Consider the following 72,089-nt stretch of genomic DNA (forward strand, 5'->3'; position numbering starts at 1 on the left):
CTTGGGCTCCGGTGGGTGAGGAATCTGCTCCAGGTTACCCCTCTACCTCTGCCCCTCCCCACTGCACCCTCTCTCAAGTAAATATTCTAATAATTAACATGAAGACATGTGAGCATCTTTATCCCCTCTGCAGAGGGGCCTCCGTGTGTGTAACCACCATGTAAATGCCTTTCACAGACCCACTGGGAGTCCTACCAGAAACTCCTTTTCCTTGATATTTATTGAAGTACAGTTGACACACAATGTGACAGTAGTTTTAGGGCTATAACAAGTGACTTGACAATTCTGTGCCTTACTCAGCTCCCCCCACAATTTGTTCTAACTCTCTGAAGAAAGTCCATGGTATTTTGATAGGGATTGCATTAAACGTGTAAATTGCCCTGGGTAACATTGACATTTTTACAATATTAATTCTACCAATCCATGAGCATGGAATACTTTTCCATCTCTTTGTGTCTTCCTCAATTTCTTTCAGAAGTGTTCTATAGTTTTTAGGGTATAGATCCTTTACCTCTTTGGTTAGGTTTATTCCTAGGTATCTTATGCTTTTGGGTGCAATTGTAAATGGGATTGACTCCTTAATTTCTCTTTCTTCAGTCTCATTATTAGTGTATAGAAATGCCATTGATTTCTGGGCATTGATTTTGTATCCTGCCACGCTACCAAATTGCTGTATGAGTTCTAGCAATCTTGGGGTGGAGGCTTTTGGGTTTTCTATGTAGAGTATCATGTCATCGGTGAAGAGGGAGAGTTTGACTTCTTCTTTGCCAATTTGAATGCCTTTAATGTCTTTTTGTTGTCTGATTGCTGAGGCTAGGACTTCCAGTACTATGTTGAATAGCAGTGGTGAGAGTGGACATCCCTGTCTTGTTCCTGATCTTAGGGGAAAGGCTCCCAGTGCTTCCCCATTGAGAATGATATTTGCTGTGGGCTTTTCATAGATGGCTTTTAAGATGTCTAGGAAAGGTCCCTCTATCCCAACACTCTGAAGTGTTTTGATCAGGAATGGATGATGTATTTTGTCAAATGCTTTCTCTGCATCTAATGAGAGGATCATATGGTTCTTGGTTTTTCTCTTGCTGATATGATGAATCACACTGATGGTTTTACGAGTGTTGAACCAGCCTTGTGTCCCGGGGATAAATCCTACTTGGTCATGGTAAATAATTTTCTTAATGTGTTGTTGGATCCTATTGGCTAGTATCTTGTTGAGAATTTTTGCATCCATGTTCATCAGGGATATTGTTCTGTAATTCTCATTTTTGGTGGGGTCTTTGTCTGGTTTCGGAATTAAGGTGATGCTGGCCTCATAGAACGAATTTGGAAGTACTCTAAACAGCTTTAGTAGAATAGGTATGATTTCTTCTTTAAACGTTTGATAGAATTGCCCTGGGAAGCCATCTGGCCCTGGACTCTTGTGTCTTGGGAGGTGTTTGATGACTGCTTCAATTTCCTCCCTGGTTATTGGCCTGTTCAGGTTTTCTATTTCTTCCTGATTCAGTTTTGGTAGTTTGTGGCTTTCCAGGAATGCATCCATTTCTTCTAGATTGCCTAATTTATTGGCGTAGAGCTGTTCATAATATGTTTTTAAAATCGTTTGTATTTCCTTGGTGTTGGTAGTGATCTCTCCTTTCTCATTCATGATTTTATTAATTTGAGTCTTCTCTCTCTTCGTTTTAATAAGGTTGGCTAATGGTTTATCTATCTTATTCATTCTTTCAAAGAACCAACTCCTGGTTCTGTTGATCTGTTCCACAGTTCTTTTGGTCCGATTTCATTGAGTTCTGCTCAAATTTTAATTAACTCTCTTCTTCTGCTGGGCATGGGGTCCAGTTGCTGTTTTTTCTCTAGCTCCTTTATGTGTAAGGTGAGCTTTTGTATTTGAGTTCATTCCACATTTTGAATGGATGCTTGTATTGCAATGTATTTCCCCCTCAGGACTGCTTTAGCTGCATCCCAAAGATTTTGAATGGTTGTATCTTCATTCTCATTAGTTTCCATGAATCTTTTTAATTCTTCCTTAATTTCCTGGTTGACATTTTCATCTTTTAGCAGGATGGTCCTTAACCTCCACGTGTTTGAGGTCCTTCCAAACCTCTTGTTGTGGTTTAGTTCTAATTTCAAGGCACTATGGTCTGAGAATATACAGGGGACTATCCCGATCTTTTGGTATCAGTTCAGACCCGATTTGTGACCCAGTATGTGGTCTATTCTGGAGAAAGTTCCATGTGCACTTGAGAAGAATGTGTATTCAGTTGAGTTTGGATGTAAAGTTCTGTAGATATCTGTGAAATGCATCTGGTCCAGTGTATCATTCAAAGCTCTCGTTTCCTTGGAGATGTTGTGCTTAGAAGACCTATCGAGGGTAGAAAGAGCTAGATTGAAGTCACCAAGTATAAGTGTATTATTATCTAAATATTTTTTCAGTATGGTTATTAATTGGTTTAAATATTTGGCAGCTCCCACATTCGGGGCATATATATTGAGGATTGTTAAGTCCTCTTGTTGGATAGATCCTTTGAGTATGATATAGTGTCCCTCTTCATCTCTCACTACAGTCTTCGGGGTAAATTTTAGTTTATCTGATATAAGGATGGCTACCCCTTCTTTCTTTTGAGGACCAGTTGAATGGTAAATGGTTCTCCAGGCTTTTATTTTCAGGTTGTAGGTGTCCTTCTGTCTAAAATGAGTCTCTTGTAGACAGCAAATAGATGGGTCCTGCTTTTTTATCCTGTCTGAAACCCTATGCCTTTTGATGGGGTCATTAAGCCCGTTCACGTTCAGAGTTACTATTGAGAGATATGAGTTTAGTGTCATCATGATATCTATTCAGTCCTTTTTGTGGATTGTTTCACTGAACTTCTTCTAAAAGGGGAATTTTAAGAGTCCCCCTTAAAATTTCTTGCAGAGCTGGTTTGGAGGTCACATATTCTTTCAGTTCCTGCCTGTCTTGGAAGCTCTTTATCTCTCCTTCCATTCTGAATGAGAGCCTTGCTGGATAAAGTATTCTTGGTTGCATGTTCTTCTCATTTAGGACCCTGAATATATCCTGCCAGCCCTTTCTGGCCTGCCAGGTCTCTGTGGAGAGGTCTGCCGTTACCCTAATACTCCTCCCCATAAAAGTCAGGGACTTTTTGTCTCTTGCTGCTTTAAGGATCTTCTCCTTGTCTTTGGAATTTTCAAACTTCACTATTAAATGTCGAGGTGTTGAACGGTTTTTATTGATTTTAGGGGGGATCTCTCTATTTCCTGGATCTGAATGCCTGTTTCCCTTGCCAGATTAGGAAAGTTTTCAGCTAGGATTTGTTCAAATACATATTCTGGCCCTCTGGTCCTTTTGGCACCCTCGGGAACCCCAATTAAATGTAGGTTTTTCTTCCTTAGGCTGTCGTTTATTTCCCTTAATCTGTCTTCATGGTCTCTTAATTGTCTGTCTCTTTTTTCCTCAGTTTTCCTCTTTGCCATCAACTTGTCTTCTATGTCACTCACTCGTTCTTCCACCTCGTTAACCCTTGTTGTTAGGACTTCTAGTTTGGATTGCATCTCATTTGATTGATTTTTAATTTCTGCCTGATTGGATCTAAATTCTGCAGGCATGAGGTCTCTTGAGTCCTTTATGCTTTTTTCTAGAGCCACCAGTAGCTGTATAATAGTGCTTCTGAATTGGCTTTCTGACATTAAATTGTAATCCAGATTTTGTCACTCTGTGGGAGAGAGGACTGTTTCTGATTCTTTCTTTTGAGGTGAGGTTTTCCTTCTAGTCATTTTGCTCAGTGCAGAGTGGCCAGAAACAAGTTGTGTTGGGAAAAGGAGAAAAAGAGAGAGAGAAGGAAAGAAAAGAGAAAAAGAAAAAAGAGAAAGAAGAAAAAAAAGGAAAAAAGAGAAGAAAAAGAGAAAGAAAAAGAAAGAAAGTTGAAAAAAAGGGGTGGGGGAAGCAATCAGAAATCAAAAAGAAAAACAAAAAAATAAAATACACGGGGGAGTATCTTCTGATTCTGTATACTTTACGTCCCTTGACTTCCCCTGGAACTGGTCCATCTAGCTGGTCTTCTGGGGGAGGGGCCTGCTGTACTGATTTTCTGGTGTTAGCACTTGGGGGAGCTGCTCTGCCCCCTGCCTGGTGCAGGGCTCAGTGGGGGTTGTTCACCCCGTGAGGCCCCAGGAGGAACACCCCAGTGGCAGTGGCAGCTCTGGAAACCTGGATTCAGCCCCCACAGTAACTCCGGGGCTCTCCGTCTGCAGGGCCTGGAGGCTCTGGTGGGGCGGGGGGGGGGCGCTGATCTGCTCAGCTCGGGGCAGGAGCGTCCTTGCTGTCCTGGGCCCTCCCGGTCTCTGCCTGTCCCGGGGGGAGGCCGGATCCTGGGCTGTGTTCCGGCGCCCTGTGCTCCAGGGCCTGCGCTGTTGGATTCGCGCTCCCGGCCGTGCAGCCCCCTCCGCGGAGCCGCCGCCCAAGCCCTTTCGAGCGGCGTCCGGAGCCGCGCAGCCCCCTCCTCGGAGCCGCCGCTAGAGCCCCTCGGAGCTGCTCCGGGTTCCGCCTTGTGCGCTGCAGCCCTTAGGGAGCTCTGCGCGCTCTCCTGGGCAAGCAGGTGTCTGTTAGTGTCCCAGGGAGCCCGAGGTCATCCCCGCCCTCCTGGGCTCCTGCTCTAACTCCCTGCGGGCGCCTTTCCACCCGGGAATATTGGTGAAGCTCCTGCTTCTCTGGGATGGAGCTTTCCTGTCCTGGGGGCAGTCGCCCCGGCCTTAGCCCGGCTCCTCACAGGGGCCCCTCCCCCTTGGATGCCTTTTGTTTCTTTATTTCTTTTTCCCCGTCTTCCTACCTTGATAGAAGCGTGAACTCTTCTCACTGTAGCATTCCAGCTGGTCTCTTTAAATCTCAGGCCGAATTCGTAGATTTTTAGGATGAGTTGAAGGTTATCTAGGTAATTTGGTGGGGACAGGTGATTTGGGGACCCTACTCTTCTGCCATCTTGCCCCTCCCTCCACTTTCCTATTTCAAACGATGTCACAGAGACACAGGAGAAAGCAGGGTGGTTCTCGGTCCCTGGCTGGCTCTGTTGGTTAATCATCTGACTCCTGACCTCACCCCTGGTCTTGATCTCGGGGCCATGAGTTCTAGCCCTGTGCTGGGCTGTGGACAAGGCATGGAGCCTACTTAAACAAACTGAACCCACAGGGCTGTGGTTCTGGCATAAGCTGAAGAAGTAGAATAGAGAGCCTGGAAGAAAATGCACTCCAATACAGTCAACTGATTTTTTGAACTGAATTTAATTTAAACCCAATTAATTAACGTATAGTGTATTATACTTTCAGAGGTAGAATTCAGGGATTCACCAGCTGGAGATAACACCAGGGCTCATGACATCCCGTCCCTCCTTCATGCCCGTCTACCAGTTACCCTGTCCCTCCACTCCCCTCCCCTCCAGCGACCCTCAGTTTGTTTCCTGTGAGTCTCTTTTTCCTCCATCTCTGTTTTCATCTTATTTGTTTTCCCTTCCCTTCACAGAAGCCCATCTGCTTTGCTTCTTTAATTGCACCTGAATGAAACCATGCGGTAATTTTCTTTCCTGATTGACTTATTTCACTTAACACGATCCCTCTAGTTCTGTCCACATCATTGCAAACGGCAAGATTTCCTTCTCTTTGATAGCTGAGTACCATTCCTATCATCTATCTATCTATCATCTATGACCATCATCTATCTCCCATCCTCTTTATCCATGATCTTCCCGAGGGCACCGAGGCTCCTCCCACAGTGTGGCTCCTGTGGACCCGGCTGCTGTGGACATTGGGGTGCAGGTGTCCCCAAGTCTCATTGCATCTGTATCTTCAGAGTGAGCTCCAGGCCATGCACCTGCCGGGCACAGGGCGACTCTATTTGTAACTTCCTGAGGAGCCTCCACATTGCTTCCAGGGCGGCTTCACCAGCCCGCGGTCCCGCCCACAGTGGAAGAGGGTTGAGTGAGTTTTGCAGGATGTGGTAAAAGTCTGGTCCACATTTCATTTTGCGTCCTGTGGGCTCCATTCATTGTCCTTAAATATTTCTGGGGAAGCCGGTGTTGGGCTCCGTCTCAGTGAGACGTTTCCGAAGCTCACAGGTCTCAGCTGTAGCCTGGAAGGAGGCAGGTGGGGCCCCGGGTCCGGGGACTCTGCCTCCTGCATGGCTTCCTGTAGTAGCTGAGCGTCCCGCAGGGGGCACCCGAGCCCAGGCCCCGCCCAGGGGCGCCCATGCACAGTAGGCCTCGTCAGCCTGCACTAACAGGAGCCCACCTGTGCTGGGGAGGCCTGAGGAGGAGGTAGGGCCGCGTCCATGCTGATGAGCCCCAGCCTCCTCAGGACCCGCGGTAAAGCTTCAGGAATAAGTGGCGCTGAGTCCACTCTGGCAGGAGCTCCGGGGCCCCTCAGGACCCAAGTTTAGGCTTCTGGAAGATGGGGGCTGCATACATGGTGACAGAAGCCCCAGCCTCCACAGAACGCGCGGTTTCACTTCGGGAGGACGTGGGGCCATGTCCACACAACAGGACGCTGACCTCCTCAGGTCCCCCGGTGTAGACTTTGGGAAATATGGGGATGCATCCATGCGGACAGAAGACCCCAGCCTTTTCTGGGCCCATGGTGAGGCCTAAGAAAGATGTGGGGCTGCATCCACACTGACAGGAGTCTCCGGCCTTCTCAGCACCCACTGTGAAGGTTTGGGAAGATTTGGGGCTGCGTCCATGCTGACAGGAGCCCCCAGCCTCCTCAGGTCTTATGGTGAGACCTGAGGAAAATGTGAGACCACGTCAACACTGACAGGACCCCCGTCCTCCTCAGGACCTGCACTTTGGCTTCGGGACATATGGGGCTGTGTCTATGTCTCCACATCTGGAGAGATGTGGCTCTGAGAAAAGGTGCACTAAGAAACATTGTCACAGTTTCAGTATTCCCTCCCCATGATTTGTGAGACCCAATTACTTCCAAACTCCTTTTTCCTCCTTCTTGTTGTGGATGGCAATGCTGCTCTGTGCCTGACCTACACAATCAATGACTCAGTAAGTATCACAACAGTTCAACTCTGCGGAGAGAACCCAAGGGTCTGCTGGGGAAGTATGAAGGAGAACTGTGGCCTTGCTTGTTTTGCTTTCAGAAATCAGCATTAAGGCTCCTGATAGGAAGTTCAAAAGACTGCAGGTAGTACTCTGGGGACATAGATCGAAACCCGGTGGGGACGGAGCCTTCTCGGTGCCGAATAGATGTCTCTTTGGAATGAATGGGTGTTGAATAAATAGGAGAATCTGTATGCTGGGTCTGATTCAGGTCACTGATTCATACTTAGGGAGAGACATTAACCAGGGAATGGTTCTCTGAACAAGTCCTGGGAAAATGTATCCTAAGTTATTTTTTTTTTTAAGATTTATTTATTTTTTTTTTTTTAAGGAACATGCTTTCCTTTTTTTTTATTTTATTTTATTTATTTATGATAGTCATACAGAGAGAAAGAGAGAGAGGCAGAGACACAGGCGGAGGGAGAAGCAGGCTCCATGCGCCGGGAGCCTGATGTGGGATTCGATCCCGGATCTCCAGGATCGCGCCCTGGGCCAAAGGCAGGCGCCAAACCGCTGCGCCACCCAGGGATCCCTTAAGATTTATATATTTATTCATTCAGAGAGAGCAAGAGAGAGGCAGAGACACAGGCAGGGGGAGAAGCAGGCTCCATGCAGGAAGCCCAATGTGGGACTCGATCCCGGTTTCCAGGATCACACCCCGGGCTGCAGGCGGCGCTAAACCGCTGCGCCACCAGGGCTACCCCTTTTTTTTTTTAAAGATTTATTTAGTATCCTAAGTTATTTGAAAAGGAGTAGTAAGATAGATAAGGAGTTCAGAATTGAGAAAAATATTAAAATCGTTTGAGGAAAGTAAAGGTGTTGATCACGGAAGTGGGTTTCTTGCAATTTACTCACTTATAGCTTGTATATTCTGAACAGAAAAAAAGAAAGGGAAGGAACCCCATGTGCTTGAGGTCATCCATTTCATCTGTAAAAAGGAAATAATACTGCCTGTCCCGCAACACTGTTGTGAGGACTAGAAGTGATGGCTGTTGATGTAAAGAGTTGCTAGGTCCAGTCACCATAAAATGTAAAAACAACACATTTTATTAATATAGCTACCAATATAGGTGCAATATACTTTTTATTTTATTTTATTATTTATTTATTTATTTATTTTTTATTTTTTATTTTTATTTTTTTATTCATTGGAGAGAGAGGCAGAGACACAGACAGAGGGAGAAGCAGGCTCCATGCAGGGAGCCTAGCGGGGGACTCGATCCTGGGTCTCCAGCATCACACACCGGGCTGAAGGAAGCGCTAAATCGCTGAGCCTCAGGGGCTGCCCTGCAATATACTTTAAAAAAATATATTTTAATTATTTATTCGAGAGAGTGAGAGAGAGAGAGAGAGAGAGAGGCAGAGACACAGGCAGAGGGAGAGGCAGGTCCATGCAGGGAGCCCGAAGTGGGACTCCATCCTGGGTCTCTAGGATCACGCCCTGGGGAGAAGGCAGTGCTAAACGGCTGAGCCACCCAGGCTGCCCATTTTCAAGTCTTCTTCAAACACACAATTTGACTTCTTCCTAGCAAAGTTTTATGTGAGTTGGTGTACCTATCAATTAAAAGCTGTAGGGTATGGATCCCAGGCTGCCCGTAAGGTGCATGTTCAGAGCCCTTCCAACTCCTCCAAGTGCAGCCTGGAAACCACCGAGCTGGTCTGAGGCCACATCCACAGCTGTGGGAACCTAGTGCCAGAGACAGTCATGATTTACTGGATCAGAAACCCAGTTCTCCTCTGAGGCATCTGAGTCAGGGAATTGGTTTCTCTCAGGGCAGGGTGAATAAACCTTACACGATCAGGATTTCTCTCATCCCGAGAAAAATGCTTAGCGTGTTTTTGTCTGTTTCTTTTTTCTCATGTTGTTTGGCTGTTTCTCTTGTCACATTGTCCTACTTCCTTTGGGAATTAGTTTTGGAAAGAAATTGCTCACATAATGAAAATGATCTAGAAACTCAGGTTAACAAAATTTTCTAGCCAGTGTGGATATGTGTGATTCACAGTTGCTTTAAGCTGACAGAAGTTTGCACAAATTAATAACAACTTTTAATAAACGGACTTTACTGTTCATTGCTAAAAATAGTCCTGTCAGAGGGGCAAGACAGCCCAAGAGTAGGGTCCCCAAGTCACCTGTCCCCACCAAATGACCTAGCTAACTTTCAAATCATCCTGAAAACCTATGAATTCGGCCTGAGATTTAAAGAGAGAACAGCTAGAGTTCGCATTTCTATCAAGGTGGTTCCCACCTGGGCCTCAGCCAGACCTGGTGACTCTAGTTCCCAACTGGGCCTCACCTGGGCCTAGTGACTCTGGTCCCCATCTGGGCCTCATGTGGACCTGGCGACTGTGGTCTCCACCTTGACTCCACCTGGACCTGGTGACTCTGGTCCTCACCTGGACCTCACCTGGACATGGTAGCTGTGGACTTCATCTGGACCTGGTGACTGTGGTCCCCACCTGGGCCTCACCGTACCTGGTGACTGGGCTCCTCAGCTACCAATGACTAGGATCCAGGATGGACCCTTAGTCGCTACTGATACCGGGACCATCCCCAGGGTCTCACTTGTTCCTGGTGACTATGGTCCTTGTCTGGGCTGACCTGGCTCATCCTTGGCTCTGATCCTCTCCTGGGCCTCCCCTGCTCTTGCAGGTATGGTCCCCCCTCTCGTGGGTGTGTAGTGTCTATGGTCCCTTCTGGGCCTCACCTGATGGTACTGGGCCACAATATTGGCCCTTTGCAAGGCCAGCAGGGTCTCCGAGTCCTCCTGCATGGTGCTGGAATCAAAACACATCCAAGAATGACGGCACATGAGAACCTTCCGAGGACACATGCGTCCGGGTGCTCCCCGTGGGCAGGTCCCCCTCCGTCTGACCGGAGCCAGAGACAACCCCATAGCCCTGAGGGGCACAGGCTGGGCTGGAACATCACACACGGGCCCTCACTGCCTGTCTGTCGCTCGCCCACCTACAGTCCACCTTCCCAGCCACTGTCCCAGGACACGCCGTCAGGATTCTTTTCTCATCTGTGTATTTTGTGACTTTGACTCTGATGTGCCTGGGTGATGGTCAGCTTCTGTTGAATTTATTGGGAGTTCTCTGTCTCTCGATTTCAGTGTCTGTGTCCTTCCTCAGGTTATAGAAGTTTACATAATTCGTTCAAATAAAACTTCTGCGCCCTTTTCTTCTGAGTCTCCGATGATATGAACGTTATTGTTTTAATAAGTGGCTGAGTTCCCTCAGTCTGCCTCTGTGGTCCATAACCTTTCTTGGGACTGCATCTCAGTTATAGCATTTTTAACGTTGGCCTGACTAGATTTTAGTTCTTTTATTTCTACGGTAAGGGATTCTCTAGTTTTCTCCTGTGCTCTTTTTCCAGCCCAGCTGCTATCTTTATAATCATTGTTTTTAACTCTAGTTAGACATCCTATATGCGTATTGATGCACTTCCTGGCTCTGAGTACTACCTCATGTTATTTTATGGAGGTGAATTTCTCCATCTCATTATTTTTTCCAGAAAAGAAAGAAGGAAGAAAAAGAAAAACCATAAAAAACAATAACCACTGCCCCCCCCCCCCCCCCCCCAAAGAAACAGCAGATTATTTTGGTCTGCTAGTTAAAAGGTAATGCAAATTTCAGCTCTTCTTCTCAGGGGCCTTAAGTATTTCTGGGGAAGCCGGGTGTTGGGCTCCGTTTCAGTGAGACGTTTCCGAAGCTAACAGGCCTCAGCTGGAGCCTGGAAGGAGGCAGGTGCGGCCTCAGCGGCGCAGGCAGGCCACCTCCTGCAAGGCCTCCTGCAGCGCCTGAGCGTCCCACAGGGGGCGCCTGAGCCCAGGTCCCGCACAGGGAGCCCGCATGCGCAGCAGGTCTCATCCGCCTGCACAAACAGGAGCCCGCCTGTGCTGGGGAGGCCTGAGGACAATGTGGGGACGCGTCCACGCTGATGAGCTGCAGCCTCCTCAGGACCCGCGGGGAGTCTTCAGGGGGATATTGGGCGGCAATCACGCTGACAGGAGCCGTGGTCTCCTTAGGACCCGCGGGGAGGCTTCAGGAAGATGTGGGCCCGCATCCACGCTGACAGGAGCCCCTGGGCCGCCTCAGGAACCGCGGGGAGGCTTCAGGAAGAGGTGGTGCCGCGTCCACTCTGGCAGGAGCTCCCGGGCCCCTCAGGACATAGGTTGAGGCTTCTGGACGCTGGGGGCCGCATCCACGGTGACAGGAGCCCCGGCCTCCTCAGAACACGTGGTGACGTTTTGGGAGGACGTGGGGCCACGTCCACACAACCAGACGCTGACTTCCTCAGGACCCCCGGTGTAGACTTCCGGAAAATGGGAATGCGTCCATGCGGACAGAAGACCCCCAGCCTTGTCAGGGCCTGCGGTGAGGCCTAAGAAAGATGTGGGGCCGCATCCACACTGACAGGAGTCTCTGACCTCCTCAGGACCCACTGTGCAGGTTTGGGAAGATTGGGGGCCGCGTCCATGCTGACAGGAGCCCCCGGCCTCCTCAGGTCTTATGGTGAGGCTTGAGGAAAATGTGGGGCCACGTCAACACTGACAGGACCCCCGTCCTCCTCAGGACCTGCACTTTGGCTTTGGGACATATGGGGCTGCTTCTATGCTGACAGGAGCCCACAGCCTCCTCAGGACCCGCGGTGAGGTTCCGGGGGGCCATGGGGCCATGTCCAGGCTGACAGCAGCCTCCGGCCTCCTGAGGACCTGCTGTGAGGCTTCCAGAGGATGTGAGACCTAGTCCACAGTGACAGGAGACCCGGTGTCCTCAGGACCCGCTGACGATGACTCAGGAACACGTGAGGCCGCGTCTGCACTCACAGGAGCCGCTTCCTCAGGACCCCCTAGAGGACTCTGGAGGCGCCGTTGGGGGCCATGTCCACATCAGGAGGGATCCTCAGAACCACAGGGTAAGTGAATGGGTAGAATGAATGGTAGGGTCAGAGGAGGGGAGACAGTTGGTGGTTAGGGTTAGGTGAGATGTTAGGGGTTAGTGATTATGCTTATGGTTACGGATTAGAGGTTAGGGGGAGGGAAAAGGGTAAGGGTCAGTGGTTAGGAGTTAGGATGGGGGTTAGGGATTAGGGAAAGGGGTTAGGGTTAGGGACAGGGTTTAGAGTTAGGGTTAGGGTTTAGGGTTTAGGGATTAGGGCAGGAGGTTAGGAGTTGGGGTTAGGGTTATGGTTAGAGTTAGGGTTGGGCTTAGGTTTGCAGTTAGGGTTAGGGGTTAGGGTGTGAGTTAGGGTTAGGGGTTAGGGTTAGGGGTTAGGGTTAAAGTTAGGGCTAGGTTTAGGGTTAGGGCAAGGGTTCGGATTAGGATAGGGGTTTGGGGTAGTGTTAGGGTTAGTGTTTGGTTAGGGGTTATGGTTGGGGTTAGGTCAGAGTCAGGGTCAGGGTACGGTTTTGGAAAAGGGTAAGAGATAGGGTTAGGGAGTGGTTTTTTTTTTATGTATGTACCTTATATATTTCTTATTTTTACTTTCACGGTACTTTAATTCTGTTTCTTATTTTGGGATTTAGAATCTTTTAACAAGCAGGCCAAGTAATCTGGTGGGTTTTTTTTTTTTTTTTTTTTTTTGGGAGGGCAGTTGTTATTGTTTTTCTTGGTTTTCTTTTTCTTCCTTCTTTTTTTCTGGAAAAAATAATGAGATAAAAAATTAAAAGAAAGCAATTAATAAAAAAGAATCAAAGTAAAGAAATGAAAATAAAGCCCAAAGTACAAAGGAAGCTAGACCCTACTTTCCAGGGAGAGCTGAAGCTCTGCAGCCTCCGTGGTCCGACCACTTGGTGTCAGCGAGTGGTCTGTGCGGGGTCTGGGGATGGGCCATGGGGCTAATTGTCAGATTAGCATCTGCCTGGGAGATGCACCTGTGGAGTCAGAGGCGGGGTGGGCGTCAGCGCCTATGGCCTCCAGTGGGCGGTGCTGTGGTGCTCTCTGATACTTGGCGCTGATGGGCGGGATGTGGGTGGGGACACTGAGTCCTCTGGCTCTGGGGCTGAGCATCCCGCCCCCCCCACCCCCAGTCTGCAGGGGCTTCCACAGAAGAGCCCCCAAGCCCCTGGGTCTCCGCCGCTTCTCTCAGAATCCTGCGTTCACTCTGCCTGCGTCCAAGCTTCTTTTGGTTTTGTTTCTTTATCTCAGACTGTTGTGCCCAAGATTGCGAATCCAAGAAACCACCCAGAAGCCGACACTGATGCAAACACACGAGGGTTTATTTACAAGCTGGAGCTTGTGTCCAAGTTTGCCCAACACAGCGGAGCAGGGACTTCGACCCCGAGGTGGGTTTTAGCTTAGTTTTAAGGGCTGGTCTCGGGGACCTCCAGAAGGGCTGGAGCAGGGATCCCTGGGTGGCACAGCGTTTTAGCGCCTGCCTTTGGCCCAGGGCGCAATCCTGGAGACCGGGGATCAAATCCCGCATCAGGCTCCGGGTGCATGGAGCCTGCTTCTGTCTCTGCCTCTCTCTCTCTCTCTGTCTCTCTCTCTCTCTCTCTCTCTCTGTGACTATCATAAATAAACAAATCCATAAATAAATAAAAATTAAAATTAACAAAAAAAGAAGGGCTGGAGCAATTCCTCAAGTTCTGTTTACATTTTGCTCTGGGGCCTTCAAGGGCATTGAGCTCTTTTCTCATTCTAATAGGGGCTTCCTGCCCTTGGCCTGGGCTCAGTTCTTAAGCTAATGCGGGGCTTTCTAAGACATTAAGCTGTAAATTTTTGTTTTTCTGCTGTGACTGAATTAATGCAAATTTCAGGTCGTCTTCGCAGGGTTGTGGGATGGCTGGACGTGTGCTAACCCTGAACTTAAAGTGGAATGGCCTTAATTTTCTCGGCCTCCACACGTCCCGCCCCATCCTATGTAGCTCCTTCCCCCTTCCCCGGAGCTCCTAAGAGAGCAATTGCAAATGACCTCAGCTTGGCAGCGTGTGTTGGGGGACAGGCCCAGGGATTTGGGATCAGGAAGACCTGGAGAGCGGGCGTCCCGGCAGTGCAGTGGGATTCCATGCTGCAGACTCTTATTCCCTAAGGCTATCTTGACTTTGTACATAGAAAAGCTCTCCTTTGTCTTTAAAAGATGAAGAGCGAGTCCAAGCGTTTTTTCTCTGCCCATCTGATTGCTCAGATTCCAATCTGAGACGTATTTCCTGTTAATAAGGATAATTTACTCTCCGTAGTACTATGGTTAAAATATTCTGACACAAGTAATTCAGAGGGATGAGGGTTTCTTATCTCTTTCTTCACAGCTCAGTCACTCATCAGGAAATGCATCTTTATGGATTTGGAAAGAACTGAGAGACAGTATTACCAATGGTCATATTATTATGTTAAGGATTCTTCCCTGAGATCCCAAGAAGGCAGTTTTTCCTCAGGCTTGAGGAGGCCTCTTGGAGTGAGGTTAGAATCAGAAATTGTGTGTCTGGGTTTCAGATAATGGAACTGGTTAGCTAAGTAAACATGGACAGGCACTTAGGTTCTTTTTGTTTTTTCTTTTTTTTTTTTTAATTTTTATTTATTTATGATAGTCACACACACACAGAGAGAGAGAGGCAGAGACACAGGCAGAGGGAGAAGCAGGCTCCATGCACCGGGAGCCCGACGTGGGATTTGATCCCGGGTCTCCAGGATCGCGCCCTGGGCCAAAGGCAGGCGCTAAACTGCTGTGCCACCCAGGGATCCCCTCTTTTTAAATTTCAATTGCCTTAAAAGCTACGGAATAATTTCTAAACACCTCCCTCATTGGACTTGTAGGATTTTTTTATTGCTAATATAAGTTAACATTCATATGGCACATATTATGTGCCAAGAATTGTGTCATGCTTCCCATAAAAGAACTCATGGGGTCCTCCAACAACCCTATGGGCAGATACTGTTATCTTGATGGGCCAACTAAAGGATAGGCAGAAAACATCTTGTCCAAGGTCAAACAGCTAGTTAAGTGGATTCGAACTCAGGAAGCCTGACTCCAGGCTGTTATGGCCACCAGAAAATGTTTTTTAAGTACTTACTAATGTCCTAGGTAATGTACAAATAAAGTCCAACTCTTTACTCACTAGAGCTCTATGGCACAGGCATTATTACTGTCACCGTTTTGCAGAGAAAGAAGTAGGTTTGGAGCCTAAGCTCAAGGGACTTGCCCAGAGCCCTACAATTCAGAGGCAGAAACCTTCCCTTTCCTCATACTATTCTCCTTCCACCACTTACCTTCTCCTTTCTCTAAGTCTTAATATAAATGTTGCTTCTTCTGGTCATCTTCTGAGGCCCCAGTTAGACTAAGCCTTCTTATATATGTACTTGTAGTAAGCTGTATATTCACCTTTCTATTGGCTACTATAATCTTGTCTAGTCGTCTTTCTGTCACTTTTTGGTTAGTATCCGTCTCTCCCACCAGCATGGCCTGGAGGGAGATAGGGACTGCATCTGTGTCTGGTTAACTTGGTATTCCTAGCACCTTGCACATAGTAGGTATGCACCAAATACTTAATAAATTAATGGATTCCTAACCTTCTTGAGTTGATGTTGATAAACATTAGAACATGAAATGGACCAAGATAAGAATGAAATTGCTGAATGAAATGATAAAAAGCAATTTTATCCATTCACTCATTCGGTATTTTATCAGGGGCCTACTGTGTGCCATATCTGAGCGAAGGAAAACGATGCGTGATTCCATTAGGGTATTACAATAGCAACTTAAAAATTGGCCTTCTAAGGCATTTGCTATAGTTGAAAGCTCTAACTAAAAGGCTCAGTGATTAGGAAGGAACTGAATAAAATCAAAATAAAGTATTATCTGGGCAGGAATTTCCCAGTAAATCTGGTTTAATAAAAATTTCACACGAATCCTTTTTTAACTGACACTGAAGCACTGTGAACTCTTTGGAAGACAAATGTCAAGGAAATAAAGGTTAGTAGGCATTGCTAATTTTAAATGCACTTGCAATATGGTGTCTAATATAAAAGAAGTATTTTTATCTGATTTTTGCTATTTATTATCCTTTCCTGCTTTTCAGGTTGAGGAGGCATTATACGTGTTCCTAAGTGTTTTTCCTTTCTTCTGATATAAAATTCTTACTTTGTTCCCATCGAAGGCACTGTTTAAGAATAAGGCAAAAATTAATTAAACTATTCTTAAAGTGTCTTCACACTTGGAGCCTGATTCATTTAAGTCAATTTTCAAAATAAATCTTATTTATTAGAAAAAAAAACCAAAGATTTATAGGGAAATTGAGAAGACAGTACAGAGAATTCTCATGCACTGGCACTCAATTTCTCCAATTATCGATACCTTATATTAGTACGGTACAAATATTAGCTAATGAATCAATATTAAAATATTTGCATTAACCAAAGACCATGCATACTTTATTCAGATTTCCTTAGTTTTTGCTAAGTTCCCATCCCTCACATCACATTACACTTGTCCTCATGTTTTCTTAGGCTCCTCTGGATTGTGACAGTTTTTCAGCCTTTCCTTGTTGTTGTTGAACACCTTGAGAAGTAGAGTATTTTGTAAAATCTCCCTCAGTTGGGACATGTCTGTCGTTTATCTCATGATTGAACGGTGATTGTGGATTATATACAGAGATATACTGCCATCTTTATTATATCATATAAAGGATAGATACTATCAACATCATTTATCAGTCTTGGTATCGATCTGATCATCTTGCTGAGGTAGTGTTTGTCAGCTTTCTCCATAGTAAAGTGATTATTATTATTATTTTATTATTTATTTTAACTTTTTCATAACATATTTTGTAGAAGGAAGTTACTATGTGTATTCCACACATAAGAGTGGGAAGCTATGCTCATCCACTTGAGGGTGGAATGTCTGCACAAATTGTTTGAAATTCTTCTACATGGGAGATTTCTCTTTCTTCTGTGTTTGTTTGTTTGTTTCATTTTCACAGATGTTATTTATTTATTTGAGAGAGAGAGGAGAGAAAAAGCATGAGCGAGAGGGGCAGAGGGAGAGGGAGGAGCAGGTTCCCTGCTGAACAGGGAGCCTGCCTTGGGACCTGGATCATGATCTGAGCCTAAGGCAGAAGCTTAACTGACTGAGCCACCCAGGTGCCCCTCTTTCTTTCTTTTACAATTTTTAATATTAGTATAGATTCATGGATATTTATTTTATGCTTTGGGTTAAAATCCAACACTACTTATTTTGTTGCTTATATTGTCTCCTCTCTGGCCACGGGAGCTCTTTCAGTTGACACCTGTGTGCCTTTAACATATTTCCATGAGTATGGAGTCTTTTGTCTGTTCCTAAATTTTTGAAAGACAAACTTTATGTAAATATCATTTTTGACTGGCACTTTGTTTCTGTCCCCATCCCTATCTTTGCCTCCTTCCCTCTCTCTTCACTGTTTCATTTCTTTATTTATTATGATCTGAAAATAGGAAAGGACATGGGATTTCAAATTTTGCTATTTTAAGGTAAATCACTTCTCCTTGGTGCCTAGCCAGTGGTTCTCAAATGTTAGTGTGCAAGAGAATAACCTGGAGAGCTTGTTAATATGGCCAGCCAACATTTTAATTTTTTTTAGGTTAAAGGAAGGGGCAGGTTAGGATTCTACATGTTAACCGGTACCCTCAGAAAATAATAATGGAGTTCTTTGAGGGCTTTGCTTTGAAAAGCAGTGAGCATGAGGGCAGATGGCTGTTCTGATACACATATTTATTATTTCTAGTGGCTTGGACCCATATACCCACCGCTTGTGATAGAAAGGGATATAGATTTGGGGATTTTCTATCGCCATAGGAGAGAACCCTAAAATACTCAGGATCTATGCTCAGAGTTAGTTTTATAGTTTAGCATTTGAGTATATATAAGATTCCCCCATCTTTTTGTGCTCAGTATAGAGTGTTTAGGACCCCACAGCAGCATTTCAGGTCTGAGAGGGAACTGAGGGATCATCAGCTCTGGTCCTCTCCTTTGAGGCACAGGAAAGAAACTGAGAGTTCTGGAGGATTGGATTGTCCAAGTTCACACGCTTATTGGTGGTAGAGCTAGGTCTGAAGAAGGTCTTCCTAGAGATTGTTGCATCAAGACAGACACCATTGAACATAACTAGTTTAGATAGGCATTTGTGAAATAGACAATTTGGGGTTACTCTTTCTGCTTTTATACTTTCATATAAAGGTACGACTGCATCTAGGTTTCAGGATTACCCCTTCTGTTAGTTATAAGAGTAGATGATGTAAATATCAGTGTTTGCCATTTGAAATTCTCTGTTTAACTATTTTTAAATGGAGTTTTAAAAATATTAAACCTGACACTTAGTTCTCGGCTTGGACAAACTTAATCTGAGTAAGGTTGGCTTCTCTGAAAATATAGGCAATTAGATATAGAAGCATGAAGACTTGGAAAGTGAAAGGGTAGGCAAGGTCTCACGGCTGAGGTTTTTTTCGGGGAATACCTTTGTTTAATTAATTCATCAGGCAGTATTCTGATGGTGCACATGGAGACCTAATTCGAATCCCTTTTAGGGTGCTTCATGAAATGTAACTATCTGGCAGAAGTAAGACTACTTTGGTTGAATGTTTTATTGAGCTAAAGTGACTCTAATTCTAGATGAGCCTGAAGCTGTGACGTTAACGTTTTGTGGTCGTTTAAAGAACTCTGGACCAGAATCGAGTCTTGGCTTTGCGCCTTGCCACCCGTGTGACCCTGAGCAGTGTCCATTACTTCTCGTGTCTTCTCGGTTTCCTTATCTGTTAGTTGAGGGGATCGGTCTCCATACCGTTCATTAACTCTGTTTTTAATGACAATCACAGATTTGTCATTATTGGACCATCACTAATAAATATCACAAAAAGTGAATTCATTTCTCTTTCTCCCTCTCCCTCGTTTTTTGCATTTTTCCATTCTGGAACTTTGATTTGCTTCTCAGAATACTTAATTATTTGAACTGGGAAGGAGTTTCAGGTCATTTTCCATTCACATTCGTAACTTTTTATGATCTAATGAAGGTCATTTCATAAATGAATTGCTGAGGACGGCTGAGCCGTCCAGTACCTTTTTTTAATTTAAATTTAAATTAAAAAAAATTTTAATTTAAATTCAATTTGTCAACATGTAGTATAATACCCAGTGTTCATCACATCACTTGCCCTCCTTAATGTCCGTCGCCCAGTTACACTATCCTCCCACCCACCTCCCCTTCCGCAATCCTTTGTTTCCCTGAGTTAGGAGTCTCTCATAGTTTATCTTCTGTGAGACCCAGGAAATTTAACAAAAATCCCCTACCCCTGGACAAGCAGAGCAGTACTGATTCCATTTTGTGCTACACCTGCCACCTGCTGTATGACCCCCACATAACCTGCTTATTGCTTAAGGCACTGCCCCACCCTAGTCAAGCCGCTGGGCACACCCTAATCGGAAATCAGCTCATAACCATGTATCCCTGCTTTGTGCCCACCAAAACTGTGCACCAATTCTGAGCAAAGTAATAGGCCAGCTCAAATGGATACTATAGGGTAAGATGTAATTCAATCGGCCACTTGTGTGTGGACCGACATGACTGTGCAACTTTCTGCGTATCCCATGGGCCACTGGCCCCTATAAAGCTGCTACGCCTCTTAGTCTCGGGGTCCAAGTCCCTGCTCCCCTGTGTCGGGTACACTTGGACCCAAGCTCGAGCTTGTAAATAAACCCTCGTGTGTTTGCATCGGTGTCGGCTCCTCGGTGGTTTCTCGGATTAGCAATCTTGGGGACAACACTGCCTCTCTCAATTTTCTCCACTCAGTTTCCCTCCCCTCCCTTAGGATCCTCTTCACTGTTTCCTACATTCGACATAAGAGTGAAACCGTATGATAATGCTTTCTCCACGTGGCTTATTTTATTCAGCATAATACCCTCCAGTTCCATGTCCATGAAAATGGTAGGTATTCATCCTTGCAGATGGCTAAATAATAATACATTGTATATATAGACCACATCTTCTTTTTTCTTAATTTTTTAAAAATTTTTAAAAATTTTTATTTATGATAGTCACACACACACAGAGAGAGAGAGAGGCAGAGAGATAGGCAGAGGGAGAAGCAGGCTCCATGCACCGGGAGCCCGACGTGGGATTCGATCCCAGGTCTCCAGGATCCTGCCCTGGGCCAAAGGCAGGCGCCAAGCCGCTGCGCCTCCCAGGGATCCCCAGACCACATCTTCTTTATCCATTCATCTGTTGAAGGACATTAAGGCTCCTTCCACAGTTTGGCTATTAACATTGCCATTGTGAACATTGGGGTGCAAGTGTCCAGTCATTGCACTACATCTGTGTCTTTGGGGTAAATACCCAGCAGTGCAATTGATGGGTTGTAGTATAGCTCCATTTCCAGCTTTTTGAGGAACCTCCACACTGTTTTCCAGAGTGGCTGCACCAGTTCACATTCCCACCAACAATGCAAGAGTGTTCCACTTTCTCCACATCCTCTCCCACATTTGTTGTTTCCCGTCTTGTTAATTTCCCCCATTCTCACTGGTGTGAGGTGGTATCTCATTGTGGTTTTGATTTCTATCTCACTGATGAAAAGTGACGTGGAGCAGTTTTTCATGTGCTTGCTTGCTCGCTCTGTGTAGGTCTTCTTTGGAGAAACGGCTGGCACCTTTAAGTTGGAGAAGAGATGGCATCTCAAGGGGTGTTATTTCCTGTCATGGCCACATACCAGAAGGCTCTTGTGTGCGCGTGTGTGCGTTTGCCTGTGCCTGTGAGGAGAGGTCGTTGGATAGAATTTGAAAGCAGATCCTCTGCATATTTATAGGTCTATATCTATTTCTCTTTCTGCACACATCTATTTCTAACCATTTTGTCTCTATCTCTATAGGGAGATCTATATATGGACGTATAGAGATTAGATATAGAAATATTTATTTTTCATATTTAAATATAAATCTATAGTTCTGTTTATACATAATAATTATATTATCAGTAATACATTGAATAATAAATATATTAAGTGGAAACATAGATTTATGTTTATATGTTTGTTTATATAAACATCTATTCATGTTCCTGGGATCGATCTATCAGTGGATCTATCACTCTATCATCTACCTAGCTAGCTAGCTATATATCCCAGGAAGAGAGAAACCCAGATCGAACAGATGGGAATGTCCCCCTCCGGAATGTGTCATGCAAGAAGATAGGCAAAAATCTTCTGTACTTTCCTGATGTGCCGATGCCATTAACTCAGAGATGTACCTGTGATGTACTGTGGGCCAGGCGCCAGTGGTCAAGAGAGAATCCTTGAGACATTTTCCATGCAAAAAGGTGTTTTTATTAAAGTATGGGGACAGGACCCCTGGGCCTGAAGAGCTTCATGAGGATCATGAGGAGCCTTGGTTATAAACTTTAAAGTTGCCGTGTGGGGTGGGGACTCTAGAGATAAAAGAAGTTTTCAAAAGGATTTTCACAGGTGAAAGATTTGCAGGATCCTGGAGGTCTGGCTATCAGCAAATGTTGCTTTTGGCCTCTAGCAAAGCATTAACATTCAGGCAGCTGTGAATTCTTTGAAGAATGTCCCACTCTGTGGGTTTCAAGTATTTGTTTATGGACTGCAAGTTTGTTAGGAAATGTAATGGTAGGGATGCCTGGGTGGCTCAGTGGTTGAGCATCTGCCTTTGGCTCAGGGCATGATCCTGGGGTCCTAGGATGGGGTCCCACATTGGGCTACCCGCAGGGAGCCTGCTTCTCCCTTTGTCTCTGTCTCTGCCCCTCTTTCTTTCTCTCTCTCTCTCTCTCTCTCTGTGTGTGTGTGTGTGTCTCTCATGAGTAAATAAACAAAATCTTTTTTTTTTAAAAAAGCAGATGTAATTTTAATCTATATTTCTTTGGCCTTAGTTCCCCCTATCACCTGGGTCTTCTCTCCCTCCCTGCATCTCTTGGTTCGTTGGCCTTTGGTGGTGAAGAATCCAAAGGATATGAGGCAGGAGGAGAGTGAGATGGGATTAAGCCAATGAAGTAATTTCCCAGGGAGCTTGGGTAAGAGAAGTGCAGCAGGCGGAATGAAGTGAGAAAGTCAGGTTCTTGTCTCACGGAGTCGAAGAATGAATCTGGTGGACAAAGAAGAGTAAGTAAAGCGACAGGAGTTTATTAAGCAAGGATACCGAGAAAGCTCTCAGGAGTGGGAGGGGCCCAGGCTGGGTTGCCCACATGGGCCTCCACTGACAGTTTTTCATTTAGAACTGATCAGGGAGCTTGTGGCCTTCTCATTCTTGGGATGTCTTGGTTTGAGTAAGGACTAGTGATAACATCTTTAACGGTTTACTTCTTTTTAGAGTCTGGTTATTCTTTGTTGGGCACAGAGGACTGTCCTAAAAAAGACCCTCTCTACCCATACCTGGAACAGGGTGGTCTCATTTGTTTCTTTATTTCTGGTTTCCTTACATCTCAGCATCCTTAGGATCTTTGTGAGCCTGAATCGGTAGCCCCCTACCTATTTCTCCCTACCTAGACTCTCCTGTCCCTCAGTCAAAAACAGGAGAGATGTGGCTCTGAGAAAAGGTGCACTAAGAAACATTGTCACAGTTTCAATATGCCCTCCCCACGATTTGTGAGACCCAATTACTTCCAAACTCCTTTTTCCTCCTTTTTGTTTTGGATGGCAATGCTGCTCTGTGCCTGACCTACACAATCAATGACTCGGTAACAGTTCAACTCTGTGGAGAGAACCCAAGGGTCTGCTGGGGAAGTATGAAGGAGAACTGTGGACTTGCTTGTTTTGCCCTCAGAAATCAGCATTAAGACTGCAGGTAGTCCTCTGGGACATAGATGGAAACCCGGTGGGGACGGAGCCTGTCTCTGTACCTGCCATATAGAAGGCCAAATAGACTTCTTTTGGAAACGGATGGGTGTTGAATAAATAGGAGAATCTGTGTATGCTGGGTCTATTTCAGGTCACTGATTCATACTTAGGGAACTTGTTCTCTGAACAAGTCCTGGGAAAACGTATCCTAAGTTATTTGAAAAGGAGTAGTAAGATAGATAAGGAGTTCAGAATTGAGAAAAATATTAAAATCATGTGAGGAAAGTAGAGGTGTTGATCCTGGAAGTGGGTTTCTTGCAATTTACTCACTTATAGCTTGTATATTCTGAACAGAAAAAAGAAAGGGAAGGAACCGCATGTGCTCGAGGTCATCAATTTCATCTATAAAAAGGAAATAATACCGCCTGTCCCGCAACACTGTCTAGAAGGGATGGCTGTTGTGTGGACTTGCTAGGTCCAGTCACCATAAAATGTAAAAACAACACACTTTATTAATATAGCTACCAATATAGCTGCAATATACATTTTCTTATTTATTTATTTATTTATTTATTTATTTATTTATTTATTTATTTATTATTTGAGAGAGAGGGAGAGAGAGGCAGAGACACAGACAGAGGGCGAAGCAGGCTCCATGCAGGGAGCCTGATGTGGGACTCCATCCTGCATCTCCAGCATCCCACACTGGGCTGAAGGCAGTGTTAAATCGCTGAGCCACCGGGGCTGCCCTGCAATATACTTGTTAAAAATATATTTTATTTATTTATTCATGAGAGGGAGAGGGAGAGAGAGAGAGAGAGGCAGAGAGGCAGAGAGGCAGAGACACAGGCAGAGGGAGAGGGAGAGGCAGGCTCCATACAGGGAGCCCGAAGTGGGACTCCATCCTGGGTCTCCAGGATCATGCCCTGGGAAGAAGGCACTGCTAAACGGCTGAGCCACCCAGGCTGCCCGTTTTCAATTCTTCTTAAAACACACAATTTGACTTCTTTCTAGCAAAGTTTTATGTGAGTTGGTGTACCTATCAATTAAAAGCTGTAGGGTATGGATCCCAGGCTGCCCGTAAGGTGCATGTTCAGAGCCCTTCCAATTCCTCCAAGTGCAGCCTGGAAACCACCGAGCTGGTCTGAGGCCACATCCACTGCTGTGGGAACCAAGTGCCAGAGACAGTCACGATTTACTGGATCAGAAACCCAGTTCTCCTCTGAAGCATCTGAGTCAGGGAATTGGTTTCTCTCAGGGCAGGGTGAGAAAACCTTACACGATCAGGATTTCTCTCATCCCGAGAAAAATGCTTAGCGTTTTTTTGTCGGTTTCTTTTTTCTCATGTTGCTTGGCTGTTTCTCTTGTCACATTGTCCTACTTCCTTTGGGAATTAGTTTTGGAAAGAAATTGCTCACATAATGAAAATGATCTAGATACTCAGGTTAACAAAATTTTCTAGCCAGTGTGGATATGTGTGATTCACAGTTGCTTTAAGCCGACAGAAGTTTGTTTGCACAAATTAATAACAACTTTTAATAAACGGACTTTACTGTTCATTGCTAAAAATATGTCCCTGTCAGAGGGGCAAGACAGCCGAAGAGTAGGGTCCCCAAATCACCTGTCCCCACCAAATGACCTAGCTAACTTTCAAATCATCCTGAAAACCTATGAATTCGGCCTGAGATTTAAAGAGAGAACAGCTGGAATGCTACAGTGAGAAGAGTTCGCATTTCTATCAAGGTGGTTCCCACCTGGGCCTCACTTGGACCTGGTGACTGTGGTTCCCACCTGGGCCTCAGCCAGACCTGGTGACTCTAGTCCCCAACTGGGCCTCACCTGAGCCTAGTGACTCGTCCCCATCCGGGCCTCATGTGTACCTGGCGACTGTAGTCCCCACCTTGGCTTCACCTGGACCTGGTGACTGTGGTCTCCACCTTCACCTCACCTGGACCTGGTGACTCTGGTCCCCACCCAGGCCTCACCTGGACATGGTAGCTGTGGACTTCATCGGGACCTGGTGACTGTGGTTCCCACCTGGGCCTCACCGTACTTGGTGACTGGGCTCGTCAGCTACCAATGACTAGGATCCAGGATGGACCCTTAGTTGCTACTGACACCAGGACCATCCCCAGGGTCTCACTTGTTCCTGGTGACTATGGTCCTTGTCTGGGCTGACCTGACTCATCCTTGGCTCTGATCGTATGGTCTCCCCTATCGTGAGTGTGTATTGTCTATGGTCCCTTCTGGGCCTCACCTGATGGTACTGGGCCACAATATTGGCCCTTTGCAAGGCCAGTAGGTTCTCTGAGTCCTCCTGCACGGTGCTGCAATCCAAACACATCCCAGAATGACGGCGCATGAAAACCTTCTGAGGACCCATGCGTCCGGGTGCTCCCCGTGGGCAGGTCCCCCGCTGTCTGACCAGAGCCAGAGACAACCCCATAGCCCTGAGGGGCACAGACTGGGCCAGAACATCACACACGGGCCCTCACTGCCTGTCTGTCACTCGCCCAGCTACAATCCACCTTCCCATCCACTGTCCCAGGACACGCCGTCACGCTGGGATCACAGAATGCTCCCACCCTGGTATCAGGAGCACATGGGCGGGGGACCCAAGAGGCTCTGGGGAACTGCCGATCTGATGCTCGGGGTGATGTCTCCCAGCCCGGGGGAGATCGAAGGTTTCTCTTAGATTCCACAAGCACAACAACCAAGGGGAGAAAGCAACGGACTGGACTTCATCAAAATTAAAACCTGATGTCAACCAGAGTGTGACCAAACTCCCCACCCTGAGGGCAAGGATGCGTGAATATCCTGAGGGGGGTCTGGGGGGAGCATGAGGGACTCCGGGTTCCAGTGCGTGAAGAGCAAGCCTGCTAACCGGTCAGGGGGACCCAGCAGGCCCTCACAGTCCGTCTCTGTCCACAGGGTGGGGCAGGCGGGTGTCATCCCTGTCGGGGTCCATGCATCTAGGATGGGCTAGAAAGGTCCTGTATTGGGTCTCCCTGCACAGCACAGGGCTTACATGGGAGCGGGGGTCCTGGGGGAGCTGCCGAACTGCAACTGCAGCCTCCTTCCCTGGACAGGGCCTTACGGGCCACCCTCACCCTGTGGGGCTGTGGAAGGGCTGCAGGAGCTGCTCAGGGTCATCGGATTGGGGTCAGGTTGTTTTGGACCCCAGCCCGGGAGGCCAGCGCCCCCACCTGGAACCACAGGCCCCAGAGTGGCCCCCGGGGAGCAGGCATCAGCCTCCACTCACTTGTGACCTGTCGCTGTGTGAGTGCCTCCTCTTTATGCACCGGGGTACTGGGGAGAGTGGGAGAGTTGGGGTACTGAAGAGAGTGGGAGGACTGAGCTACTGGGGAGAGCGGGAGCGTCGGGTCGCTGTGAGCCAGATCCGGAGCCCGAGTGCTTCCGAAGGTCTGCAGATGCACAGTGAGCGCCAGGCAGCAGTGGAACCCGGGGCGGCACAGTTCCGCCCACAGTGGGGTCCCGCATCATGACTGTGGGCAGGCAGCGTCCAATCAGCACTTAGCCCTTCACCCTGAAGGCTGAGGGTCACGGGGGAGGGTTCTGTCCCCATGCCAGGTGGGAAGGGGATGCAGGCAGCCTCACACATCCTCAGTGCCCATCCTCGGGCCCTGCAGGCCTTCTGCCCTTCTAGGCAGACAGGGGGTCACAGACGTCCCCCCGACCCCAGAGTTCACAGCATGGGGTTGCACTTAACATTTGAGGGGCTCCTGAGTGGTTCAGTCGGTTCCACGTTGACTCTTTAGTTTGCTTCAGGTCAGGATCTCGAGGTTGTGGCGTGGAGCCTTATGTGGGGCTTGGGCTCCGGTGGGTGAGGAGTCCACTCCAGGTTCCCCCTCTCCCTCTGTTCTCCCCACTGCACCCTGTCTCAAGTAAATCTTCTAAAAATTAACATGAAGACATGTGAGCATCTTTATTTCCTCTGCCGAGGTGACTTCATGTGTGTGTAACGACCGTGTAAATTCCTTTCACGGACCCACCGGGAGTCCTACCAGAAACCCCTTTTCCTTGATATTTATTGAAGTACAGTCAACACACAATGTGACAGTAGTTTTAGGGCTACAACTAGTGACTTGACAATTCTGTGCCTTACTCAGCTCCCCCCACGAGAAGTGGCGTCACCGTCTGTCCCCGTACAAAGTTGTCACAACAGTACTGACTCTATTCCCTAGGCTGTACTTTCTAAATTTCTGTAACTTATTTATTTGAGAACTATACGCTTATAGCTCTTACTATTGTTCATCTATGTTGCCCATGTACTACCCACGGCCTCTGTGTCCATTGGTCAGCAGGATCCATCACATTAACCAGAGAAAGGACATTGGGCAGCCCGGATGTTTCAGCAGGTTAGCGCCTGCCTTCGGCCCAGGGCGTGATCCTGGAGTCCCGGGATCGAGTCCCACGTCAGGTTCCCTACATGGAGCCATCTTCTCCCTCTGCCTGTGTCTCTGCCTCTCTCTCTCTCTGCCTCTCTCTCTCTGTCAAGGATATGTAAATAAAATCTTTTTTAAAAAGAAAAGGAGAAAGGACAAAAAGCATAGGATCCTCTCAAGAGTTGCAGAAAAATCATTTGACAAAATACAACATCAAAAGCATAGTGCGTTTTGAGGAAATGTCTATCAACAGAATAAAGGCCGCTAGGAAGGCCCGCAGCTGACGTCATCCTCAAGGGTGAAAACCTGAAATCGTCTCCCCTGAGCAGGAACAAGCCAAGGAGGTCCCCTCTCAGTGCTGGAAGTCCTAATGTAGTCAACAAACAGGAAACAGCAAAGGTTCCACACCTGGAAGGGGGACGTCACACTGTCCCTATTTGCTGAAGATGCAGTACTAGAAACTGGAAACCCGAGAGCCTCCACCAAAACCTGTTAAAACTAAGGAGTGAGTTCAGTAAGGTCACGGGACACAAACTGACCCTACAGAGCTCAGTAGCCTTGCTGCGTCCCGACAATGAGCACTCAGGAAGGAAATGAAAGACGTGACTCCCTTCTCAGGAGCATCACAGAGAATAAATAATGAGACTGAACCAAAGGAGCACAAGACTTGTGGCCCTGGCAGGCCGTCCTGGGCTCGTGGGGTGGGAGCCTCATCTTGTGAAAATGTCCGCAGTTCCTGAAGCCAGCCTCAGTTTCAATGTCATTCCTATCAAAACCATGGTGGCAGATCCTAGAAATAGGAAAAAAAAACCAAAACATCCATCTGCCCCCACAAATGACCCCGGACAGCAAATCAGTATAGGAGAAGCAGGACAGAGCGGGACGCAGCACTTTCCTCTTTCAAACGATGTCACAGAGACACAGGAGAAAGCAGTGTGGTTCTCAGGCCCCCGGCTGGCTCCGTTGGTTAAGTATCCAACTCCTGCCCTCACCTCCGGTCCTGATCTCAAGGTCGTGAGTTCTAGCCCTGGGCTGGGCCATGGACGAGGCATGGCGCTGACTTAAACAAACCAGACCCACAGGGGGTGGTCCCGGCATAAGCTGGAGGAGCAGAACAGAGAGTCCAGAAGGAAATGGGCTCTGATACAACTGATTTTTTTAACTTAATTTAATTTAAACCCAATTAATTAACGTATAGTGTATTATACTTTCAGAGGAAGAATTCAGGGATTCACCAGTTGGAGAAAACAGCAGTGCTCATGATGTCACGTGCCCTCCTTCGTGCCGGTCCCCTGTTATCCCCCCTCTCCCCTCCAGCGACCCTCAGTTTGTTTCCTATGATTAAGAGTGTGTATTTCCTGCATCTGTTTTCATCCTATTTGTTTATGCTTCCCTTCACAGATGTTCATGTGCTTTGCTTCTTTAATTCCTCCTATGAATGGCACCACATGGTGATTCTCTTTCCCGACTGAATTATTTCACTTAACACGATCCCTCTAGTTCTATCCACGTCATTGCAAATGGCAAGATTTCCTTCTCTTTGATAGCTGAGTACCATTCCTATCATCTATCTATCATCCATGACCATCATCTATCTCCCATCCTCTTTATCCATCATCTGCCCGAGGGCACCGAGGCTCCTCCCACAGTGTGGCTACTGTCGACCCGGCTGCTGTGGACATCGGGGTGCAGGTGCCCAAGTCTCACTGCATCTGTATCTTCGGAGTGAGCTCCAGGCCGTGCACCTGCCGGTCGCAGGGTGGCTCTATTTGTAACTTCCTGTGGAGCCTCCAAACTGTTTCCAGAGCGGCTGCCCCAGTGGAAGAGGGTTGAGTGAGTTTTGTAGGACGTGGTAAAAGTCTGGTCCACATTTCATTTTGCGTCCTGTGGGCTCCATTCATTGTCCTTAAGTGTTTCTGGGAAGCCGGTGTTGGGCTCCGTTTCAGTGAGATGATTCCGAAGCTCACAGGCCTCAGCTGGAGCCTGGAAGGAGGCAGGTGCGGCCCTGGAGGGGGCAAGCTGCCTCCTGCCCGGCCTCTTGCAGTGCCTGAGCCTCCCGCAGGGGGCGCCCGAGCTGGAGTCCCGCCCAGGGGCACACATGCGCAGTAGGCCATTTCCACCTGCACTAACAGGAGCCTGCCTGTGCTCGGGAGGCCTGAGGAGGACGTCACAGGACACGCGGGGAGTCTTCAGGGGGACATTGGGCCGCGTTCAAGCTGACAGGAGCCCCCGTCTCCTCAGGACCCGCGGTGAGGCTTCAGGAAGATGTGGGCCCGCGTCCACTCTGGCAGGAGCTCCCGGGCCCCTCAGGACATAGGTTGAGGCTTCTGGAACCTGGGTGCCGCATCCACGGTGACAGGAGCCCCGGCCTCCTCAGCACCCGCTGACTATGACTCAGGAACACGTGGGCCCACGTCCGCACTCACAGGAGCCCGGCTTCCTCAGGACCCCCTGGAGGACTCTGGAGGTGCCGTTGGGGGCCACGTCCACATCAGGAGGGATCCTCAGAACCACAGGGTAAGTGAATGGGTAGAATGAATGGTAGGGTCAGGGGAGAGGCAGCAGTTGGTGGTTAGGGTTAGGTGAGATGTTAGGGGTTAGTGATTATGCTTATGGTTACGGATTAGAGGTTAGGGGGAGGGAAAAGGGTAAGGGTCAGTGGTTAGGAGTTAGGATGGGGGTTAGGGATTAGGGAGAGGGGTTAGGGTTAGGGTTAGGCACAGGATTTAGAGTTAGGGTTAGGGTTTAGGCTTTAGGGATTAGGGCAGGAGGTTAAGTGTTGGTGTTAGGGTTATGGTTAGAGTTAGGGTTGGGCTTAGGTTTGCAGTTAGGGTTAGGGGTTAGGCTCTGAGTTGGGGTTAGGGGTTAGGGTTAGGTGTTAGGGTTAAAGTTAGGGCTAGGTTTGGGGTTAGGGCGAGGGTTAGGGTTAGGATAGGGGTTAGGGCTAGGGTTAGGGTTACTGTTTGGGTAGGTGTTAGGGTCAGGTCAGGGTCAGGGTACGGTTTTGGAAAAGGGTAAGAGATAGGGTTAGGGAGTGGGTTAGGGGTTAGTTTTAGGGTAGGGTTAGGGTACAGTTTGGGGTATGAGATAGGGTTAATATTACAGGGTTAGCGTTAGGGTACAGGTTAAGGTTAGGAATAGGATTTGAGTCCATTAAGTTAAGGTTAGAGTTAGAGGTTAGGGTTAGGGTTAGATTTAAGGTAGGGGTCAGGGTTAAGGGTTTAGAATAGGTTTAGGAGTTAGGGTGAGGGTTGGCAGGAAGGTTCAGTGAATGTGTTTCGGTCTTGGGGTTTGTGTTTGGTTTTCGATTAGTGATAGGTCTTGTTTCAGGGTTAGGTTAACATTAGGCTTAAGTGTAGGGTTAGGGTTATGTCTGTGTACGGTTAGATTTGGGTCTTGGCATGTGCCTGCACTGGGACTCTAGTATATTTGGCGGTATACTTTTATGCACTCTATTTAGGTTTTGGGTTCAAAGATTGCCTGAGTCCACCAAGTCAGTGGCCTCCCCAGAGAATCAATTGCAGGCTTCTGCTGGAGTCAGAATAGACATGGCAGGCTTCTCCTGAGCTGAGCTAAGGAGGGGATTTGTGGCTCTAAATACCATTTATTTGGATTTTCAGTTGCACAAGATAACTCTTGTGCGTGCATGTTTCATCAATACTACCAATTATCATTTTAAAGTTTTACTTGCATTCCTGTTTGTAAACACAGTATGATATAGTTTCAGGTCTACCACATAGTGATTCAACCCTTGGATACAACGGCTGGTACTGGTCACAGGTGCCCTCCACTATTCCCATCCCCTGATTCCCCATCCCCCCCACCTTCCTCTGGTATTTATTAGTTTATTCTCTGCGGTTAAGAGTGTGTTTCCTGGTTTGCTTCTCTTATCCCCCCCTCCGCCCCTTTGCCAGTTTGTTTGGTTTCTTAAAATTCACATGTGAATGCAATTGTATGGTATTTGGTATCTGTCTTTCTCTGACTGAGTTCATTTAGCATAAGTCCTTTCCACTTCTCCCACGTCATTGTAAATGGCTTCATTTCATCCCTTCTGATGACTGAGTGATGTCGCAGTGTGTATATTTACCACATCGTCTCTGCCCATTCGTCTGCCGATGGACATCTGGGCTGTATGCACAGTTTGGCTGTTGTTGATAACGCTGCTACAAACAGTGGGCTGCGTGTCCCTCTTCGAATCTACTAAACTACTTTTGTATCCTCGGGGTAAATACCTAGCTGTGCAGTTTTGGAATTGTAGGGTAGCTCTACTTTGAACTTCTCGAGGACCCTCCACACTGTTTTCCACAGTGACTGCACCTGTTCGCATGCCCACCAGGAGTGTAAGTGGGCTCCCCCTTCTCCATAGCCTCACCAACACCTATTATTTCTTGTGTTGTTAATTTTAGCCATTCTGACGGCTGTCAGGTGACATCTCATTGTGGTTTTGGTTTGCATTTCCTTGATGATGGGTGACGCTGAGTGTCTTTCCGTGTGTCTGGCGGCCATCTGGATGTCTTGCCAGAGACAAAGTCCATTCATGTCTTCTGCCCATCTGCAGTTGGATAATTTGTGTTTAGGATGCTGAGATTTATATTTGCTTTATGTGTTTTGGATACTAACTCTTTATTGGATGTGTTGTTTACAAATATCTCCTCTCGTTTTGTATGTTGCCTTTGAGCTTTGGTTGTTTCCTTCACTTTGGGGAAGCTTTTCAATTTGATGAAGCCCCAAGAGTATTTTTGATTTTGTTTCCCTCGCATCAGAGGCATTTCTAGAAAGAAGATCCAGTGGCCAATGTCAAAGACGGTGCTGCCTATCTTTTCTTCTTTTTATGGTTTCAGGTCTCACATTTAGGTCTTTCGTCCATTTTGAATTTATATGGTATAAGAGAGGGGTCCAGGTTCATTCTTCTGCATGTGGCTGCCTGGTTTTCCCAACACCATTTGTTCTTATCCTGGGGTCAGGGTTAGGGTTTGTTGAGGAGACTGCTTTGTGCCATTGGATATTCCTTCCTGCCTTGTTGTCGATTAATGGATCATAGAGTTACAGGTTTCTATCTTGTTTCGGCTTTCCCTTTTGTTCTATTGATCTAAGCGTCTCCTGTTGGGAGGTTCTTGATTGCTGATTCAATTTCTTTGCTGGTTATCTGTCTGTTCAAATTTCTTATTTCTTCCTTTTTTATTTTTGCTATGTTATATATTTCTAGGAATTGATCTGTTTCTTCCAGGTTCGAGTTTGCTGGCATATAATTTTTCATAATGTTCTCTTATAAACGTTTGTATTTCTCTAGTGTTGGTTGTTATTTCTCTTTTCTCATTTGTGATTTTATTTGGGTCCTTTCTCGTCTTTTTATCTTTTTTCTTTTTTAAAGATTTATTTATGAATTCATGAGAGACACAGAGAGGCAGAGGTATCGGCAGAGGGAAAATGAGGCTCCATGCAGGGAGCCAGATGTGGGACTTGATCCCCCAGGACCCCGGATCATGATCTGAGCCAAAGCAGATGATCAACCACTGAGGCACCCAGGTGCCTTGCTGATTCAATTCCATTGCTAGTTATGGGTCTGTTCACATTTTCTGTTTCTTCCTATTTCAGTGTTGCTCGTTTGCACATTTCTAGGGATTTGTCCATTTCTTCCAGGTCTCCCAGTTTGTTAGCGTATAGTCTTTCATAGTATTGCCTTATAATTGTCTTGTTTTTCTGGTGTTGATTGTGATCTCTCTTCTCTCATTTGTGATTTTATTTATTTAAGTCTTGTCTCTTTTCTCGTGGATAAGGCTGGCTAGGGATTGATCCATTTTATTAATTATTTTGAAGAACCAGCTCTTAGTTTCGTTATTCCATTCGACTGTTTTGTGGTTTCTGTATTGTTTATGTCTGCTCTCATCTTTATTTTTTCTCTTCTTCTGTAGGCTTTAGGCTTTGTTTGCTATTCCTTTGCCAGCTCCTTTAGGTGTAGGGTTAGGTTGTGTATTGGAGACTTCTTGTTGCTTGAGGTAGGCCTGGATTGCTATGTACTTCCCTCTTAGGTCTGCCTTTGCTACATTCCAGAGGTTTGGAGAAACATGTTTTCATTTTCATTTGTTTTAAATTTTCTCTTTAATTTCCTGGTTGCTCCATTCATTCTCTTGTAGGATGTTCAAAATCTCCACGTTTTTTTGGTCTGTCCAAATTTTTTCTTACTGTCGACTTCGAGTTTCATAGCGTCGTGGTCCGAAATAGTACAGGGTGTGACATCAACCCTCTTGTACCTGTTGTACCTGTTGAGGGCTCATTTGTGGCCCATGATATGATCTGTTCTGGAGAATGTCCCATGTGCACTTGAAAGGAATGTGTATTTTGCTTTAGGATGAAATGTTTTGACTATATCTGTTGAGTCGCTGTGGTCCAGTGTGTCAAGGCTATTGTTCCCCTGTTGATTTTCTGCATAGTCGATCGGTCCATTGCCATAAGTGGTGTTAAAATCCCCTGTCATTGTATTATTATCAGTGAGTTCCTGTACGTTTGTTGTTAATTGGTTTCTATATTTAGGTACTCCCTGTTGGCAGCATAAATATTTAGTTGTCTGATCTTGATAGAGAGTCTTTTTAATTATGAAATAATGCCCTTCTTCATCCCTTCTTACAGTATTTGTTCTTTCTTTTTGGAAATTTAAATATTTTATTTATTTATTCATGAGAGATACACAGAGAAGCAGAGGCAGAAACATAGGCAGAGGGAGAGGCAGGCTCCCCAAAGGAAGGCCAATGTGGGACTTGATCCTGGGATCCCAGGATCACACCCTGAGCCAAAGGCAGATGCTCAACCACTGAGCCACCAAATGTACCCCAGGGTTTGATTTGAAATCTAGTTTGTCTGATATAAGTATGAGTCCTCCAGCTTTCTTTTGATGTCCATTAGCGTGATAGATGATTTTCCATCCCCTGACTTTCAATCTGCTGGTGTCTATAGGTCTAAGGTGAGCATTATGTAGGCAGCATACAGATGGATCTTGTTTTTTTAATAACGATTTTATTTATGAGAGAGTGAGAGTGAGAGAGAGAGAGAGAGAGAGGCAGAAAATGATGCAGAGAGAAAAACAGGCTCCCCACCAGGGGCCCAATATGGGACTGGATCCCAGACTCCAGGATCACACCCTGAGTTAAAGTCAGAGGCTCAACCCCTGAGCCACCCAGGCATCCCGGATCATGATTTTTAAGCCACTCTGATGCCCTATATCTTTTGATTGGAGCATTTAGCCTATCAGCATTCAGAGTGATTATTGAAAGATATGAACTAAGTGCCTTTGTGTTACCAGTAGAGTTGGTGTTTCTGGTGATGTTCTCTGGTCCTTTCTAGCCTTTGTTGCTTTTGGTCTCTTTTTTTTCCCCCACTAGAAGAGTCCCTCTTAAAATTTCTTACTGGACTGGTTTAATGGTCATGAACACCTTTATATTTTGCCTGTCCGTGAAACTCTTTATCTCTCCTTCTATCCTGAATGACACCCTTGCCGAAGAAAGAATTCATACAAATTGGACTCCAATAAAAAGAAATTTAAACACATAAAATAGGAGATCCCGGGGTGGCACTGCATTTTGGCGCCTACCTTTGGCCCAGGGCACGATCCTGGAGACCCGGGATCGAATCCCACATCGGGCTCCCCGTGCATGGAGCCTGCTTCTCCCTCTGCCTGTGTCTCTGCCTCTCTCTCTCTCTCTCTCTCTCTGTGTGTGTGTGTGTGTGTGTGTGTGTGACTATCATAAATAAATAATAAATAAATAAGATAAAATTTTGCTATTATGATTGAGGAAAATGGCATGTAGAAGGAAAACCAGAAGCTGAAAGAGAGGAGGACAGATTATACCATCCTTAGCCTTCACAGGGACCTGGTGTCCTTTCCTAAGAGGGCCCCCCCGCTCCGTAGGATGCTTCCTGCCCTTCTGTGCTCCTTCTTGGAACCCAACAGGCATATCTCCGTGCCTCCAGCACCTCTGCATCCTGGCTCATAGCGTCTTCCATGTATCCTATTGAGGAGCACAGCGTCGTGTATTTAACCATCCGGCTGCTGTTTGACAACATTTGGGGTATTCCGACTTTTGTTGGTTTTGGGGTGTGTGTGTCTATCACATGCAGCTATCACGTGCAGCTATCTGATCCTCTGACTGGGTCACCCAAATGCCGAAAGGGTTGGCACATCATCATTTCTGGTGCTGGCGCTGGGTGGCCAGCTGGGCTCTCCTGGCCGACCCGGGGCTCGCTCCTGCAGTGACTTTCCACTGTAGGGTTAGCTGAGCTGGAAGGTCCGACTCCGCCACATTCCAGCAGCCCTGGGGCTGCCTGTGTGTGGGAGTCAGGGTCAGGAAGGGGCTGGGGTTCTTCGGTCCCCTGTGCTGCCTGGCCTTCAGGCCGAGCCCCATGTTCACCCAGCCCCTACTCACTAGGCCGAAGAGGGTGCCCTCCACACTCTGGTGTGAGCGATCCAGCACCACAAGGTGTGCACCCACTGTCCACCTGGTGAGGGTGACCAGGGGAGTGAGCTGCAAGTGTAGGACCCACGAAATTTAACAAAAATCCCCTACCCATGGACAAGGAGAGCAGGACTGATTCCATTTTGTGCTACACCTGCCACCTCCCCTATGACCCCCACATGACCTGCTTATTGCTTAAGGCGCTGCCCCATCCTAGAGGAGCTGCTGGGCACACCCTAATCGGAAATCCTCTCATAACAATGTAACCCTGCTTTGTACCCACCAAAACTGCGCGCCAATTCTGACCACAGTAATAGGCCAGCTCAAGTGGATACAATAGGGTAAGGTGTAATTAAATCGGCCACCTGCGTTTGGATCTACATGACTGTGCAACTTTCTGCGTATCCCATGGGCCACTGGCCCTATAAAGCTGCTATGCCTCTTAGTCTCGGGGTCCAAGTCCCTGCTCCGCTGTGTCAGGTGCACTTGGACCCAAGCCCGAGCTTGTAAATAAAACCTCATGTGATTGCATCGGTGTCGGCTCCTCAGTGGTTTCTCGGTTTCGCAGTCTTGGCACAACACAAGAGCCTGCTATCCTGACATCCCTTCCAGGACCACGCTGACCGCCCCACAGGCCCTCTGTGCCCCAGGCACACAGGCACGGGAATGCGGGGAGGGGAGGAATTGCCCCGGAACCTGGCTAGCCCCAGCCCCCTTGACAGAGGGAGCACAGACCTCCCAGGTAGTTTTTTTCACAGACCCTGGTGACTTGAGGCTCCCTGGATGTCACTCTGTCCCAGCCCCTCCTGGCCCACGGGGCACAGGCTGAGTCCCAGAAAAGTCTGTGGGGTCCTGACCTGGGGTCTGGCCGCCCCTGGAGGGCACGTTGGGATGTCAGCTGTGTGTGCCTGGCGGCGCACCTACAGGGGGTGGTTGGGGCCTGGGTGGTGCCCCGTCCTCCTATCTGGGGGTCTCCCCACCCCCCTGGCACAGATTTCTGGGAGACACAGAAACAGGCTGGCTGTGCATTTTCGCACCACACCACTTTATTGATTTTCCACAGAAAATGGGTCAGAGCCTTCCCCTGGGGACGGAGACCTTTCTGTCCTTTAGGGGAGGGCAAGAATCATACGGGGTGGGGGGGTGAGTGCTGCAGTCCCCCACCTGGGACCATTTGTGGACTCCGGGTGGGGGCATGTGTCCTGAGGTTTCAGCCTGAGAGACGGTTCTGAGGACAGCAGAGATGACCTGGACCTGCAGCTCATGGGCTCCTGTGCTTGGTCACCTCAGGGCAGCTGGACCCCGGCCTCGGGCCCCCGGGGGCCGCAGCACCTGGAGGAGCCTGCCTCCTGGTGTGGGTGCGGGTGTGGCCCACCGGCCTACCCCTGCTCTCCCCACCCTGGGGTGTCCCGGGATCCCCAGGGCTGCCCTAGGTCAGCGACCTGGATCTGTGGGGTACGCCCAGGGACCAGAATCCAGGCCTGCCCAGGGCCATGGGGGGCTGGATCCCATTAGCCTTTGTGTTGGGCCTGCAGGGGGGCTCAAATCACCCCAGCACCCACAGAGCCCGGGGCCAGGACAACCCAGGTCCCTCTGGGTTAGGGGCTGGTGTCCTGTGCAGGGTGTGCCGCCCTCCAGGAGCGACAGTGGGAGGAGGCAGGGCACAGTGCATCCTCTGTTCCACCCACCTGCACCCACACTGTGCGGGGCTCCCTGACTCCCCTCCTCCCTGCAACCCCTGGCTACTCAATGGGACACCCGTGTTTCTGATGGGAGCAGGGTATCCATAGAACCCCAGGGAGGCTGAGCATGTCCCACAGGGGGCAGCTGCACTGGGTCCTTGCTGGGAGCCGATGGTATGGGGGTGGATGGTGTGGGGGCAGGGGTATGATGGTGGTGGAGTATGGGGATGGTGTAGGGGGGATGGTGTTGGGGTATAGTGTGGATGGGGATTGTGTGGGGCTGTGTGGATGTGAGGGGGATGATGTAGGGGGGACGCTATGGGGGATGATGATGTAGTGGGATGGTGTGGGTGTGGGGAATGAGGGGGATGGCGTGTCGGGCCGGTGGACACAAGATATCCCCTTTCTCTAAGTTGCCCACAGAGATGTCTGCAGATAAAGGTGACCCCAGTCTGGGGTTTGCTGTGGCACCTGCCCCTGGGGCCCCGTGTGGTCAGTGCAGGGCCCTGGCTGGACCGGGGACATTATCTGGGGGTCATCATACTATGTATGTTTACAAATTGCAAATTGTCTCAAATAAAATGCATAGAATTTAGAAATATATAAAGCACCGAATGTGGGTGTCACCCTGACCCATCCGACCCCCATCGGATTGATGTGTGTCCTGCTCCAGCCACGGCAATGCTGCCTGGCACCCAGGTCCCCTTCCTGCCCTCACCCCAGCCCCCTGCTTCCCAGGGTGCCATCACTCACCCCATTTGGGGTTCAGCTGTCATGGCAACCCCTGGAGGCCCTATCCTAGTGGCCTCCTCTTCCCCGAGGCCCCGGGGGTGGGGGCACAGGGGTCATCGCCAGTACCCAACCATGTAGCCTTGTGTTGTTGGCTGCTGTTGCTCCCCCTGGCCTCAGAAGCCCCGTGTTCCCTACTGAGAAGCCCCGGGGCCCCGAACCACCTTAATTTTCTCGGCCTCCACGAGTCCGGTCCCATCCTATCTAGCTCCTTCCCCCTTCCTTGGAGCTCTTAAGGGAGCAATTGCAATGACTTCAGCATAGCAGCATGTGTTGGGGGACAGGCCCAGGGTTTGGGGATCAGGAAGACGTGGAGCTCTGGCATCCGAGCTGTGCAGCCGGATTCCATCCTGCAGACTCTTATTCCCTAAGGCTATCTTGACAACTGACTTTGTACATACAAAAGCTCTCCTTTGTCTTTAAAAGATGAAGAGCGAGTCAAAGCGTTTTTCTCTGCCCATCTGATTGCTCAGATTCCAATCTGAGATGTATTTCCTGTTAATAAGGTTAATTTACTATCCGTAGTACCATGGTTAAAATATTCTGACACAAGCAATCCAGAGGGATGAGGGTTTCTCATCTCTTTCTTCACAGCTCAGTCACTCATCAGGAAATACATCTTTATGGACTTGGAAAGAACTGAGAGACATCATTACCAATTACCAATGGTCCTATTATTATATGAAGGATTCTTCCCGAGATTCTTCCCCTGTTTCAACTGACACTGAAACACTGTGAACTATTTGGAAGACAAATGTCAGAGAAATAAATGTTATGTACTGATTATTTTATTTTTGTATTTTTGTATTTTTTTAAAGATTTTATTTTTTTTATTTTTTACTTATTTATGATAGTCATACAGAGAGAGAGAGAGAGGCAGAGACACAGGCAGAGGGAGAAGCAGGTCCATGCACCGCGAGCCCCATGTGGGGTTGATCCTCGGTCTCTAGGATCATGCCCTGGGCCAAAGGCAGGTGCTGAACCACTGTGCCACCCAGGTATGCCTGCATTGCTGATTTGAAATGCACTTGCAGTATGGTGTCTTTTAAAGTAGAAGTTTTTTGTCTGATTTTTGCTATTTATTATCCTTTCCTGCTTCTCAGGTGGAGGAGGCATTATACGTGTTCATAAGTGTTTTTCTTTCCTTCTGATATAAAATTCTTACTTTGTTCCCATCGAAGGAACTCTTTAAGAATAAGGCGTAAGTTAATTAAACTATTCTAAAAATGGCTTCACCCTTGGAGCCTGATTCTTTTAAGTCAATTTTCAAAATAAATCTTATTGATTAGAAAAGAATCAAAGATTTATAGGGAAATTGAGAAGATACTACAGAGAATTCTCATGCACTTGCACTCAATTTCTCCAATTATTGATATCTTATATTAGTACGGTACAAATATTAGCTAATGAATCAATATTAAAATATTCGCATTAACCAAAGACCATTCTTCATTCAGATTTCCTTAGTTTTGCTAAGTAACCATCCCTTATATCACATTATATTTGTCCTCATGTTGTCTTAGGCTCCTCTGGATTGTGACAGTCTTTCAGCCTTTCCTTGTTGTTGAACTGGAACACTTTGAGAAGTAGAGTATTTTGTAAAATTTCCCTCCGTTGGGACATGTCTCTCATTTGTCTCATGATTGATCTGTTTTTGTGGAGTATATACAGCGATATACTGCCATTTTTATTATATAAAGAATAGATACTATCATGTGACTTATCAGTCTTGGTACCGATCTGATCATCCTGCTGAGGTAGTGTTTGTCAGCTTTCCCTATCGTAAAGTGATTCTTTATTATTATTATTATTATTATTATTATTATTATTATTATTATTTTAACTTTTTCATAATACATTTTGTAGAAGGAAGTTACTATGTGTATTCCACACATAAGAGTGGGAAGCTATGCTCATCCACTTGAGGGTGGAATGTCTTCACAAATTGTTTGAAATTCTTCTACATGGGAGATTTCTCTTCCTTCTGGGTTTGTTTGGTTGTTTCTTTTTCAAAGATGATATTTATTTCTTTGAATGAGAGAGGAGCGAAAAAGAATGAGCGAGAGGGGCAGAGGGAGAGGGAGATTCGAGTATTTTTGATTCGATGAGGATTTTCTATTCCATTCGAGCATTTTCGATTCGAGTCAAGTTTTTTTGACTCCATTCGAGCATTTTCCTTTCGATTCAAGTTTTTTTGACTCCATTCGAGCATTTTCGATTCGAGTCAAGTTTTTTTTGACTCCATTCGAGCATTTTCAATTCGAATCAAGTTTTTTTGACTCCATTCGAGTATTTTCAATTCGTTTTGAGTATTTTCTATTGGATTTGGGTATTTTCGATTCGATTCCAGTATTTTGGAATGGATTCGAATATTTTCGATTCGATTTGAGGATTTTCTATTCCATTCGAGCATTTTCAATTCGAATCAAGTTTTTTTGATTCCATTCGACCATTTTCATTTCGAGTCAAGTTTTTTTTATTCGATTCGAGCATTTTCAATTTGAGTCAAGTTTTTTTGATTCCAATCGAGAATTTTCAATTCGAGTCAAGTTTTTTTGATTCCATTCGAGCATTTTCAATTCGAATGAAGTTTTTTTGATTCCATTCGAGTATTTTCGTTACATTTCGAGTATTTTCTATTGGATTTGGGTATTTTCGATTCGATTCCAGTATTTTGGAATGGATTCGAGTATTTTCGATTCGATTTGAGGATTTTCTATTCCATTCGAGCATTTTCAATTCGAATCAAGTTTTTTTGATTCCATTCGAGCATTTTCAATTCGAATCAAATTTTTGTGATTCCATTCGAGTATTTTCGTTACGTTTCGAGTATTTTCTATTGGATTTGGGTATTTTCTATTCGATTCGAGTATTTTGGAATGGATTCGAGTATTTTCGATTTGATTTGAGGATTTTCTATTCCATTCGAGCATTTTCGATTCGAGTCAAGTTTTTTTGACTCCATTCGAGCATTTTCGATTCGAGTCAATTTTTTTGACTCCATTCGAACATTTTCGATTCGAGTCAAGTTTTTTTGACTCCATTCGAGCATTTTCAATTCGAGTCAAGTTTTTTTTATTCCATTCGAGCATTTTCAATTCGAATCAAGTTTTTTTTATTCCATTCGAGCATTTTCAATTCGAATCAAGTTTTTTTGATGCCATTCGAGTATTTTCGATTCGATTTGAGGATTTTCTATTCCATTCTAGCATTTTCAATTCGAGTCAAGTTTTTTTGACTCCATTCGAGCATTTTCAATTCGAGTCAAGTCTTTTTGATTCCATTCGAACATTTTCAATTCGAATCAAGTTTTTTTGATGCCATTCGAGTATTTTCAATTCGATTTGAGGATTTTCTATTCCATTCGAGCATTTTTAATTCGAGTCAAGTTTTTTTGACTCCATTCGAGCATTTTCAATTCGTGTCAAGTCTTTTTGATTCCATTCGGGCATTTTCAATTTGAGTCAAGTTTTTTTGACTCCATTCGAGCATTTTCGATTCAAGTTTTTTTTATTCCATTCGAGCATTTTCAGTTCGAATCAAGTTTATTTAATTCCATTCAAGCATTTTCAATTCGAATCAAGTTTTTTTTATTCCATTCAAGCATTTTCAATTCGAATCAAGTTTTTTTTATTCCATTCGAGCATTTTCAATTCGAGTCAACGTTTTTTTATTCCATTCGTGCATTTTCAATACGAATCAAGTTTTTTTGATTCCATTCGAGCATTTTCAATTTGAATCAAGTTTTTTTGATTCCATTCGAACATTTTCAAATCGAATCAAATTTTTTTGATTCCATTCGAGTATTTTCGTTACGTTTCGAGTATTTTCTATTGGATTTGGGTATTTTCGATTCGATCCCAGTATTTTGTAATGGATTCGAGTATTTTCGATTCGATTTGAGGATTTTCTATTCCATTCGAGCTTTTTCAATTCGAGTCAAGTTTTTTTTGACTCCATTCGAGCATTTTCAATTCGAGTCAAGTCTTTTTGATTCCATTCGAGCATTTTCAATTCCAGTCAAGTTTTTTTTACTCCATTCGAGCATTTTCGATTCGAATCAAGTTTTTTTTATTCCATTCGAGCATTTTCAATTCGAATCAAGTTTTTTTTATTTCATTTGAGAATTTTCAATTCGAATCAAGTTTTTTTGATTCCATTTGAGCATTTTCAATTCGAGTCAAGTTTTTTTGATTCCATTCGTGCATTTTCAATTCGAATCAAGTTTTTTTGATGCCATTCGAGTATTTTCGATTCGATTTGAGGATTTTCTATTCCATTCGAGCATTTTCGATTCGAGGCAAGTTTTTTTTGACTCCATTCGAGCATTTTCGATTCGAGTCAAGTTTTTTTGACTCCATTCGAGTATTTTCGTTACGTTTCGAGGTTTTCTATTGGATTTGGGTATTTTCGATTCTATTCCAGTATTTTGAAATGGATTTGTGTATTTTTGATTCGATTTGAGGATTTTCTATTCCATTCGAGCATTTTCAATTCGAATCAAGTTTTTTTGATTCCATTTGAGCATTTTGAATTCGAGTCAAGTTTTTTTGATTCCATTCGAGCATTTTCAATTCGAGTCAAGTTTTTTTGATTCCATTCGAGCATTTTCAATTCGGGTCAAGTTTTTTTTTATTCCATTCGAGCATTTTCAATTCGAATCAAGTTTTTTTGATTCCATTCGAGTATTTTCGTAACGTTTCGATTATTTTCTATTGGATTTGGGTATTTTCGATTCGATTCCAGTATTTTGGAATGGATTCGAGTATTTTCGATTCGATTTGAGGATTTTCTATTCCATTCAAGCATTTTCTATTCGAATCAAGTTTTTTTGATGCCATTCGAGTATTTTCGATTCGATTTGAGGATTTTCTATTCCATTCAAGCATTTTGAATTCGAGTCAAGTTTTTTTGACTCCATTCGAGCATTTTCGATTCGAGTCAAGTTTTTTGGACTCCATTCGAGCATTTTCGATTCGAGTCAAGTTTTTTTGACTCCATTCTAGCATTTTCGATTCGAGTCAAGTTTTTTTGACTCCATTCGAGCATTTTAGATTCGAGTCAAGTTTTTTTGACTCCATTCGATCATTTTCGATTCGAGTCCAGTTTTTTTGACTCCATTCGAGCATTTTCGATTCGAGTCAAGTTTCTTTGACTCCTTTCGAGCTTTTTCAATTCGAATCTAGTTTTTTTGATTCCATTAGAGTATTTGCGTTTCGTATCCAGTATTTTCTATTGGATTTGGGTATTTCCGATTCGATTCGAGTATTTTGGAATGGATTCGAGCATTTTCGATTCGATTTGAGGATTTTCTATTCCAGTCGAGCATTTTCGATTCGAGTCAAGTTTTTTGACTCCATTCGAGCATTTTCAATTCGAATCAAGTTTTTTTATTCCATTCGAGCATTTTCAATTCGAATCAAGTTTTTTTTATTCCATGCGAGCATTTTCAATTCGAGTCAAGTTTTTTGGATTCCATTCGAGCATTTTCAATTCGAATAAAGTTTTTTTGATGCCATTCGAGTATTTTCGATTCGATTTGAGGGTTTTCTATTCCCATCGAGCATTTTCAATTCAAGTTTTTTTGACTCCGTTCGAGCATTTTCAATTCGAGTCAAGTTTTTTTGACTCCATTCGAGCTTTTTCAATTCGAATCAAGTTTTTTTGATTCCATTCGAGCTTTTTCAATTCGAATCAAGTTTTTTTGATTCCATTAGAGTATTTTCGTTTCGTATCGAGTATTTTCTATTGGATTTGGGTATTTCCGATTTGATTCGAGTATTTTGGAATGGATTCGAGCATTTTCGATTCGATTTGAGTATTTTCTATTCCAGTCGAGCATTTTCGATTCGAGTCAAGTTTTTTTACTCCATTCGATCATTTTCGATTCGAGTCAAGTTTTTTGGACTCCATTCGAGCATTTTCGATTCGAATCAAGTTTTTTTATTCCATTCGAGCATTTTCAATTCGAGTCAAGTTTTTTTTATTCCATTCGAGCATTTTCAATTCGAGTCAAGTTTTTTTGACTCCATTCGAGCATTTTCGATTCGAGTCAAGTTTTTTTTATTCCATTCGAGCATTTTCGATTCAAGTTTTTTTTATTCCATTCAAGCATTTTCAATTCGAATCAAGTTTTTTTTATTCCATTCGAGCATTTTCAATTCGAGTCAACGTTTTTTGATTCCATTTGTGCATTTTCAATACGAATCAAGTTTTTTTGATTCCATTCGAGCATTTTCAATTTGAATCAAGTTTTTTTGATTCCATTCGAGCATTGTCAATTCGAATCAGGTTTTTTTGATTCCATTCGAGGATCTTCGATTCGTTTCGAGTATTTTCTATTGTATTTGGGTGTTTTCGATTCGATTCCAGTATTTTGGAATGGATTCGAGTATTTTCGATTTGATTTGAGGATTTTCTATTCAATTCGAGCATTTTCAATTCGAATCAAGTTTTTTTGATTCCATTCGAGTATTTTCGTTACGTTTCGAGGTTTTCTATTGGATTTGGGTATTTTCGATTCTATTCCAGTGTTTTGAAATGGATTCGTGTATTTTCGATTTGATTTGAGGATTTTCTATTCCATTCGAGCATTTTCGATTCGAGTCAAGTTTTTTTGACTCCATTCGAGCATTTTGAATTCGAGTCAATTTTTTTTATTCCATTCGAGCATTTTCAATTCGAATCAAGTTTTTTTGATTCCATTCGAGCATTTTCAATTCGAATCAAGTTTTTTTGATTCCATTCGAGCATTTTCGATTCGAGTCACGTTTTTTTGACTCCATTCGAGCATTTTCGTTTCGAGTCAATTTTTTTGACTCCATTCGAGCATTTTCGATTCGAGGTAAGTTTTTTTTTACTCCATTCGAGTATTTTCAATTCGAATCAAGTTTTTTTGACTCCATTCGAGTATTTAGATTCGTCTCGAGTATTTTCTATTGAATTTGGGTATTTTCGATTTGATTCCAGTATTTTGGAATGGATTTGAGTATTTTCGATTCGATTTGAGGATTTTCTATTCCATTCGAGCATTTTCGATTCGAGTCAAGTTTTTTTGACTCCATTCGAGCATTTTCAATTCGAATCAAGTTTTTTTGATTCCATTCGAGCATTTTCAATTCGAATCAAGTTTTTTTGATCCATTCGTGCATTTTCAATTCTAATCAAGTTTTTTTGATTCCATTCGAGCATTTTCAATTCGAGTCGAGTTTTTGTTATTCCATTCGAGCATTTTCAATTCGAATCAATTTTTTTTATTCCATTCGAGCATTTTCAATTCGAATCAAGTTTTTTTTATTCCATTCGAGCATTTTCAATTCGAGTCAAATACTTTTGATTCCATTCGTGCATTTTCAATTCGAATCAAGTCTTTTTGATTGCATTCGATCATTTTCAATTCGAATCAAGGTTTTTTGATTCCATTCGAGCATTTTCAATTCGAATCAAGTTTTTTTGATTCCATTGGAGCATTTTCAATTCGTTTCGAGTATTTCTATTGGATTTGGGTATTTTCGATTCCATTAGAGTATTTTGGAATGGATTCGAGTATTTTCGATTCGATTTGATGATTTTCTCTTCCATTCGAGCATTTTCAATTCGAATCAAGTTTTTTTTATTCCATTCGAGCATTTTCAAGTCGAGTCAAGTTTTTTTGATTCCTATCGAGCATTTTCAATTCGAGTCAAGTTTTTTTTACTCCATTCGAGTATTTTCGATTCGTTTCGAGTAGTTTCTATTTTATTTGGGTATTTTCGATTGGATTCTAGTTTTTTGCAATGGATTCGAGTATTTTCGATTTGATTTGAGGATTTTCTATTCCATTCGAGCATTTTCAATTCGATTCAAGTTTTTTTGATGCCATTCGAGTATTTTCCATTCGATTTGAGGATTTTCTATTCCATTCGAGCATTTTCAATTCGAGTCAAGTTTTTTTGATTCCATTCGAGCATTTTCAATTCGAATCAAGTAGTTTTGATTCCATTCGATCATTTTCAATTCGAATCAAGGTTTTTTGATTCCATTCGAGCATTTTCAATTCGAATCAAGTTTTTTTGATTCCATTCGAGCATTTTCAATTTGAATCAAGTTTTTTTGATTCCATTCGAGTATTTTCGATTCGTTTCGAGTATTTTCGATTGTATTTGGGCATTTTCGATGCGATTCACGTATTCTGGAATGGATTCGAGTATTTTCGATTCAATATGAGGATTTTCTATTCCATTTGAGCATTTTCAATTCGAATAAAGTTTTTTTGATGCCATTCGAGTATTTTCGATTCGATTTGAGGGTTTTCTATTCCCATCGAGCATTTTCAATTCGAGTCAAGTTTTTTGGACTCCAGTCGAGCATTTCTATTCGAGTCAAGTTTTTTTGACTCCATTCGATCATTTTCGATTCGAGTCAAGTTTTTTTTTACTCCACTCGAGCATTTTCCATTCGAATCAAGTTTTTTTGGCTCCATTCGAGTATTTTCGATTCGTTTCGAGTATTTTCTATTGGATTTGGGGATTTTCTATTTGATTCGAGTATTTTGGAATGGATTCGAGTATTTTCGATTTGATTTGAGGATTTTCTATTCCATTCGAGCATTTTCAATCAGATTCAAGTTTTTCTGATGCCATTCGATTATTTTCCATTCGATTTGAGGATTTTCTATTCCATTTGAGCATTTTCAATTCGAGTCAAATTTTTTTGATCCATTCGAGCATTTTCTTTTTTTTTTTAATTTTTATTTATTTACGATAGTCACAGAGAAATAATAAGAGAGGCAGAGACACAGGCAGAGGGAGAAGCAGGCTCCATGCACCCGGAGCCCTACGTCGGATTCGATCCCGGGTCTCCAGCATCGCGCCCTGGGCCAAAGGCAGGCGCCAAACTGCTACACCACCCAGGGATCCCTATTCGAGCATTTTCAATTCGAATCAAGTTTTTATATTCCATTCGAGCATTTTCAATTCGAATCAAGTTCTTTTGATTCCATTCGAGCATATTCAATTCGAATCAAGTCTTTTTGATTCCATTCGATCATTTTCAATTCGAATCAAGGTTTTTTTATTCCATTCGAGCATTTTCAATTCGTTTCGAGTATTTCTATTGGATTTGGGTATTTTCGATTCCATTCGAGTATTTTGGAATGGATTCGAGTATTTTCGATTCGATTTGATGATTTTCTCTTCCATTCGAGCATTTTCAATTTGAATCAAGTTTTTTTTATTCCATTCGAGCATTTTCAATTCGAATCAAGTTTTTTTGATTCCATGAGAGCATTTTCAATTAGAATCAAGTCCTTTTGTTTCCATTCGAGCATTTTCAATTCGAATCAAGTTTTTTTGATTCCATTCGAGGATTTTCATTTTGAATCAAGTTTTTTTTATTCCATTCGAGCATTTTCAATTCGAGTCAAGTTTTTTTGACTCCATTCGAGTATTTTCGATTCGTTTCGAGTATTTTTATTGTATTTGGGTATTTTCGATTCGATTCGAGTATTTTGGAATGGATTCGAGTATTTTCGATTTGATTTGAGGATTTTCTATTCCATTCGAGCATTTTCAATTCGAATCAAGTTTTTTTCATGCCATTCGAGTATTTTCGATTCGATTGAGGATTTTTCTATTCCATTCGAGGATTTTAAATTCGAGTCAAGTTTTTTTGACTCCATTCGAGCATTTTCGATCCGAGTCAACTTATTTTTACTCCATTCGAGCATTTTCGAATCGAGTCAAATTTTTTTGAATCCACTCGAGAATTTTCGATTCGAGTCAAGTTTTTTTGACCCCATTCGTCCATTTTCAATTCGAATCAAGTTTTTTTTTACTCCATTCGAGTATTTTCAATTCGTTTCGAGTATTTTGTATTGGATTCGGGTATTTTCCATTCGATTCGAGTATTTTGGAATGGATTCGAGTATTTTCGATTTCATTTGAGGATTTTCTATTCCATTCGAGCATTTTCGATTCAAGTCAAGTATTTTTGACTCCAAGCATTTTCGATTCGAGTCAAGTTTTTTCGACTCTATTCGAGCATTTTCGATTCGAGTCAAGTTTTTTTGACCCCATTCGTCCATTTTCAATTCGAATCAAGTTTTTTTTTACTCCATTCGAGTATTTTCAATTCGTTTCGAGTATTTTGTATTGGATTCGGGTATTTTCCATTCGATTCGAGTATTTTGGAATGGATTCGAGTATTTTCGATTTCATTTGAGGATTTTCTATTCCATTCGAGCATTTTCGATTCGAGTCAAGTATTTTTGACTCCAAGCATTTTCGATTCGAGTCAAGTTTTTTCGACTCTATTCGAGCATTTTCGATTCGAGTCAAATTTTTTTGACTCCATTCGATCATTTTCGTTTCTAGTCAAGTTTTTTTGACTCCATTCGAGCATTTTCGATTCGAGTCAAGTTTTTTTTATTCCATTCGAGCATTTTCAATTCGAATCAAGGTTTTTAGATTCCATTTGAGCAATTTCAATTCGAATTAAGTTTTTTTGATTCCATTCGAGCATTTTTAATTCGAGTCAAGTTTTTTTGATTCCATTCGAGTATTTTCAATTCGTTTCGAGTATTTCTATTGGATTTGGGTATTTTCGATTCGATTCGAGTATTTTGGAATGGATTCGAGTATTTTCGATTCGATTTGATGATTTTCTATTCCATTCGAGCATTTTCAATTCGAATCAAGTTTTTTTTATTCCATTTGAGCATTTTCAATTGGAACCAAGTTTTTTTTATTCCATTCGAGCATTTTCGATTCGAGTCAAGATTTTTTGACTCCATTCGAGCATTTTCGATTGGAGTCAAGTTCTTTTTTTACTCCATTCGAGCATTTTCCATTCGAATCTAGTTTTTTGGCTCTGATCGAGTATTTTCGATTCGTTTCGAGTATTTTCTATTGGATTTGGGTACTTTCTATTCGATTTGAGTATTTTGAAATGGATTCGAGTATTTTCGATTTGATTTGAGGATTTTCTATTCCATTCGAGCATTTTCAATTTGAATCAAGTTTTTTTCATGCCATTCGAGTATTTTCGATTCGATTGAGGATTTTTCTATTCCATTCGAGGATTTTCAATTCGAGTCAAGTTTTTTTGACTCCATTCGAGCATTTTCTATTCGAGTCAAGTTATTTTTACTCCATTCGAGCATTTTCGAATCGAGTCAAATTTTTTTGAATCCACTCGAGAATTTTCGATTCGAGTCAAGTTTTTTTGACCCCATTCGTCCATTTTCAATTCGAATCAAGTTTTTTTTTACTCCATTCGAGTATTTTCGATTCGTTTCGAGTATTTTGTATTGGATTCGGGTATTTTCGATTCGATTCGAGTATTTTGGAATGGATTCGAGTATTTTCGATTTCATTTGAGGATTTTCTATTCCATTCAAGCATTTTCGATTCGAGTCAAGTATTTTTTACTCCATTCAAGCATTTTCGATTCGAGTCAAGTTTTTTCGACTCCATTCGAGCATTTTCGATTCGAGTCAAATTTTTTTGACTCCATTCGATCATTTTCGTTTCGCGTCAAGTTTTTTTGACTCCATTCGAGCATTTTCGATTCGAGTCAAGTTTTTTTTATTCCATTCAAGCATTTTCAATTCGAATCAAGGTTTTTAGATTCCATTTGAGCAATTTCAATTCGAATGAAGTTTTTTTGATTCCATTCGAGCATTTTCAATTCGAGTCGAGTTTTTTTGATTCCATTCGAGTATTTTCAATTCGTTTCGAGTATTTCTATTGGATTTGGGTATTTTCGATTCGATTCGAGTATTTTGGAATGGATTCGAGTATTTTCGATTCGATTTGATGATTTTTATTCCATTCGAGCATTTTCCATTCGAATCAAGTTTTTTTGATTCCATTCGAGCATTTTCAATTCGAACCAAGTTTTTTTTATTCCATTAAAGCATTTTCGATTCGAGTCAAGTTTTTTTGACTCCATTCGAGCATTTTCGATTGGAGTCAAGTTCTTTTTTTACTCCATTCGAGCATTTTCCATTCGAATCTAGTTTTTTTGGCTCCGATCGAGTATTTTCGATTCGTTTCGAGTATTTTCTATTGGATTTGGGTACTTTCTATTCGATTCGAGTTTTTTGGAATGGATTCGAGTATTTTCGATTTGATTTGAGGATTTTCTATTCCATTCGAGCATTTTCAATTCTAATCAAGTTTTTTTGATCCATTCGAGCATTTTCTTTTTTTTTTTTAATTTTTATTTATTTACGATAGTCACAGAGAGATAGAAAGAGAGGCAGAGACACAGGCCGCGGGAGAAGCAGGCTCCATGCACCGGGAGCCCTACGTGGGATTCGATCCCGGGTCTCCAGGATCGCGCCCTGGGCCAAAGGCAGGCGCCAAACTGCTGCGCCACCCAGGGATCCCTATGCGACCATTTTCAATTTGAATCAAGTTTTTTTATTCCATTCGAGCATTTTCAATTCGAATCAAGGCTTTTTGATTCCATTCGAGCATTTTCAACTCGAATCAAGTTTTTTTGATTCCATTCGAGTATTTTCGATTCGTTTCCAGCATTTTCGATTGTATTTAGGCATTTTCGATGCGATTCGAGTATTTTGGAATGGATTCGAGTATTTTCGATTCGATTTGAGGATTTTCTATTCCATTCGAGCATTTTCAATTCGAATCAAGTCTTTTTGATGCCATTCGAGTATTTTCGATTCGATCTGAGGGTTTTCTATTCCAATCGAGCATTTTCAATTCGAGTCAAGTTTTTTTGACTCGGTTCGAGCATTTTCAATTCGAGTCGAGTTTTTTTGACTCCAGTCGAGCATTTTCGCTTCGAGTCAAGTCTTTTTGACACCATTCGAGCATTTTTGATTCGAGTCCAGTTTTTTTGACTCCATTCGAGGATTTTCAATTCGAATCAAGGTTTTTTTATTCCCTTCGAGCATTTTCAATTCGAATCAAGTTTTTTTTATTCCATTCGAGCATTTTCGATTCGAATCAAGTTTTTTTTATTTCATTTGAGCATTTTCAATTCGAATCAAGTTTTTTTATTCCATTCGAGCATTTTCAATTCGAATCAAGGTTTTTAGATTCCATTTGAGCAATTTCAATTCGAATGAAGTTTTTTTGATTCCATTCGAGCATTTTCAATTCGAATCAAGTTTTTTTTATTCCATTCGAGCATTTTCAATTCGAGTCAAGTTTTTTTGATGCCATTCGAGTATTTTTGATTCGATTTAAGGATTTTATAATCCATTCGAGCATTTTCAATTCGAATCAAGGTTTTTTGACTCCAGTCGAGCATTTTCCATTCGAGTCAAGTTTTTTTTTACTCCATTCGAGCATTTTCAATTCGAGTCAAGTTTTTTTGACTCCATTCGAGTATTTTCGATTCGTTTTGAGTATTTTTATTGTATTTGGGTATTTTCAATTCGATTCGAGTATTTTGGAATGGAATCGAGTATTTTCGATTTGATTTGAGGATTTTCTATTCCATTCGAGCATTTTCAATTCGAATCAAGTTTTTTTCATGCCATTCGAGTATTTTCGATTCGATTGAGGATTTTCTATTCCATTCGAGGATTTTCAATTCGAGTCAAGTTTTTTTGATTCCATTCGAGCATTTTCGATTCGAGTCAAGTTTTTTTTACTCTATTCGAGCATTTTCGAATCGAGTCAAATTTTTTTGACTCCACTGGAGCATTTTCGATTCGAGTCAAGTTTTTTTGACCCCATTCGTGCATTTTCAATTCGAATCAAGTTTTTTTTACTCCATTCGAGTATTTTCGATTCGTTTCGAGTATTTTGTATTGGATTCGGGTATTTTCGATTCGATTCGAGTATTTTGGAATGGATTCGAGTATTTTCGATTTGATTTGAGGATTTTCTATTCCATCGAGCATTTTCGATTCGAGTCAAGTATTTTTGACTCCATTCCAGCATTTTCGATTCGAGTCAAGTTTTTTCGACGCCATTCGAGCATTTTCGATTCGAGTCAAATTTTTTTGACTCCATTCGAGCATTTTCGTTTCGAGTCAAGTTTTTTTGACTCCATTCGAGCACTTTCGATTCGAGTCAAGTTTTTTTTATTCCATTCGAGCATTTTCAATTCGAAACAAGGTTTTTAGATTCCATTTGAGCATATTCAATTCGAATTAAGTTTTTTTGATCCATTCGAGCATTTTCAATTCGAATCAAGGTTTTTTGATTCCATTCGAGCATTTTCAATTCGAATCATGTTTTTTTGATTCCATTCGAGTATTTTCAAGTCAAGTTTTTTTTATTCCATTCGAGCATTTTCAATTCGAATCAAGTTTTTTTTTATTCCATTCGAGCATTGTCAATTCGAATCAATTTTTTTTATTCCATTCGAGCATTTTCAATTCGATTCAAGTGTTTTTGATGCCATTCGAGTATTTTCCATTCGATTTGAGGATTTTCTATTCCATTCGAGCATTTTCAATTCGAGTCAAGTTATTTTGATCCATTCGAGCATTTTCTTTTTTTTTTATTTTTATTTATTTAGATAGTCACAGAGAGATAGAAAGAGAGGCAGAGACACAGACAGAGGGAGAAGCAGGCTCCATGCACCGGGAGCCCTACGTGGGATTCGATCCTGGGTCTCCAGGATAGCGCCCTGGGCCAAAGGCAGGTGCCAAACTGCTGCGCCACCCAGGGATCCCTATTCGAGCATTTTCAATTCGAATCAAGTTTTTTTGATTCCATTCGAGCATTTTCAATTCGAATCAAGGTTTTTTGATTCCCTTCGAGCATTTTCAATTCGAATCATGTTTTTTTGATTCCATTCGAGTATTTTCAAGTGAAGTTTTTTTTATTCCATTCGAGCATTTTCAATTCGAATCAAGTTTTTTTTTATTCCATTCGAGCATTGTCAATTCGAATCAATTTTTTTTTTATTCCATTCGAGCATTTTCAATTCGAGGCAAGTTTTTTTGACTCCATTCGAGTATTTTCGATTCTTTTGAAGTAGTTTCTATTGTATTTGGGTATTTTCAATTGGATTCTAGTATTTTGGAATGGATTCGAGTATTTTCGATTTGATTTGAGGATTTTCTATTCCATTCGAGCATTTTCAATTCGAATCAATTTTTTTGATGCCATTCGAGTATTTTCGATTCGATTTGAGGGTTTTCTATTCCAATCGTGCGTTTTCAATTCGAGTCAAGTTTTATTGACTCCGTTCGAGCATTTTCAATTCGAGTCAAGTTTTTTTGACTCCGTTCGAGCATTTTTGATTCGAGTCCAGTCTTTTTGACTCCAGTCGAGGATTTTCGATTCGAATCAAGGTTTTTTTATTCCATTCGAGCATTTTCGATTCGAATCAAGTTTTTTTTATTCCATTCGTGCATATTCAATTCGAATCAAGTTTTTTTGATTCCATTCGAGCATTTTCGATTCGAATCAAGTTTTTTTGATTTCATTCGAGCATTTTCAATTCGAATCAAGTTTTTTTTATTCCATTCGAACATTTTCAATTCGAATCAAGGTTTTTAGATTCCATTTGAGCAATTTCAATTCGAATGAAGTTTTTTTGATTCCATTCGAGCATTTTCAATTCGAGTCAAGTTTTTTTTATTCCATTCTAGTATTTTCAATTCGTTTCGAGTATTTCTACTGGATATGGGTATTTTCGATTCGATTCGAGTATTTTGGAATGGATTCGAGTATTTTCGATTCGATTTGATGATTTTCTATTCCATTCGAGCATTTTCAATTCGAATCAAGTTTTTTTGATTCCATGCGAGCATTTTCAATTCGAGTCAAGTTTTTTTGATTCCATTCGAGCATTTTCAATTCGAATCAAGTTTTTTTCATTCCATTAGAGCATTTTCAATTCGAATCAAGTAGTTTTGATTCCATTCGATCATTTTCAATTCGAATCAAGGTTTTTGATTCCATTCGAGCATTTTCAATTCGAATCAAGTTTTTTTTATTCCATTCGAGCATTTTCAATTTGAATCAAGTTTTTTTTATTCCTTTCGAGTATTTTCGATTCGTTTCGAGTATTTTCGATTGTATTTGGGCATTTTCGATGCGATTCGAGTATTCTGGAATGGATTCGAGTATTTTCGATTCGATATGAGGATTTTCTATTCCATTTGAGCATTTTCAATTCGAATAAAGTTTTTTTTTATGCCACTCAAGTATTTTCGATTCGATTTTAGGGTTTTCTATTCCATTCGAGCATTTTCAATTCGAGTCAAGTTTTTTTGACTCTGTTTGAGCATTTTCAATTCGAGTCAAGTTTTTTGGACTCCAGTCGAGCATTTTCTATTCGAGTCAAGTTTTTTTGACTCCATTCGAGCATTTTCGATTCGAGTCAAGTTTTTTTTGACTCCATTCGAGCATTTTCCATTCGAATCTAGTTTTTTTGGCTCCATTTGAGTATCTTCGATTCGTTTCGAGTATTTTCTATTGGATTTGGGTATTTTCTGTTCGATTCGAGTATTTTGCAGTGGATTCGAGTATTTTCGATTTGATTTGAGGATTTTCTATTCCATTCGAGCATTTTCAATTCGAGTCAAGTTTTTTTGACTCCATTCGAGCATTTTCAATTCGATTCAAGTTTTTTTGATGCCATTCGAGTATTTTCCATTCGATTTGAGGATTTTCTATTCCATTCGAGCATTTTCAATTCGAGTCAAGTTTTTTTGATCCATTCGAGCATTTTCTTTTTTTCTTTAATTTTTATTTATTTACGATAGTCACAGAGAGATAGAAATAGAGGCAGAGACACAGGCCGCAGGAGAAGCAGGCTCCATGCACCGGGAGTCCTACGTGGGATTTGATCCCGGGTCTCCAGGATCGCGCCCTGGGCCAAAGGCAGGCGCCAAACTGCTGCGCCACCCAGGGATCCCTACTCGAGCATTTTCAATTCGAATCAAGTTTTTTTGATTCCATTCGAGCATTTTCAATTCGAATCAAGTTTTTTTGATTCCAATCGAGCATTTTCAATTCGAATCAAGTCTTTTTTATTCCATTCGATCATTTTCAATTCGAATCAAGTTTTTTTTATTCCATTCGAGCATTTTCAATTCGAATCAAGTTTTTTTTATTCCATTCGAGCATTTTCAATTTGAATCAAGTTTTTTTTATTCCATTCAAGTATTTTCGATTCGTTTCGAGTGTTTTCGATTGTATTTGGGCATTTTCGATGCGATTCGCGTATTCTGGAATGGATTCGAGTATTGTCGATTCGATATGAGGATTTTCTATTCCATTTGAGCATTTTTAATTCGAATAAAGTTTTTTTGATGCCATTCGAGTATTTTCGATTCGATTTGAGGGTTTTCTATTCCAATCGAGCATTTTCAATTCGAGTCAAGTTTTTTTGACTCCGTTCGAGCATTTTCAATTCGAGTCATGTTTTTTGGACTCCAGTCGAGCATTTTCGATTCAAGTTTTTTTGACTCCGAGCATTTTCAATTTGAGTCAAGTTTTTTGGACTCCACTCGAGCATTTTCGATTCGAGTCAAGATTTTTGACTCCATTCGAGCATTTTCGATTCGAGTCAAGTTTTTTTTTACTCCATTCGAGGATTTTCCATTCGAATCAAGTTTTTTTGGCTCCATTCGAGTATTTTCGATTCGTTTCGAGTATTTTCTATTGGATTTCGGTATTTTCTATTCGATTCGAGTATTTTGGAATGGATTCGAGTATTTTCCATTTGATTTGAGGATTTTCTATTCCATTCGAGTAGTTTCAATTCGATTCAAGTTTTTTTGATGCCATTCGAGTATTTTCCATTCGATTTGAGGATTTTCTATTCCATTTCAGCATTTTCAATTCGAGTCAAGTTTTTTTGATCATTCGAGAATTTTTTGTTTTTTTTTTTAATTTTTATTTATTTACGATAGTCACAGAGAGATAGAAAGAGAGGGAGAGACACAGGCAGAGGGAGAAGCAGGCTCCATGCACCGGGAGCCCTACGTGGGATTCGATCCCGGGTCTCCAGGATCGCGCCCTGGGCCAAAGGCAGGCGCCAAACTGCTGCGCCACCCAGGGATCCCTATTCGAGCATTTTCAATTCGAATCAAGTTTTTTTGATTCCATTCGAGCATTTTCAATTCGTTTCGAGTATTTCTATTGGATTTGGGTATTTTCGATTCCATTCGAGTATTTTGGATCGATCCGAAAAATTCCAATCGAATCAAATCGAATCGAACCGAAAAATTCGAATCGAATCGAATCGAATCGAACCGAAAAATTCGAATCGAATCGAATCGATCCGAAAAATTCGAATCGAATTGAACCGAAAAATTCGAATCAAATTGAATAACATCGAAATAATCAAATCGAAACGAAAATAAACGAATCGAAACGAAAAAATCGAATCGAAACGAAAAAAATCGAATCTGAACAAAGTAAACGAATCGAAACGAAAAAAATCGAATCGAAACGAAAATGGACGAATCGAAACGAAAAAAATCGAAACGAAAATATCGAATCGAACCGAAAAATTCGAATCGAATCGAATCGAAAATTCGAATCAAATCGAATCGAATCGAACCGAAAAATTCGAATCGAATCGAATCGAACCGAAAAATTTGAATCGAATCGAACCGAAAAATTCGAATCGAATCGAATCGAACCGAAAAATTCGAATCGAATCGAATGGAAAATTCAAATCGAATCGAATCGAATCGAATCAAAAATTCGAATCGAATCGAACCGAAAAATTCGAATCGAATCGAACCGAAAAATTCGAATCGAATCGAATTGAACCGAAAAATTCGAATCGAATCGAATCAAAAATTCGAATCGAATCGAGTCGAACCGAAAAATTCGAATCGAATCGAATCGAACCGAAAAATCGAATCGAATTGAACCGAAAAATTCGAATCGAATCGAATCGATCCGAAAAATTCGAATCGAATCGAACCGAAAAATTCGAATCGAATCGAATCAAATCGAATCGAACCGAAAAATTCGAATCGAATCGAATCGATCCGAAAAATTCGAATCGAATCGAACCGAAAAATTCGAATTGAATTGAATCAAATCGAATCGAACCGAAAAATTCGAATCGAATCGAATCGAATCGAACCGAAAAATTCGAATCGAATCGAATCGAACCGAAAAATTCAAATCGAATCGAATCGAACCGAAAAATTCGAATCGAATTGAACTGAAAAATTCAAATCGAATCGAATAACATCGAAATAATCCCATCGAAATGAAAATAAACGAATCGAAACGAAAAAATCGAATCGAAACGAAAAAAATCGAATCTGAACGAAAATAAACGAATCGAAACGAAAAAAATCGAATCTGAACGAAAGTAAACGAATCGAAATGAAAAAAATCGAATGGAAACGAAAATGGACGAATCGAAACGAAAAAAATCGAAACGAAAAAATCGAACCGAAAAATTCGAAACGAATCGAACCGAAAAATTCGAATCGAAACGCATCGAATCGAACCGAATAATTAGAATCGAATCAAATCGAAAAATTCGAATCGAAACGAATCGAATCGAACCGAAAAATTAGAATCGAATCAAATCGAATCGAACCGAAAAATTCGAATCCAATCGAGTCGAATCGAACCGAAAAATTCGAATCAAATCGAATAACATCGAAATAATCAAATCGAAATGAAAATAAACGAATCGAAACGAAAAAATCGAATCGAAATGAAAATAAACGAATCGAAACGAAAATATCGAATCGAACCGAAAAATTCGAATCGAATCGAATCGAACCGAAAAATTCGAATCGAATCGAATCGAACCAAAAAATTCGAATCGAATCGAATCAAAAATTGGAATCGAATCGAATCGAATCGAACCGAAAAATTCGAATCGAATTGAACTGAAAAATTTGAATCGAATCGAATCGAATCGAACCGAAAAATTCGAATCGAATCGAATCGAACCAAAAAATACGAATCGAATCGAATCAAAAATTGGAATCGAATCGAATCGAACCGAAAAATTCGAATCGTATCGAATCGAACCGAAAAATTCAAATCGAATTGAACTGAAAAATTCGAATCGAATCGAATCGAACCGAAAAATTCTAATCAAATCGAATAAAAAATTCAAATCGAATCGAATCGAATCAAACCGAAAAATTCGAATCGAATTGAACCGAAAAATTCGAATCGAATCGAATAACATCGAAATAATCAAATCGAAACGAAAATAAAGGAATCGAAACAAAAAAATCGAATCAGAACGAAAATAAACGAATCAAAACTAAAAAAATCGAATTGAAACGAAAATAAACGAATCGAAAAGAAAATCGAATCGATACGAAAATGGACGAATCAAAACGAGAAAAATTGAAACGAAAATATCGAATCGAACCGAAAAATTCGAATCGAATCGAATTGAAAATTCAAATCGAATCGAATCGAATCAAAAATTCGAATCGAATCGAACCGAAAAATTCGAATCGAATCGAATCAAAAATTCGAATCGAATCGAACCGAAAAATTCGAATCGAATCGAACCGAAAAATTCGAATCGAATTGAACCGAAAAATTCGAATCGAATCGAATCAAAAATTCGAATCGAATCGAACCGAAAAATTCGAATCGAATCGATCCGAAAAATTCGAATCGAATCGAACTGAAAAATTCGAATCGAATTGAATCACATCAAAATAACCAAATCGAAACGAAAATAAACAAATCGAACCGAAAAATTCGAATCGAATCGAAACGAATCGAACCGAAGAATTCTAATCAAATCGAATCGAGAAATTCGAATCGAATCGAATCGAATCGAACCGAAAAATTCGAATCGAATCGAATAACATCGAAATAATCAAATCAAAACGAAAATAAATGAATCGAAACGAAAAAAATCGAATCGCAACGAAAATGGACGAATCGAAACGAAAAAAGTCGAAACGAAAGTATCAAATCGAAACGAAAAAAATCGATTCGACAAATTCGAATCGAATCAAACCGAAAAATTCGAATCGAATCGAATCGAAAAATTCGAATCCAATCAAATAAAATCGAAAAAATCAAATCGAAACGAAAATAAACGAATCGAAATGAAAAAAATCGAATCGAAACGAAAATGGACGAATCGAAACGAAAGAAATCGAAACGAAAATATCCAATCGAACCGAAAAATTCGAATCGAATCGAATCAAAAATTCGAATCGAATCGAATCGAACCGAAAAACTCGAATCGAATTGAACCGAAAAATTCGAATCGAAACGAATAACATCGAAATAATCAAATCGAAACGAAAATAAACGAATCGAAACGAAAAAATCGAATCGAAACAAAAAAATCGAATCGGAACGAAAATACACGAATCGAAACTAAAAAAATTGAATCGATACGAAAATGGACGAATCGAAACGAAAATATTGAATGGAACCGAAAAATTCGAATCGAATCGAACCGAAAAATTCGAATCGAATTGAACCGAAAAATTCGAATCGAATCGAATAACATCGAAATAATCAAATCGAACCGAAAAATTCGAATGGAATTGAACCGAAAAATTCGAATCGAATCGAATCGAACCGAAAAATTCGAATCGAATTGAACCGAAAAATTCGAATCGAATCGAATAACATCGAAATAATCAAATTGAAACGAAAATAAACGAATCGAAACGAAAAAATCGAATCGAAACAAAAAAATCGAATCGGAACGAAAATACACGAATCGAAACTAAAAAATCGAATCGATACGAAAATGGGCGAATCGAAACGAAAAAAATCGAAACGAAAATATTGAATCGAACCGAAAAATTCGAATCGAATCGAACCGAAAAATTCGAATCGAATTGAACCGAAAAATTCGAATCGAATCGAATAACATCGAAATAATCAAATCGAACCGAAAAATTCGAATCGAATTGAACCGAAAAATTCGAATCGAATCGAATCGAACGGAAAATTCGAATCGAATTGAACCCAAAAATTCGAATCGAATCGAATAACATCGAAATAATCAAATCGAACCAAAAAATTCAAATCGAATCGAATCGAATCGAACCAAAAAATTCGAATCGAATCGACTCGAACCGAAAAATTCGAATTGAATCGAATCAAAAATTCGAATCGAATCGAATCGAACCGAAAAATTCGGATCGAATTGAACCGAAAAATTCGAATCGAATCGAATAACATCGAAATAATCAAATCGAACCGAAAAATTCGAATCGAATTGAACCGAAAAATTCGAATCGAATCGAATCGAACCGAAAAATTCGAATCGAATTGAACCGAAAAATTCGAATCGAATCGAATAACATCGAAATAATCAAATCGAACCAAAAAATTCAAATCGAATCGAATCGAACCGAAAAATTCGAATCGAATCGACTCGAACCGAAAAATTCGAATTGAATCGAATCAAAAATTCGAATCGAATCGAATCGAATCGAACCGAAAAATTCGGATCGAATTGAACCGAAAAATTCGAATCGAATCGAATAACATCGAAATAATCAAATCAAAACGAAAATAAATGAATCGAAACGAAAAAAATCGAATCGCAACGAAAATGGACGAATCGAAACGAAAAAAGTCGAAACGAAAATATCAAATCGAAACGAAAAAAATCGATTCGACAAATTCGAATCGAATCGAATCGAATCGAACTGAAAAATTCGAATCGAATCAAATCGAAAAATTCAAATCGAATCGAATAAAATCGAAAAAATCAAATCAAAACGAAAATAAATGAATCGAAACAAAAAAATCGAATCGAAAGGAAAATAAACGAATCGAAACGAAAATAAACGAATCGAAACGAAAAAAATCGAATCGAAACGAAAATGGACGAATCGAAACGAAAAAAATCAAAACGAAAATATCGATTCGAAACGAAAAAAATCGAGTCGAAAAATTCGAATTGAATCGAATGGAATCGAACCGAAAAATTCGAACCGAATCGAATCAAATTGAACCGAAAAATTAGAATTGATTCGAATCGAAAATTCGAATCGAATCGAATCGAAAAATTTGAATCGAATCGAACCGAAAAATCGAATCGAACCGAAGAATTCGAATAAAATCGAATCGAGAAATTCGAATCGAATCGAATCGAACCGAAGAATTCGAATAAAATCGAATCGAGAAATTCGAATTGAATCGAATCGAATCGAAAAATTCGAATCGAATCAAACCGAAAAATCGAATCGAATCGAATCGAACCGAAGAATTCGAATCAAATCGAATCGAGAAATTCGAATCGAATCGAATCGAATCGAAAAATTCGAATCAAATTAAATCGAAAAAAATGAACCGAAACGAAAATAATCGAATAGAAAGGAAAATAAACGAATCAGAACGGAAAAAAATCGAATCGAAACGAAAAAATTGAAACGAAACGAAAATAAATGAAATGAAACCCCAAGTCCCTCCACTAAGACCCACATGCCTAGGGATCCCTGGGTGGTGCAGCGGTTTGGCGCCTGCCTTTGGCCCGGGGCGCGATCCTGGAGACCCGGGCTCGAATCCCACGTCAGGCTTCCGGTGCATGGAGCCTGCTTCTCCCTCCGCCTGTGTCTCTGCCTCTCTCTCTCTCTCTGTGACTATCATAAATAAAAAAAATAAATAAAAAATTTAAAAAAAAAAAAGAAAAGAAAATAATGAATCAAAACGAAAAAAATCAAATCGAAACGAAAAGAATCGAATCAAAACGAAAATATACGAATCAAAACGAAAAAAATTGAATCGAAACGAAAAGAATCGAATCGAAACGACAATAAACGAATCTAAACGAAAAAGATCGAATCAAAACTAAAAAATCGAAACGAAAATATTCAAAACGAAAAAATTCAATTGAAACGAAAATAAACGAATCGAAACGAAAAATATTGAATCGAAATGAAAAAAATCGAATCGAATCGAATAGAAAAATTCGAATCGAATCGATTCACATGGAAAAAATTAAATAGAAACGAAAATAAACTAATCGAACCGAAAAAAATCCAATCCAAACGCAAATAAACGAATCGAAACGAAAAAAATCGAATCCAAACAAAAATCAACGAAACGAAACGAAAAAAATCTAATCGATACGAAATAAAACGAATCGAAACGAAAAAAATCGAATCAAATCGAATAGAAAAATTCGAATCGATTCATATCGAATCGAAACGAAAAATTCGTATCGAATCGAATCGAAAAATTCGAATCGAATCGAACAATTGGAATCGAATCGACCGAAAAATTCGAATCGAATCGAATCGAATCAAACCGAAAAATTCGAATCGAATCGAATCACATCAAAAACATCAAATCGAAACGAAAATAAACGAATCAAAATGAAAAAAATCGAATCGAAACGAAAAAAATCAAATCGAAACGAAAATAAACGAATCGAAACGAAAAAATCGAATGGAAACGAAAATAAACGAATCTAAACGAAAAAAAACGAATAGAAACGAAAATAAACGTATCGAAACGAAAAAAATCGAATACAAATGAAAATAAGCGAATCGAAACGAAAAAAATCGAATCGATACGAAAATGAACGAATCGAAACGAAAAATATTCAATCGAAACGAAAACAATCGAATTGAAACGAAAGTAATCGAATCGAATTTAAAATACTCAACTGAATGGAAAATAATCGAATCAAATGGTAAAAAATCGAAATGAATCGAATTCAATCAAATATTATTGGTTCGAATTGCAGGCCTTACACTTCCATATGCATTTCTCACAACCTCTCTCTACACCTGACATGAGGATGTTAGCAGCTCAATTCACAGGGAGGCCCGAGGCTGGAGGGTCCACTTTCAGCTCAGCTCTCAAAAGGAAGCATGCCCCGAATGCAGCTTTCGACTAGCTGCGTTCTTAGGGCCCTGAGAACGGAGCAGTGTTCTAAGCCAGGAGGTACCAAGAATACCAATCTTGTGGGCCGGGACTTTCCACTTACCTCTCACAACACTTCGGTCACGCATCGGGGCTAGGCCTGTTAGGAGCGAGGTGTACCTGCAGGCAGGATGTGTGAGGGACAGTCCATAAGCTCAACTCTCGGAAGTGTGTATGCTTTGCAGGCAGATGTCTGCTAGACACTGTCATGGGAGCTAGGACCGAGCTACACTCTCATTGAACATGGACGTTTACAATGTCTGTATTGAGATCAGATACACTTGAGGAGAATCCTGTCACTTCCACATGCTTTTCACACAACCTCTTCCGGCGCCTAACATAAGGATGATGGGACCTATGTCTACGGGCAGTCAGGTTGCGGGAGGGTCCTGCCCTGACCTCAGCTCGCACAGGGAGCATGCCTACAAGCCAGCTTTCTACTAGCTGCATTCCTAGGGCATTGAGAACATAGCAGTGTTCTAAGCCAGGAGTTACCCTGAATACCACTCCACTGCAGCTGGAGACACCCTCCAGGTCTGCTTATTCCACTTGCGTCTCAAAGCCTCTGACAAACTGCTGAGGTGCAGATGTTCAAAACTCATTCTGCAGGCAGTGTGCAACTGTGAGGGACTGAGGGTGAGCTCAACTCCCCGAAGTTGCTTTTGGACAACGTGTTCAGCTAGCTTCTCTCGTATGGCACTTAGGATGTAGCACCTGGCTCACACAGGAAATACTAGGAAATCGCTAGATTGAGCGTGGATGCACTAGTCTTGTGGGCCGGGACGTTCCATTTACCTCTCACAACACTTCAGTCACGCATCGAGCCTAGGCCTGTTATGAGCACGGCGTACCTGCAGGCAGGAGGTGGGAGGGACAGGCCATAAGCTCAACTCTCAGGAGCGTGTATGCCTAGGAGTCAGATGTCTGCTCCCCACTCGTACAGGGGAGTTAGAACCTAGCTACACTCTCATTGAACAAGGACGTTTGCAATGTCTGTATTGAACTCAGATTCAGTTGAGGAGAGTCCTGTCACTTCCACATGCTTTTCACACAACCTCTTCCGGCACCTAACATAAGGATGCTGGGACCTACGTCTATGGGCAGTCAGGATGTGGGAGCGTCCTGCCCTGACCTCCGCTCCCACAAGGAAGCATGCCTAGAAGCCAGCTTTCAACTAGCTGCGTTCTTAGGGCACTGAGAACGTAGCAGTACTCTAAGCCAGGAGGTACCCAGAATACCACTCCACTGCAGCTGGAGACACCTTCCAGGTCTGCTTATTCCACTTGTGTCTCACAAGCCTCTGACAAACGGCTCTGGTGCAGATGTTCGAAACTCATTCTGCAGGAAGTGTGCAACTGTGAGGGACTGAGGGTGAGCTCAACGCTCTGAAGTAAGTTGCTCTTGGACAAGGCTTTCAGCTAGCTTCTCTCGTATGGCACTTAGGATGTAGCACCTGGCTCACACAGGAAATACTAGGAAACCGCTAGATTGAGGTAGGAGGCACTAGCCTTGTGGGCCGGGACTTTCCACTTACCTCTCACAACACTTCAGTCACGCATCAGGGCTAGGCCTGTTAGGAGCGAGGTGTACCTGCAGGCAGGATGTGGGAGGGACATTCCATAAGCTCAACTCTCGGAAGTGTGTATGCTTTGCAGGCAGATGTCTGCTAGACACTTTGATGGGAGCAAGGACCGAGCTACACTCTCATTGAACAAGGACGTTTGCAATGTCTTTATTGAGATCAGATACACTTGAGGAGAATCCTGTCACTTCCACATGCTTTTCACTCAACCTCTTCCGGCGCCTAACATGTTGGCTTTTTTTGGGGGGGGGGGGAGATGTATTTTATTATTGAAACTTCTTTGTTTCCCCTTTATGCAAAATTAGCATAGTTAGGACTCTGTACCTTCATCACATTGTTTTGAGCGTTAAATGAGTTCATGAGTGTAAAGTTCAGCACTGTGTCTGGCCCCCTAGACTATGCAATAAATTTCAGTTCGGTGTTAAATGCAGCCCGTGAACCATTCTAGCGGAAAGCAAAAACGTGGGTTTGTGGAGCACGGGTGGGGGCTGGGGAATCGGTTAGAAATGGGCTCCGGCCAGAACGCAGAGGGCCTGGGGAAAGGGGAGGAGCAAGGAGTGAGTGGCAGAGAGGACGGCCAATGGGAGGCTGGGAACCGCTCCCCCTCCCTTTGCATTCCAAATTCTAACCTCGGTTTCCCTCCGGATCCTTGAGCCTCGTTCCCGGGCAGTATAAAATTTGCTGTGTCCTTTGTTCACCCTCGTTGTGCAGTAGTTCTAGCGGCTTACCCCTTCCGCTCTCAGAACCGGAGGCTCTCACTCGTACAGAGCTGCTAGGAAGCCTCTGCCGGCGAGCTCATAGGAGCTTGGAACGGTCGTAACCCCTCCGGATCGTGTTACTCTTTCCTTCACCTAACATGTTGGGACCTATGTCTACGGGCAGTCAGGATGAGGGTGGGTCCTGCCCTGACCTCAGGTCGCACAAGGAAGCATGCCTACAAGCCACCTTTCAACTAGGTGCGTTCTTAGGGCACTAAGAACGTAGCAGTACTCTAAGCCAGGAAGTACCCAGAATACCACACCACTGCAGCTGGAGACACCATCCAGGTCTGCTTATTCCACTTGCGTCTCACGAGCCTCTGACAAACGGCTCTGGTGCAGATGTTGGAAACTCATTCTGCAGGCAGTGTGGAACTGTGAGGGACTGAGGGTGAGCCTCAACTCTCTGAAGTAAGTTGCTTTTGGACAAGATGTTCAGCTAGGTTCTCTCGTATGGCAATTAGGATGTAGACCTGGCTCACACAGGAAATACCAGGAAATTGCTAGATTGAGCTAGCAGGCACTAGCCTTGTGGGCCGGGACTTTCCATTTACCTCTCACAACACTTCAGTCACGCATCGAGCCTAGGCCTGTTATGAGCGAGGTGTACCTGCAGGCAGGATGTGGGAGGGACAGGCCATAAGCTCAACTCAGGAGCGTGTATGCCTAGGAGGCAGATGTCTGCTCCCCACTCATACAGGGGAGTTAGAACCTAGCTACACTCTAATTGAACAAGGATGTTGGCAATCGCTGTATTCAACTCACATTGCCGTGAGGACAGGCCTGACGCTTCCACACGCATCTCACCACCTGTCTCTGCACCTGACATGAGGATTTTGGCAGCTCACCCACAGGGGTACTCGAGGCGGGAGGGTCCTTTGTTGAGCTCAACTCTCCAAAGGTAGCATGCCTCGAATGCAGCTTTCCACTAGCTGCGTTCTTATGGCCGTGAGAACGCAGCAGCCCTGGAAGTCAGGACGTTGCGTTTATACCGCTCTACTGCACCGAGTGACAGCACCATTGAAGCCTGCAGCTTGCCACTTGCATCCCATGAGCTTCTGACAAACATGTCTACTGAGGATGTTCGTAAATCCATGTGCAGGCAGTGTGGAACTGGGAAGGACGGCAAGTCAGCTCATCTCACTGAAGGAAGTTCCCCAGAGAGAGAGCTTGCAACTAGGTACTCAGGGTTGGAAGTTAGTATGTACCACCCATCTGAGGGAGGAAGTCGTCAGAAGTCACTGGATTGAGCTAAGAGACACTTGCTCTCACAAAGCTTGAATCCCGTGTCCAACGAAATCCCTTGGCTGCAAAGGGTACAGGCGGTCAGCATGTGGGAGGTTGAAGACATTATCTTAACCCAAAGGAGTGCGCAACCCTTGGAGGCAGCTGTGTGCTAGGCGCGAAATTGACAAGCCAGTCACTTGGTTCTCTCTCCTCTTGTACCGCATAGAACGAAATACTGTGCAAGCGAACCGCACAGGCATCACGGTGTGGGAGCGAAAGGCCACAACCTCAACTCTCGGAGTGTGTACGCTTTGTAGGCAGATGCCTGCTATACACTTATTGATAGGAGGTAGCACCGAGCTACACTGTCATTGAACAAGGACGTTTGCAATGTCTGTATTGGACTCAGATACACTTGAGGAGAATCCTATCACTTCCACCTGCTTTCCACACAACCTCTTCCGGCGCCTAAAATAAGGATGCTGCGACCTATACCTAGGGGCAGTTAGGATGCGGGAGGGTCCTGCCCTGACCTCAGCTCGCACAATGAAGCATGCCTAGAAGCCAGCTTTCAACTAGCTGCTTTCTTAGGGCACTGAGAACGTAGCAGTACTCTACGCCAGGAGGTACCCAGAATACCACTCCACTGCAGTTGGAGACACCCTCCAGGTCGGCTTATTCCACTTGCGTCTCAGAAGCCTCTGAGAAACTGCTCTGGTGCAGATGTTCGAAACTCATTCTGCAGGCAGTGTGCAACTCTGAGGGACTGAGGGTGAGCTCAACTCCCCCAAGTTGCTTTTGGACAAGGCGTTCAGCTAGCTTCTCTCGTATGGCACTTAGGATGTAGCACCTGGCTCACACAGGAAATATTAGGAAACCGCTAGATTGAGCTTGGATGCACTAGTCTTGTGGGCCAGGACTTTCCACTTACCTCTCACAACACTTCAGTCACGCATCGGGGCTAGGCCTGTTAGGAGCGCGGTGTACCTGCAGGCAGGATGTGGGAGGGACAGTCCATAAGCTCAACTCTCGGAAGTGTGTAATGCTTTGCAGCCACATGTCTGGAAGACACTTATTGATGGGTGCTAGGACCGAGCTACACTCTCATTGAACAAGGACGTTTGCAATGTCTGTATTGGACTCAGATTCACTTGAGGAGAGTCCTGTCACTTCCATATGCTTTTCACACAACCTCTTCCGGCGCCTAACATTAGGATGCTGGGACCTAGGTCTACGGGCAGTCAGGATGCGGGAGGGTCCTGCCCTGACCTCAGCTCGCACAAGGAAGCATGCCTGGAAGCCGGCTTTCAACTAGCTGCGTTCCTAGGGCCCTGAGAACGTAGCAGTACTCTCAGCCAGGAGGTACCCAGAATACCACTCCACTGCAGCTGGAGACACCCTCCGGGTCTGCTGATTCCACTTGTGTCTCACAAGCCTCTGAGAAACGGCTGTGGTGCTGATGTTGGAAACTCATTCTGCAGGCAGTGTGCAACTGTGAGGGACTGAGGGTGAGCTCAACTCTCAGAAGTTATGTGCCTTGGGACTAGACGTCCAGCTAGCTTCTCTCGTATGGAACTTAGGATGTAGCACCTGGCTAACATAGGAATTACTAGGGAATCCCTGGATTGAGCTTGGAGGCACTAGTCTTGAGGGCCGAGACTTTCCACTTACCTCTCACAACACTTCAGTCATGCATCGAGCCTAGGCCTGTTATGAGCGAGGTGTACCTGCAGGCAGGATGTGGGAGGGACAGGCCATAAGCTCAACTCTCAGGAGCGTGTATGCCTAGGAGGCAGATGTCTGCTCCCCACTCATACAGGGGAGTTAGAACCTAGCTCCACTCTCATTGAACAAGGACGTTGGCCATCGCTGTATTCAACTCACATTGCCGTGAGGACAGGCCTGACGCTTCCAAACGCATTTCTCACCACCTGTCTCTGCACCTGACATGAGGATTTTGGCAGCTCACCCACAGGGGTACCCGAGGCGGGAGGATCCTTCGTTGAGCTCAACTCTCCAAAGGTAGCATGCCCCGAATGCAGCTTTCCACTAGCTGCGTCTTATGGCCGTGAGAACGCAGCAGCCCTGGAAGTCAGGACGTTGCGTTTATACTGCTCTACTGCACCGAGTCACAGCAGCATTGAGGCCTGCAGCTTGCCCCGTGCGTCCCATGAGCTTCTGACAAACATGTCTAGTGTGGATGTTCGTAACTCAATGTGCAGGCAGTGTGGAACTGGGAAGGACGGCACGTCAGCTCATCGCACAGAAGGAAGTTCCCCTGAGAGAGAGCTTGCAACTAGGTACTCAGGGTTGGAAGTTAGTATGTACCACCCATCTGAGGGAGGAAGTCGTCAGAAGTCACTGGATTGAGCTAAGAGACACTTGCTCTCACAAAGCTTGAATCCCGTGTCCAACGAAATCCCTTGGCTGCAAAGGGTACAGGCGGTCAGCATGTGGGAGGTTGAAGCCATAAGCTCAACCCAAAGGAGTGTGCATGCCTTGGAGGCAGCTGTGTGCTAGGAGCGAAATTGACAAGCCAGTCACTTGGTTCTCTCTCTGCTAGTGTCCCGCGTAGAACGAAATGCTGTGCAAGCGCACCGTACAGGCATCAGGATGTGGGAGCGATAGGCCATAAGCTCAACTCTCAGAAGTGTGTAGGCATTGCAGGCAGATGCCTGCCAGACACTTATTGATGGAAGCTAGCACCGAGCTACACATTCATTGAACAAGGACGTTTGCAATGTCTGTATTGAGATCAGATACACTTGAGGAGAATCCTGTCACTTCCATATGCTTTTCACACAACCTCTTCCGGCGCCTAACATTAGGATGCTGGGACCTAGGTCTACGGGCAGTCAGGATGCGGGAGGGTCCTGCCCTGACCTCAGCTCGCACAAGGAAGCATGCCTGGAAGCCGGCTTTCAACTAGCTGCGTTCTTAGGGCCCTGAGAACGTAGCAGTACTCTCAGCCAGGAGGTACCCAGAATACCACTCCACTGCAGCTGGAGACACCCTCCAGGTCGGCTTATTCCACTTGCGTCTCACAAGCCTCTGACAAACTGCTCTGGTGCTGATGTTGGAAACTCATTCTGCAGGCAGTGTGCAACTGTGAGGGACTGAGGGTGAGCTCAACTCCCCGAAGTTGCTTTTGGACAACGTGTTCAGCTAGCTTCTCTCGTATGGCACTTAGGATGTAGCACTTGGCTCAAACAGGAAATACTAGGAAACCGCTAGATTGAGCTTGGATGCACTAGTCTTGTGGGTCGGAACTTTCCACTTACCTCTCACAACACTTCAGTCACGCATCGGGGCTAGGCCTGTTAGGAGCGCGGTGTACCTGCAGGCAGAATGTGGGAGGGACAGTCCATAAGCTCAACTCTCGGAAGTGTGTAATGCTTTGCAGCCTGATGTCTGGAAGACACTTATTGATGGGTGCTAGGACCGAGCTACCCTTCCATTGAACAAGGACGTTTGCAATGTCTGTATTGGACTCACATTCACTTGAGCAGAGTCCTGTCACTTCCATATGCTTTTCACACAACCTCTTCTGGCGCCTAACATTAGGATGCTGGGACCTAGGTCTACGGGCAGTCAGGATGCGGGAGGGTCCTGCCCTGACCTCAGCTCGCACAAGGAAGCATGCCTGGAAGCCGGCTTTCAACTAGCTGCGTTCTTAGGGCCCTGAGAACGTAGCAGTACTCTCAGCCAGGAGGTACCCAGAATACCACTCCACTGCAGCTGGAGACACCCTCCGTGTCTGCTGATTCCACTTGTGTCTCACAAGCCTCTTTGAAACGGCTGTGGTGCTGATGTTCGAAACTCATTCTGCAGGCAGTGTTCAACGGTGAGGGACTGAGGGTGAGCTCAACTCTCAGAAGTTAGGTGCCTTGGGACTAGACGTCCAGCTAGCTTCTCTCGTAAGGAACTTAGGATGTAGCACCTGGCTAACATAGGAATTACTAGGGAATCCCTGGATTGAGCTTGGAGGCACTAGTCTTGAGGGCCGAGACTTTCCACTTACCTCTCACAACACTTCAGTCATGCATCGAGCCTAGGCCTGTTATGAGCGAGGTGTACCTGCAGGCAGGATGTGGGAGGGACAGGCCATAAGCTCAACTCTCAGGAGCGTGTATGCCTAGGAGGCAGATGTCTGCTCCCCACTCATACAGGGGAGTTAGAACCTAGCTCCACTCTCATTGAACAAGGACGTTGGCCATCGCTGTATTCAACTCACATTGCCGTGAGGACAGGCCTGACGCTTCCACACGCATTTCTCACCACCTGTCTCTGCACCTGACATGAGGATTTTGGCAGCTCACCCACAGGGGTACCCGAGGCGGGAGGATCCTTCGTTGAGCTCAACTCTCCAAAGGTAGCATGCCCCGAATGCAGCTTTCCACTAGCTGCGTTCTTATGGCCGTGAGAACGCAGCAGCCCTGGAAGTCAGGACGTTGCGTTTATACCGCTCTACTGCACCGAGTGACAGCACCATTGAGGCCTGCAGCTTGCCCCGTGCGTCCCATGAGCTTCTGACAAAAATGTCTAGTGAGGATGTTCGTAACTCCATGTGCAGGCACTGTGGAACTGGGAAGGACGGCAAGTCAGCTCATCGCACAGAAGGAAGTTCCCCTGAGAGAGAGCTTGCAACTAGGTACTCAGGGTTGGAAGTTAGTATGTACCACCCATCTGAGGGAGGAAGTCGTCAGAAGTCACTGGATTGAGCTAAGAGACACTTGCTCTCACAAAGCTTGAATCCCGTGTCCAATGAAATCCCTTGGCTGCAAAGGGTACAGGCGGTCAGCATGTGGGAGGTTGAAGCCATAAGCTCAACCCAAAGGAGTGTGCATGCCTTGGAGGCAGCTGTGTGCTAGGAGCAAAATTGACAAGCCAGTCACTTGGTTCTCTCTCTGCTAGTGGGAGCGATAGGTCATAAGCTCAACTCTCAGTAGTGTGTAGGCATTGCAGGCAGATGCCTGCCAGACACTTATTGATGGAAGCTAGCACCGAGCTACACATTCATTGAACAAGGACGTATGCAATGTCTGTATTGAGATCAGATACACGAGGAGAATCCTGTCACTTCCATATGCTTTTCACACAACCTCTTCCGGCGCCTAACATTAGGATGCTGGGACCTAGGTCTACGGGCAGTCAGGATGCGGGAGGGTCCTGCCCTGACCTCAGCTCGCACAAGGAAGCATGCCTGGAAGCCGGCTTTCAACTAGCTGCGTTCTTAGGGCCCTGAGAACGTAGCAGTACTCTCAGCCAGGAGGTACCCAGAATACCACTCCACTGCAGCTGGAGACACCCTCCAGGTCGGCTTATTCCACTTGCGTCTCACAAGCCTCTGACAAACTGCTCTGGTGCAGATGTTCGAAACTCAGGCAGTGTGCAACTGTGAGGGACTGAGGGTGAGCTCAACTCCCCGAAGTTGCATTTGGACAACGTGTTCAGCTAGCTTCTCTCGTATGGCACTTAGGATGTAGCACTTGGCTCAAACAGGAAATACTAGGAAACCTCTAGATTGAGCTTGGATGCACTAGTCTTGTGGGTCGGAACTTTCCACTTACCTCTCAAACACTTCAGTCACGCA

This window comes from Vulpes vulpes, chromosome 7 (assembly GCF_048418805.1).
Source record: "Vulpes vulpes isolate BD-2025 chromosome 7, VulVul3, whole genome shotgun sequence".
Taxonomy (NCBI): Eukaryota; Metazoa; Chordata; class Mammalia; order Carnivora; family Canidae; genus Vulpes; species Vulpes vulpes.